Raw genomic sequence first — 72,089 nt, 5'->3', positions numbered from 1 at the left:
TTGAGCTTAAAATAGCTAAAAGATTAGCTAATTGTGCCTTTTGGCTTAAAATAGTTAACTAACTTTAGCAACTCCAAACAAAAGCTTGATTTTTCCGATTGAAACTAGATGGAAGTCTTTTTCATTTCTTTTTTCTTGCTTTTGCTTTTTTTTTTCTTCATGTTTTGGCTTATTTTGTGTGCGTGTGGGTTTTTTGCTTGTCAAAGAAAAGCACCTACACATGGGAACACCTAAGGCACTAGTACCAAAGACTATACATGCGAGTGAAGTACAAAATCCTAGCTTGGATTTCTCGTTAAGAAAAAGCTTTACACTTGTGGCACTTGTGTTTATGCTTCCATTTCCTTTGTATTCTTACTATTATTTTTTTTGTAGCTAGATCTCCATAGGCTTGAGCTAACTAGCATTAGTGCTACTCATAGACCACGAGTACAAAGACACCATCGACATATCTTGAGTCTAGAGATACCACCGCAACTAGGACACACATCCTCCTGAGAAAGTTCTTCATTTTATAGGCTAACATAGGAGAGGTTTGGCTTGCTATGCTGACTTGCATAATCATTATCATTTAAGGTTAGCACTACCGCATCTCTCTGTAATGGAAATGGCCTATGAACTTTAAGAATAGTGGAATTAAGAGAATTAGAGTAAGCGTTTTTGTGAGATTACTTTGAGAACATAGAGGGTGAACTTAATTAGCCATGGGAACATAACCATCGTACTTAATTACCTTGGCATGAACAATACTTTTGCGAGAGAGAGAGAGAGAGAGAGAGAGAGAGAGAGAGAGAGAGAGAGAGAGAGAGAGAGAGAGAGAGAGAGAGTTTAGAGAGCTTGACAACAGTTGAGGACCGGATTTATGTGGAGCCGGTCCCCCCTCCAATGGTCTTTTGTATTATAGATTCTCCCATCAAGAGAGACTTGGTACAATACAATCTTTGTGCTCCTTGTAACCTAGGTGATGCAATGAAGATGGAAAGCTTCATGCATCATGAGCATAACATAGACTTTGTAGAAAGAATCAACCATCCTCGGCCTCAGTCCCAAGGCCTCAAACACTTTCAAAGGTGGAGAGAGCTAGCCAGGAATGAGGGTAGGGAAGAGGAAGAAGAAACATTCATAGGGAAAGAAAAAGTTCCTCACTTATCATTACTCTTCTTTCTTAGCATACATAATAGTATAGTAATGAAGATGGAGAAGATCACAAGCTTAAGCATTGGAGCATGGCTACTGGTTAGATTGCATTCCATAGCCAAGAGTGTTGGTGTAGGCTCTCAACTTCTCTACAAGCTTGGAGAAGGAGATGGAGCTCTTGCATTTTGCAACTCACACAATGAGAGTGTGTGTGTGTGTGTGGGGGGGGGGGGGGGGGGGGGGGGAGAGTATACCCTGCAAGCAAGCCCCCTAGTTGCTTAGGTCTACCCCTCTTTCTAGCTCATGCTTTTTTCTCATTGGCTCTCTCAAGCCTAGCCAATCACAAGCTTGGGTCAAGTCAAGGAGTAGAGGTAGTCTTTGGACAAGTGTCCCTCTTTCCTCTTTGAGAGAGAGGGCTTGATGAATGCCCAAAACATTAATTTAATTTGATAAATCCTCATTGGACCTCTCTAAGGATTAACCAATAGGCTTTGGAAACTCCTTGAGGGCAACCTAGCTAGGGGCTTGACATGTGTCCTTCTTGCCTCTTGAGAAAGGGGTGCCCTTTGGGAGAGAGAGAAGTCATCCAACGACCCCCCCTACCTCCATGGCTCGCCCCCTCCTTTGTAGGCTTGCATGTTGACTTTCAAGCCCAAGCTACTTGGCCCCCTACTTGCTTAAGCACCTAGTCATCAAGCATAGGGTTAGTAAGAGTATGGCCTCTCTTTCTACCATCCCCCTAGCTTCAAGGGCTCATCCCCTCCTTGTAGGGATTGACTTGGACCTTCAAGAACATGCCTACCTTAAGTTGCACTTTAGCTATCAAGCATCTCATGTACTTTTAACTATCAAGCACCTCAAGCATAGGCCTAGCTTTAACCTAAGGTCTAAGGACTTTTACACAAACCTTTGGAAGTATTTAATGAAGCTAACCGTAAGGTCTGTAACCTCCATTAGCTAGCCTCGCTCTTTGATAGGCCATCTCTCATTTGGACCCCTTTACCATTGGCCCCGTGTTGAGATAGACCCGTAAGCACATGTCTATACTCTATACCTTGTTCCGGTTTATTCTCCCAGATTAAATGATCAATTTAATATGAGAAAATCATTTGGGTTGGTTAGATATTAGATTTTATGACATTACCTCTCCCTTGAATCATAGTCGTCCTTGACTATGAGGTAGAAGAGATAAAGCCTTACTTATTAGTCAATGTTTCTTAGTGGGTAGAGGATCCTTTTTTACCCTACGACATCATTCCAAGATGGATGATTAATCCATTTGGTGCTTGGGAGAAGTAGCTTCCATAAACATGTCTGCTCTTTAGTACATTTCGTTCTCCCAAGTAGAATGACAAATTCTACTTGGTGTTTGAGAGACGTCGTCATCACAAACATGATTCTATGCATGCACACTACTTAAATTTGTGCACGGTAAAAAGAGAATTAGTATTTTAAGACAAAAACATTGGTCATTTAAAAGAAATTTGTACATTTTCTTACTCTAGTTTAGCATTGTAAGTATTGACATGGTTCATACTATCCTTAAGCTGTATTCCTTACATCCATCTAGCATCTTCAAAAGGATAATTTTTGAACTTAATAAGATAACACTCTGATAATCTTACCATGTTGTAGTACCTTGTCTTCATGCTGAAGGATATATTTGGGTTGTAGCACCTCTTCTTGGGCTTCGACTTTTGGAGGGTCTCCAAAATAATTGGTTCACTTGGACGTTCTCCTTTGTAGGGCTTAATTAGGATCACATTAAAATTATTGTGTATAAGCCAATGGTTGGTGGGCAGCTTTAGTTGGTAAGCCATCTCATAAATTGGCTTCAAGATTTGAAAAGGACCATAGTATCTTTTTGCTAGTTTAGCATAATACTTTTGATGGCTCGTAGGATTTTTGCCCGTTGTTTGCCTTAATCAAACCTTGGGAAACTTAAGTAAGACCCAATCACTTTCTTTGAACGTTAAGGCCCTTCTGTGTTTGTCAGCAACAACTTTTTGCCTTTGTTGAGAGATGGATGAATCCTCCTTAATCTTTTGGAAAGATTCTTGTAGGTCACGGATATACTCATTGGCAGCGAAGATCTTCCCATGTACTTTATGTAGCAAGGGACTTTTAGGTCTTCCCTCAATGATTTCAAAAGGTGCTTTTCCCGTGGAAGTATGGACAGTATTATCGTACGCGTATTCTACAAGGGGTAGGTAGTTTTGCCATTGTTAGCATTGATCTACTTCTATAACATAAGTCTTTAGTAGATCGAGAATCGTAAGATTGGCTATCTCACTTGGGCCATCCGTTTGTGGGTAATAGGCCGAAGAGAAATTCAATCTTATACCTAGATTTTCAAAGAGACCTTTCAAGAAATTACTGGTAATTCTAGGATCTCTATTTGACACGATGGATGTTGGCAATCCATGGTGTTTGAAAATCTGAGATATGAAGAGAGTTGCCATTTAGTGCGCGTGAGTAGTCTTTTTGGCAAGAATAAAGTGTTCTTGCTTGCTAAACATGTCGACTATTGTCCATATTCCTGTAATCACATGGATAGACTTGGGTAATCCAAAGATAAAATCTATGGATATACTCTCCCATGGTGAATTTGAGATTGGCAATGGATGGAGTAATCCAGGTTGCTTCCCTTTATCATACTTAGTATTTTGGCATACCACACATTTTGAAACATACTCTTGTATGTCTACTTTCATGGTAGACCAATAGAAGTATGTCTTTACTCCTCGAAGAGTAGGTTGAATGCCTCTATGCGCCGCATAGGAGGAGCATGGGATTCATACATGAATTTCTCACAAAGGGAGTGGGTAACACATAGCCTATTGCCATGGAGAAGATAACCATCCCGTAAGGTGAATGGTTCTTCTTTCTTCCCCAATGCAAGGGCTGACATTATGTCTTTAAAGTCAGGGTCAGTAGCATACTCATCTATCACAGAGGATAGATCATTGTGAGTTGCTATAGACACCGCATTAACTTTTGGTCGTTGTGAAAGTGCATTGGCCACTTGATTGTGCTTACCAGCAATGTGACCAATATGAAAATAAAATTGCGAAAGAAAATTTTCCCACCTTATTTGTTTGTTGGAAAGCTTGGTTTGCATCATGAAGTACTTGATACTTTGGTGGTCGGTTTGCAAAATAAATGGAGTCCCCAATAGATATTTGGTTCCATGTGTTGAGGGCATGTAGAACAACTAAAAACTCTTTTTCTTATATGCTCAAAACTCGTTCATCGGCATTGAGCCTTCAACTCTCATATGCTATGGCATGCCCTTCTTGAAGGAAGACTGGTCCAAGGCAATCACCACAAGCATCACATTGGACTTCAAATGGCTTTGAGAGATCTGAAAGCATAAGGACTTCCTGGGAGGTAAGCTTTCTTTGAGCTTTTCAAAAGCATTTTTCTCCTTAGCAGTCCATGAGTACTTAACATTCTTCTTCGTTAAGTCATGTAATGGTCTTGCTATTTGAGAGAGTTAGCTATAAAGCGTCTATAGTATGCACACATACCAATAAGTCTTCTTAGCTCATGTAGATTCCTTGGGTTAGGCCATGCTTTATTATCTATAACTTTGATGGATCCATACGGATACCATCTTGAGAGATAATATGACCTAAGTATTGAATCTTTTGAAGGAAAAATTCTATTTTCTTTTGATTGTAAAAGCTTGTTCTCCCTCAAAACTTGAAAAATCGCTTGGAGATGTTGCTTGTGTTCCTCCAAGGACTTGGAGTAGATGATAATATCATCAAAGAACACTCCAACGAATTTGTGGTAGGGTCTAAATATTTTCTCCATTAAATGATTGAACATGGCTGGTGCATTAGTCAAGCCAAAAGGAATGACTAGATATTCATAAAGACCAAACGTTATACGAAATGTGGTCTTTAGGATATCTTCATTCACTATCCTTATTTGATGATAGCCACTTTTAAGGAAATCCTATTGAAGTAGGTAGAGCCTTGTAGATTATCAAATAGATCTTCTATCCAAGGTACGAGACATCTGTTTTTGATAGTGATATGGTTTAGTGCTCGTAGTCTCGACTATCCACCTCAGTACCTTTTTTATTTTGCATTAAGGACAAACAAAAATTCCAACCCCTTAATTCTCCCCCCCCTTTCTCTTTCTCACTTCTCCCCAACCCAGCTTGAGCTGGGAAATATGGAGGCTTGTTAGGCGGTGGGCTTCCTGGTAGGAGCTCAACGAGATGGTCATCATCCCCTTGTTTTGGAGGTAAGTCCATAGGGATATCATCAATGAACACATTTTGGAATCCTTTTAGAAAACTAGACAAGTCTAACTCTTCTTGATTCCTACCATTTACATTTGATGACACAATATGACCTTTTAGGAACTCTTTGACAAAAATTATGTATGCAAAAACTGAGCTTTTCATTGATTTATCAAAATCAAGAGGATTTACAAGTGGTATAGTATGACCAGACTCACTAGCATCTATATACAGGCTCTTTTCCCTATAGGTGAAGTAGATTCTCCTTTGAGGAAACTTCATGTTGGCAGTCATGCATTTGAACCATGGTGCCCCTAGGATAACATCCTCATGTTGGTGAGGAGATATGAAAAAGTATTCTTTGTCAACATAGCTTTGGACATGAAGCCTCAACTTCCCAATCAAGGGAGTAACGGAGGCTTGCTGTCCCTTGAGAGCTGTATCAGCAGTTATAGTATCTCTCATTTCGAGAGCTTGAATGCCCAACTTGGTGGCCAACTCCGTTGATATGAAGTTGTGAGTAGAGCTAGGGTAAAACAAGATGAACGCATCATGCTCCCTTACCTTTCCCCAAGTATAGGAGAGAGGTGATCCTTTGCAATGAGAATCCTCTTTTGGAGCTTCGATAGTGGAATCTCTAGGAGTCTCATTTTGTAGGCATTTCTCTTGGGGCAATAACAATAGCCATGTCCTTTCTCCCCACACTTAAAACATTTGTGATCCTTGCGAAAAGCTTCAAGATCCTCAGGAGAGAGTTTATTTTTACCTTTGTAAACTCCCTTCTCCTTGGACCGATTATTGTTGTTGTTGTTGGAATTTCCTTGGGAAGAATTTTGGGCATTGGTTTTCCCCTTTGCATCACTTTTGTCTTTGCTTTCCATGGGCTTGACATTCCTTCTAGCCCGTTGTTGAAAATTGATGCACGAAGTAACCATAGTGTGGTGGATTACTTCGGTGATAGAACCTGGCCGTTGGGAGTTGACGTACTCGGCCATCTCTTTAGGTAATCCCGCACAAAATTGTTGCTTTTGCTCGGGGAAGTCTATCTTTTGAAAGATAGTAGCCTTGAGATGTAAATCCCAAAAATTGTCCAAATATTTGTGGATAGAATCTTGCGAGAGAAGCTTCAAACTTTGTCATTCGGTAAGCACTTTGTCCTTTGCATCGCTTGCACGGAATTGCTTCATGATCAAAACTCGTACAATTCTCCATGTCTTTGGGGCTTTGATGTTGCCACAAAGGCTAGCCCACCATTGACGAGAAGATTTTTGAAAGTGCATAGCTACATGGCGTAGCTTGGAGAACTCCGTGAAGCCCTTGTCTCCAAAGGCCACATCAAATTGCTGGATGAAGGCCAATACTTTGTCGGTAGCACCAAAGGTGCCATCATAGGTGAGAAAAGAGATACTCTTTTCTCCCTCTTTGAACTTCTTGATCTTTTGGAACCTTTGCCATGCAGGGTAAGATTTGCGATGTCCTCCCCTCTTGTATTCTATAGGAGAATAGCTATAACTTTCATTGAAAGAGGAGGAAGATGAAGAAGAAGGAGAAGGAGAAGAGGGTGACCTCTTGCTTACCCTTTTCTTCCTTTGTTTCGTCTCCTCCCTTTTAGAGTGACGAGGAGAAGGACTGTGGGTTGACCGTTTCCTCCTGGGAGGAGTTGACGATCGTCTAGACCGCCATCTTCGTGGAGCCACATCTTCAGAGGAACTTAGGGATTCGCTTCTTTCTCGTTCTCTGGATTCCTCCTCTCATATGGGAGAGAGTCTTCTTTTGGGGGTCTCATCAAGAGGCCTCGAAATCTCTCTCTTCTCTTGGAGAGTAAGAGAAGTCCCATAAGCACGAAGTTTTGAGTAACTTCGGCTTGCAAAGCAGGGTTGCCCATAGCTTGCTGCAACCTAGTAACAACGTAATTGACAAACATGGGGGCATCATGATTAGCACCTTCATGTGCAAAATCAAATTTATCAATGTTCATTCGAATCTCTTGGTTATTGTTACCCATGCTAATTATACTTATGTATAGAATTACTTTGTGCTTTGGTACCCTCAAAAACCTTAGTCTCTACTCTTCTTTACCTTTGAAAATCAGCTCTCAAGTAGCCATACCCGTGGTTTAGACACTGTTGATTGCAAAGACTAATTGAGAGGGCCTAACATTTCTCGCTTGATTATGGTTCCTGTTGAGCTTGCTTGTAGCTCAATAATGGTTAAGCCTATGGCAAGCCCCGAGAGGCTCCATTCTTAAGACTATAGTTCCCAACGGTGTACCTCAAACTAAGTTCTTCTCAACCAAGATAATAGATCCCTGCCCCACTTATCCTATTGCAATAAAGAGGCCCAACCTTTCATGGACAACTTAAGGACCTCTCTTCTTAAGCAAGAAAAGAGAAACCAATAGCTCTGATACCATTGTAATGGAAATGGCCTATGAACTTTGATAATAAGGAAACTAAGAGAATTATAGTGAGCATTTTTGTGAGACTACTTTAAGAACATATAAGATGAACTTGATTAGCCATAGCAACATACCATAGTACTTAATTAACTTGGCATGAACAATACTTTTGCATGAGAGATAGATAGATAGCTAGATGTCATTATCGTCCTCAGAGGTCAAATATGACCCATGGGACCAAAACATGCGTACAAAGGGTATCTCCTCTCATCAAGGAGAGGGTAATGGTTGTTACATTATCATGTGCGACCAAAAAAAAGGGGTCGGTAGGGCTAGGGTAAGATCTAGTGGATAGGTGGGACAATCTTAGGATGCAATACAAAATAAAGTAGGGTAAATGGGAACTATGGGGCTAGGGGGTGGTATCCGGCGGTGTGATAGGAGGCTTGGGAGACCGAAACTCCTGTATGAGGGCCTTTCCTCTACGATATACCGCCCACTTGCCTTGGGCTCTTGCTGCGTGTACTTTTTTGAGTTCACTACCTTTGTGTTTTAGTTGTGTCGTGGTGAGCTCCTCGGCAATCCAAAAGCTGGTGCCTTTGAGGAGGCGCGATTGTTGGAGTAGCCGGACTTGTCCTTCTTTGTTCTCAAACTCGAGGATGGTATGTCCGCTTGGTGTATTTTTGTGGTTGAGCTTGTTGGTGATGCTTTCGATCATGTCGTAGTCCACATGGATTGGCTTGAGGGTCTCGTTGAGGAAGTTGATGCGTTCAGAGAAATCGTCTTCACACTTGTCCCATGCTTGGGGTAGGCATTAGAGAGAGAGAGAGAGAGAGAGAGAGAGAGAGAGAGAGAGAGAGAGAGAGAGAGAGAGTTTAGAGAACTTGACAATAGTTGAGGACCGGATTTATGTGGAGCCGGTCCCCCCTCCAGTAGGCTTTTGTATTATGGATTCTCCCATCAAGAGAGATTTGGTACAATACAATCTTTGTGCTCCTTGTAACCTAGGCGATGCAATGAAGATGGAAAGCTTCATGCATCACAAGCATAACATAGACTTTGTAGAAAGCATTAACCATCCCCGGCCTCAGTCCCAAGGCCTCAAACACCTTCAAAGGTGGAGAGAGCTAGCGGGGAATGAGGGTAGGGAAGAGGAAGATGAAACATTTATATGATAAAGAAATAGTTCCTTACTTATCATCACTCTTTTGCTTATCATACATTATAACATAGTAATGAAGATGGAGAAGATGACAAGCTTAAGCATTGGAGCATGGCTCTTGCATTCCATAGCCAAGAGTGTTGGTGTAGGCTCTCAACTTGGAACTCTTGCACTTTGCAACTCACACAATGAGTGTCTGTGTGTGTGTGTGTGTGGGGGGGGGGGGGGGGGGAGTTATACCGTGCAAGCAAGCCCCCTAGTTTCTTGGGTTGACCCCTCTTTTTAGCTCATGATTTTTGCTCATTGGCTCTCTCAAGCCTAGCCAATCACAAGCATGGGTCAAGTCAGGCAGTAGAGGTAGTGTTTGGACAAGTGTCCCCCTTTCCTCTTTGAGAGAAAGGTCTTGATAAATGCCCAAAACATTAATTTAATTTGATAAATCCTCATTGGACCTCTATAAGGATCAACCAATAGGCTTTGGGCACTCCTTGAGGGAAACCTAGCTAGGGGCTTGACATGTGTCCTTCTTAACTCTTGAGCAAGGGGTGCCCTTTGGGAGAGAGAGAAGTCATCCAACGACCCCCCCTACTTGCATGGCTCGCCCGCTCCTTTGTAGGCTTGCATGTTGACTTTCAAGCCCAAGCTACTTGGCCCCCTACTTGCTTAAGAATCTAGTCATCAAGCATAGGGTTAGTAAGAGTATGGACTCTCTCTCTACCATACCCTTAGCTTCAAGGGCTCGCCCCCTCCTTGTAGGAATTGACTTGGACCTTCAAGCAGATTCCTAGCTTAAGTTGCACCTTAGCTATCAAGCATCTCATGCACTTTTAGTTATTAGGAACCTCAAGCATAGGCCTAGCTTTAACCTAAGGTCTAAGGACTTTTACACAAGCCTTTTGAAGTCTTTAATGAAGCTAACCCTAAGGTCTTTAAGCTCCATTAGCTAGCCTAGCTCTTTGACAGACCATCTCTCATTTGGACCCTTTTACCATCGGCCTCATGTTGATATAGACCCATAAGCACATGTCTATATTCTAACCCGTGTTCCCGTTTATTCTCGCACATTAAATGACCAGTTTAATATGAGAAAATCATTTGGGTTGGTTAGATATTATAATTTATGACATCTCTGTATGACCATTATTCATCAAATAATGAGAGTACATTCATATCGAGCTAGTGCCATTCTTGTTGATGAGCTTGGGAAGCACTACAACTTTCATCCGAGTAGTATTTATTGTGAGAAGACATCTTGACTATTGTTTAGACACTCAGATTCATCCTAGGCTAGTGGAGTTACATAGACTAGCTGACAAATGGACTTCTATTGACGATTATGGACAAAACTACCGATGAGACAAGAAAACAAGATTTTTTAAGCCACCTATGAGCATTATGGTATACTGTGTAGGAGACCCTTGTGATAGGATTTATAGTGACATGATTAATATTACATATTCCTTAATGATTGGATTGCCCTATATTGCACAACATGGCTAGCATCATGTAGTGACGACAACACATAGTCCACAGACATAGTCTAGACCGACATCCCCTACAAGATCACCTCCTTGATCTCAACCATAGAGATATATGTTTCCACAGATCATTGTAGATTAATTGAGATCTAGAGTGAAGGAGATGAAGGAAACAAATTCCATTGATGATTATAGGATGATTACGCTTGAGAGGATGACAATCGAGTCACTTGCAAGTGTTGTTCTTGATACCATGTGCTCTACACATGATGTGCACCCTCGTGACGATACCTTATATGGATTCCTAGATTGTGAGAGTGTACATACTTACCTACAAACTCATGAGATTACAATCATAGTGCCACCAAAGATAGATTTAGTCGTTGGCCATGTTATAGCACACACTTTATTGATAGATGCCATGGACAGACCTGCACATGCAGATATTGTGGATGCACATGACCACGAGAGTGTTGTCTTGATGAGTGAGCCATTACCTTGAACTGTACTATGACACATGATAGTCACTCATCTATGATATCATCAGAAGATTACATAGGGACTACTATCACCATGCCTCCCTTAAAGGATACATGGACATACCAGGGTTCTAGAGACCTAGACTGTGATGAGATGGCAAGAATTGAGGTTACCCATGACCTTCTGAACGTTCCATCAATTAGTGCCACTTGTAGAGAGCATACCCCTCTACCATACATGAGAGTTGACACCAAATCCTATAGATGGATACCACAATCACAAATCCACAAGAGAAGGGATCATGTAGAGCCTTCCTTAGGACATGATAATAGGAGTGCTACTACCCATGAGAGACACATGACTTCCCAAGCCTATAGCTCATCTCATAGAGCTTACCCTATGCTGATAAATATGTTTATGTGTCCAACATGATGATATAGACTAGATCATTAGCTAGTGGTGATACACGAGTTTGGATTGAGAGACACAAGACACATGATGGTTTATCACATGGTTGGCTCGCATCTGGACAATCACTAGAGGCACAAGGATTCTATAGAGGACATAGAAAAATTTGGGTTCTTAGCCATAGACCCTACCACATCCTCATAGGTCTCCTATGGTTTTGTTTGCCATACCCATGCTATAGATATTTAAACCACATTCACGACCTATAGAGAGGCCTACACCACCATGGGCAATTTGGGCTAGACCTTCCCGACCACACATGTGAGGAGATCTCGAGAAACATTTGTTGAGAGACCAAGGACATGATAGATTTGGCTACCAAAGAACCTTCAATCCATTTCACTACGTAGACAACGTTTTGAAAAGGCTACTTGATTTTATGCTATGTATGCATATGTAGATACAACATGAGCTAGGTATAGCTTGCAAGTGGCAGATTTATAGGTTTGCATAATGTTTTTTTGGATAGGTATAGTTGTCCATAGAGCCGCTCGTTCAAGAGTGAGCTACATTGCGAAGCTTTTGGCAGTTTGTGTATACCATATGTGGTCTTGCTACTAAGACATTGAGTGTTTGTTCATGTTTATGATGCAATTTTGAGGATTTTCAGATTTTGTTCAAGATTTAGGGAAAATTGTGCCGGATTTCCCCCATTCTCGCCATGCTTTGAGTGTACCTGCAATTTACTCTCTAACGGTTTAGTGGTTGAGTGTGACTTCTAGTTTGACAATGATCGAGTTTTTACCCTCACTTTGACAGGTTTTGTTAGTTTGGACACGGATTTGGTGTTCTTGTACCCACTCTGGTAGGAATGAGATTTGCATATGCACGTAGTGGCTACGGTTAGAGGTAGTCATAGAATTTGAAGCTATAGGTTACAAGTACAAGTTCTTTGATGTTGTCAAATTGTGCGTTCAGTTTTGTGGGATGTGTATTGAGCATCACATTTTCTCTTTACTTATGCATATACTTATGCATTTTATGCTCTAGTGAGAGTTGCTTATCCTAGTCTTGAGTCTTTGCTATTTGTTGTGCCTCCAATATTACGTGACGCTTGTTTATACGCTAACTTTGCTTGGTTTTGAGTAGAAGTTAGACACTACTACTATACATTGCTTTGGTAGAGTTACATTTTTGCATATGTGAGCATCGAATTGATGCGTTGATCATGATTATAATTGTGTAGTGATCGAGTGATCTTTGCCATTTTGGCATGGTTTATGGTTGAGAGTTTGATCAATTTACAAGGGAGACTCTATTAGATTTCTCCCAAGATTTCTTGCCATAGTTTTTGTTTCTTGGCATCCATATAGCAGACATGTGTGACAGTTTAGAGTCGACAATGATGACTTGTAGGAGATGGAGGTCTTGTTCATGCCAGTACTTGAGTTGGTGGCATTGTGGTCGCACAAGGCACATTAGGCATCGTTGCTTTCAATGTATGTGGCAACGACATCGATGCATGCGAGATGTAGATGTGGTTTTGACACATGGATAGAGAGGTATAACAATACAGAGGCAAGATAATTGAGTTGAGTGTTTACATAATGAATCCTGGCAGGGCTTGCTAGCGTGCTTTTGTAGGAGGCAAATGGACTTCCTTGGAACCAGTTAGTTGCAAGGTTTGCTCGTTGGCGCTCTTTATCTTACCGACTGTAGTAGGTGGAAGGACGCCAAATAAGCGCTTCGTAATTTTAGAGGGTGTTTGAAGTGTGTGATAGAGAATACCTCCGAACAATTTCGATGGAGGGCCACTTTTTAAAGGGAAAATTACCAAAATATCCCTAAAATATGTGAGAATTTTAAAAATACCCCTCAAATTTCAAAAATTCCCAATATACCCTTGCACCATTTTGGGATGGATTTGCCCAAATTTTGTATAGTCTATAGTTTATGACAATGCAAATCTATCTTTTAGCATCTTAGACAAAATTATTCACCAATTAGCTCACAAATAGAGGTATATGTGTTCAAAAATAATGAACAAATTCATATGAAGAGGCCTCAATACCGTCTACAATCTTAGTTCTATCATCTTCTATTGAGGAGAACCAATCTTCCTATGAAGAGTTGCAAAAAAAGAAAAGTTTTAGAGATGTTCTCAAGGTTAATTAGAGGTATTTTGGGAAACTTTGCAAAATTGAAGGAAATTTTTGGCCAAATATGAGGGGTACGTCGGGATTTTCCCTTTTTTTAAAACGAGATTATGGGACCATTTAATTTTTAGAGGGCTCCTTTCAAGCGCCGCTATCGGGTTTACTCTTACCCAAAGGTTTGAGCTCAGTCCTGGCGACCCGAGACTCTCTCTCTCTTTCTCCCTCCCTCAGGTCATCGAACGTTCCATGAAAGTCAAGGAGGAACTAATCGGGGCGGGCCCGTCTCTCGCGAAACGCGTCGAGATGTGACTCGTGAGAGGTCTGCTAATCGGTTCTTGTACTCTGATCGATTACAATTCTTCAACAGCCTACACCATACATGCATAGTACCTCTTTGCTTCCATTACCAACCCAGACCAGCAGTCTCACATCTGCCTTGAGGCTGATGTGGGTCTTTTCATTGCCACTTGAAAGCAGGTAAATTGTGATACGTTGCAACTGCAGAGTACCTTCCTCAACCAGATTATTTGATTAGTGCTTGGGGCTAATATTGTTGAGGGCTTCCTTCGAGCAAGGCATTTGCACCCGTTCTTTCCACCTGCGCAATCTGCGACAGGAAATATTTGTTGCCTCTTCATTCAATTCATCTTGGCGATCACAACAATAATTTCATTTCTCCAAAGCCTTCTCCTGGGATTGGTAATTAACAAAGGCATTTAACAGCTCAATTACAGCAACATTTAATGTCATAAGTGCGTTTGTGCAACCTTAACCAGTCGTTTATTCATTTCGTATGTGCAATGTTATAGCAATTTGCTGGAATTGAAGAAAATTAGAGCGTTTGCAAACTTGCCAACAAGTGCATCAGGAAATCAAGGCCTCTTGGATTAAGTTGCACAGTCGAAGCTGTGTTAAAGTTGGATGGTGGGCAGCTTAAATAAAGGAAAACTTATTTGCACGTTAAGATCAAGCAAGCATCCTTACCAGCTATCAAGGACTCAAGCCCTCAAGACTGTAAAACTCTTTTAAAGATTTACAGCCTTTCAAGCTTAAAAGGAGCTTAAAAAAAGGTAAGGGGCTCTTGCCTTTTGATCTTTGCTTAAGACATAAAGTAGTTTAGAGCCATGTCTTGTTTATCTTGCAAGCTTATAGCAGCCTTGTAGTATATCTTGCAACTTTTCTGTTTGAATCAAGCAATACAAGGCCAGTGAAGGTTTTGCGGGTCTTTAATCCTCTTGGTAATGACCCCCAAAGAAAGGCTCTGGATGGGACAATACCAAGCTGATTCGAGCCTCATATGAAATGCTGAGGAGGGGGGGGGCAGGGGGACGTGGGCATGTTCACTTAGTACTGATCCACTCGAGAACGACCTTTTGGGGGTGCCCCCCCCCCCCCCTTCTCTCCCAACCCCCCAACAGTGGCCCTGAATTTTTTGTTAGTGGCCACCTCAAGAGCCACTCTTGGTAGGGTCAATAGCAAGCAAATTCAGGCCCATCTTCGCCCAGCGGGGTCATGCATATCTTGGTAGTGAGAGGAAGAAGCACCTTCTATTGTTCCCTCCTTATAGGAATGCCTTGTCACGGCTTTGGTGGAGCAGACCAAACTTTGAAGATATATGTGAAATCTTAAGCACTACAGAACATGGCACTGTAGAAGGCAAACAAAGGACGGGGTGGGCATATTTGTTCACGTCAATTTAAGCCCTTTTTGCAATGGTTTATACAAAAGGCCACATGTGATCCTTCATGAGGGTAAGGGGTTTTTGAGATCCCCTCAGCTACTCCTTGTAACCATCTGCTAACTCTGCATCTCCGCAGGTAAGACTGTTGTGGCACATTAAACCTGTATTTGTTAACATCTCCCCTAAGATAGGTTGATATGTGGAAGCAGGAGTACTTCCTCAATAAATTGAGCAATTTCTTGAAAAAGCATGGAATTCAAAGGCAATTTTCATGCAAGTGTAGGTTGCACATTCATTGTCGAGTAGTATCTCATTGCCTTTGCAAGATGAATGAGAAGGGGAAGGACACCATTGCTGCACTGAACTAGAGGTAGAAAGCCTATCCTATTTACTGATTCTGACTCTCTTACAGTCTCCATTGAAGTATTGGAGTGAGCTTCTTGCCTCCAATCCGTGCAAGTCCAGCATAGGGTGGATCACAAGACTCAAGTAGATAAAGATTGAACAATAAAAAGATTATGTTGTTGCAAAAAGTTACCGCATATCAAATTATATCCTGGTCTAGAAATGCCAGCCATAAGTTTGTTTGAACACGTCAGGGAATGCCATATCAGAAGCCTATGAAGTACTTAAGGAGTGCCCAAATCTGTATGTGTAGCAATAGTGACCAAAGCTACATGAGGTTTACTAGTAAATGCATCAACCACTTGTCTGCCTTTTCCTTTTCATGTAAAATCTGAATGGACTAGTAAAGAAAATTTACCCATCTCATTTGCTTCTAGGACATCTCCATTTCTGCAATCTGTGCCACCGCCCTTTGAGCTGCATCCCCATCCCTGCTCATCTCTGCCTACCAGATGTCCTCCATAGTCCCCGGGACAAGCTCTCATCCAAGAGCACACTCTCAAGGTCTTGAGTGCTTGGCTGACCTCCCCCTCTCCCTCTTCAATGAGACCAAAATTGTTACAAGTGTGATGATGTGGCATGGGCCCTTGGCTCTAGTGGAACTTAAAGGGCCCACTAAAGAGGCCGGACTTAAAAAAAGAAATTCAAGAAAACTCACTTTACATAGCCAAAAGCTAGCACCCAGATGTGTAAATTGCGCCATGAATTGCGGACTGCCACGTGGCAGTCCCTACGGCCAGCCCTAGACAAGTTCACTCCAGCTTTTGGAGCTATTTGCTTTTGAGCAACGAAAGGGCCACCTAGTTTAGGGGCCTCATATAATATATTTAAGTGTGCCTTTGGGTCTCCCTCTAGCAGATTAGCTTGGGAGAAATCGTAGAGAGGAGCATCCTTGGCCGTTGTACTTTGTGATCATCAAGAAGAAATAACTACCGAAAGGGGCGCCTGTCTTTGGGGCCAGTGCATCTTGAAGCCCACTTTGTGTCCACTCTCTCTCTCTCTCTCTCTCTCTCTCTCTCACTTTGGCCTTTTGAAGACGTTAATTCATTTCATTTCATTTCTCTCTCTCTCTCTCTCTCTCTCTCTCTCTCTCTCTTTCTGTTCAAGTTCAGGTGTTGCAGTTTTGTTCGTGTGTTGTTATTGATTTCTCGCTTGAGTGTCCAAGCCTATTACAATAGTATCAGAGCACAAATGATTCTTCTCCTATGAAGGATCCGACCCTTTTTCTGTAGCACTCATGGGTTCTACAAGTGAATCCGTTTGAGAGGACAACATCCCACTGACGGTGTGGGAGGATAAAGAGCACTCCATCTCTAGTGGAGAAATGGAAAGAACCAATGGAGATTCAAACGAAACCTCCTTCTGAGGAATCAGGAGAGAACAATGGCAAGTTTCCAGCGGGGGATTTTGACAAAGCGGAGTACAAACGTCAACTGCAGGTTGGTATGAGTGCAAAGCGAATGATCAAGTACTCCAAAGACTTGAACTATATGAAATATCTTAAGAATCATGTGCTTGATGAGATTCACTCCCGATGGTAGAAGACCATTCACTCACCTATCAAGTCGGCCATGAAGATCAAAGCAAAGCCGAGTGTAGCAAAATAGTTGTTTTTTTTGCAAGAAGAGTTTGACGAAGCTCTTGAGCAGAAGATCAGTCAAATGATGGAAGCCAACAAGCACGCTTGGAAAAAAAGCAAGTCGGAAGATTTTGCTAGCTACTTTGGCTGGAAAACGACTTTCGAGGCGGCTAGTGGATTCAAGAAGCATGTTCACTTCAAGGATGACTCGAGGTTTTCTTCATCTTCAGAGAGTTCCGACGGTTCCTCTTCCTCTAGTTCTAGCAAGGATGAGAAGAGGCGGAAGAAGTGGAGAAAGACCAAGAGAAGCAAATCTAAGTAGAAGTTTGGAAAGCATAGAAAGCAGTCTAGGAGTTCAGAAGAGGACACCTTATCCTCTTCTCACAACTCTGACATGATTCCCACACTTTTGGTACCATCTATGGTGAGAAGCAAAACCACCTCATAAGAGCCACTCAGTATGACAACCTTGAGAAGAAGAAAAAGAAGACCAAAGAGTTTAAGGATGGGGTCAAGCAGTAAGGTTTGACACTTTTTTGGGCTGCAAGGATTCCCATCCAGCCCTCTCTAACATTTAGTAGTTTGACACCTAATTGCACATGAGCACCGCTAGTATCTGCTACGTTTAGGCACTGGGGAATGTCCCCATTTTCTATTACTAGTAGCGGGCCTAGGTAGTTTAGCATGTGAAGCGCCTCTTATTAGTGGGTTCATTATCTTATTAATAAATCAACATTCTAGCATTAATTTATATAGTCGTGAGGCTTGCCGCTTGATGCATGCTGCTGCTTGGCCCAGCTTCTAGATGGTATATAAGAGCACGGTTACATTGGTCTAGTCCCCGTTGGTTTTCCATGCCTTAGTGGATGCGAAGGCTCACGAGTTAGGGAAAGAAGGGGAGGAGAAAGAAAACAATTCTACGAGGATGGGGGTGAAGAGGTCGAGGGGAGGTAGGGGAAGCAGATTGAGCGGTGGTGGAGGTTGTAGGTGTTGGTGGGGTTGGATGTGGTGCAGATGGGGTATCATGGGAGTGACGGGCAGGGACGAGGGGGTGGAGGTGATGTCACTGCTTGTTGGATTGGTCTCTGAGGACTCGGTTGTCTCCTCCTAAACAGGTTGCTTTGGACCCAAAGGATCAAACTCACTGTTGAGCTTGCTATTGACCATCTCGAGGCCTCGAACGAGGTCTCTTCTGGCCATAGTAACATGGAACGGCAGGTTGGGGTCGGGAACGGGGACGGGGACGGGGATGGGGTCAGAATGGCAAAAAAAAAGAAAAGTTTTTTGGCATTTTTTGACCTACACTCATGCCACACACATAGCATCACTTTGACCACAAATTTACACTAATAGACCAAAAAACATGAGTCATATAGACGCAAATGTGCTAATAAAAACATCGAGAAATGAGGACCTAAAGGGTGGCTTTTATAGCCATCGGGGTGCTTCAAGTTTAAATACCATATGGCTGTTGGAGAGGAACTAGCCATTAGAAATGATCAGTTTTTCAAATTTTTAAAAAAAGTTGATGCCGTCCCCAATAAAACATCGAGAAATGAGGACCTAAAGGGGGCTTTTATAGCCATCGGGGTGCTTCAAAGTTTAAACATATGGCTGTTGGAGAGGAACTAGCCATTAGAAATGATCAGTTTTTCAAATTTTAAAAAAAGTTGACTGCCGTCCCCTACCGTCCCCGGGACGTTTTGGCTGCGTTCCCACCTGGCAGGCCGTTTGCCGTCCGTTCCCACCCGTCCCTGTCCTGGAACCGGGCGTCCCTGGTCTCTAGGCTCCGTCCCCTGTTACTAGGCTTTTGGCCCCGACGGCGGCGGTGCCATACTTCTTACCAACCCCGATCATCTGTGTCATGGTGGACAATGGTTGGGGGTCTTGATAAATAACTCAAGAGATTAGAGAATAAAAGAGAGTGAATGAGAAAGGGAGATAACTAGGAGAGAAATGCTCTTGACAAGAGAGGTGATGTCTCAAAATGGGAGCATGTCACCAAATCGCGTGCCGCATGCCGATGATGTCACGGAAAAGAACAAACTGAACAACTTTAAGCACCTCATATAACAACTGAACTGAAAGAGATGCACGACACACGAGATGGGGAGTGACGGAGTTCCACCCAAGAGAGCATTGGCCCCAAACCTTGGTGCCCCTTTCGGTATTTCTTTATATTGCTTGAACTTAGTACATCGCCGGTACTCCATCCTCTGTACCTCACGCGGAGCATCCCAGAGAGTGAGCCCTTGGCTCATATTTAAAGGCCCTTGGCGTATGAAAAGCAGTTTACATGAAAAGCTATAAACTTAAAAGCATCTGGTCCAAAAGCGGGTGGCCAAAAGGTGTCAATGTACGGCTGCCACGTGGCAGTGTTAGCGTGAATTGTGGGACTGTCTGTATAGTTTGCCACGTCAGCATGCCAGCACGTTTTGCGGGGGTCCCGTACAACAGCCATGTCATCATCTTCTATGCTTTGTGTGTGTTGGCTCCGCCTAAAATTTAGTACCTTTAGGTCCCCTAGGCCCCATCAAACGGGTTCCCATAAGTTGGTAAGACTTCTTTTTCTTCTGATGCTGCTTTGTCTTAGGGTTTAGGCATGTCGGCTGAGATCTGCAGGTTGGCTCCGTTCTTCAGTGGCTTGGCACGTTAGCAATTTGTGACAGATGATGTGACAGTTGGTAGAACAAACGTGAGCTGATGCTCAACACAAATGCTTTTCACACTTACTTTAGGAACTTTGTTTCCACCGTGGACACTAAGAGGACAAACACTAGTATAACTTCAAAGAAAAAGATGAAAACGAAACAAGGCACATAATGAGCCGGAACGGCCTGCCCCTCTCCTCAAAATTTATCTTTATTCAGAGGAGAGTTGTACATAGATCACGGGCGATACAATGCCAAACTTTTGTTCCCATGCAATGAAAAATCAAAATTGCAAACAAGTGAATGTCAATGGCAATCCTCCAAGCACTTTGTTCCTTCTCTTCACTCCTTCAAGTGCCCGCATTCTCTTCCATTTACTCGCAGTTGTCTCCCAAGCAAGAAAGTCACAATCTATGCGAGCACATAGGACAAGAGAATGCTACACAAGTCGATTGAACAAAGTCTTCACGATGAGAACTCTTGAATGGCTAAAATCTTCAATTTTGATGTGATTCTTCGCGACGAAAATCTTCCACAGTGGATGAAGGTTGATGAGAGAGCTGCCTCATGATGTAGATCAAAGAGGGATGGCTGAAATTGAGAGAGAAGCGCTCAAAAATAGAGAATTGAGCAAGTTAAAAGATGGCTGTTTTGATGAAGGACACCCTCCAAGGCTGGATATGGCTATGGAAAGCTTCACAAATGTTGTAAAATCCGAGTTTTGAGCCCTCGAAAGTGCCTCAAACTTGCAAATTCTCTTGTAAGTAATATTTTTGGACTTGCCACTTGTCAAAATTCTCAATCTGGTCAAAGGGGTCTAGTTTAGGTGCTTTTAAGTCCACTTGAAAGTAAAAGGGTGTTTTATTTATGTCAACATTATTATGGAAGGTCTCTAGTATGGATAACCCCTGTTCATGAGCCGATGGCTAGCTGAATCGAATCCTGTCTGATGAGGTGGGTAATCTCGGTCCATGTGAGGGACATATTGCAGCTTGGGAAAGGCTCATGTGCAGTCTCAATGCTAAGCTACGACCACCCTTTTTAAGGGGTAGTGTACCAAATCTTGTCTCCTGGACCTACTAGGGAATTCGTAAGCCAAAACCCATCACAAGGGGGGTGGTAATTCATCCTCATTGCAGGGCCTTTATCCATGGGTTGCAGTGAGTCTCTATGCAAACTTACTCATGGCAAAGGTCAAAGTAGTTCGTGAAGGGTTTGAAATTGTCTATGGCCACGTACATTATACATTCTTGAGGAAAATTTGAGCTGTTTTTTTTCTTTGAAAAGAAAGTTGGATCATGGGCTTCAATCCAATTTGAAAGAAAGCAAAGTCATGGATGCAGTGTGCATGCATTCTAGTTGCGTAGGTTGGCTTAAGAGCTACTGATAACCTTTGGAATGCACAGGAGCCATTCCTCTGCTTGCTACTAAGAAAGAAACAATTTTTTGTATGACAATTGACTTTTGGGTCAGGAATTGTGACTAGCTGCTCTGGTGTCAATGTTATATGGTACATGATGATGGTTTTTCTTTGCAGTTAAAAGAGCTTCAAATGAGCCCTCTCTTGAAGAAGAGCTTTGATTCAGCCAAATGGTACAGGCTTGTTTTGAGCTTTGACAAGTTCAGATTTATTTAGTTTGACTTGTACGAAACTTCTTGTTCCTTTCTTTTAGGATCTAGTCTTGCTACTGACCTGTTATGCCTCAGCAAAACAGTGCTGCAGCTTACTGGACAAAAGCTTAAAATTTTGAGAAACAAGCATGCACTGGCTGTCAAAAGCTTACGGGCAGATGTTGCCAGGCTTCTTGAAAAAGGTCAAGACAGCAGCGCCAAAACACAGGTAATTGCTAATTTTATAATGCTATTTTGAAGCTTTCAGGTTTGAAAGATTTTCCCTAAGGCCTAGTCTTCGGGCAATAATATGCATCAGGCATTTTTTGTTAATGCAGGTGGAGAATGTGTTTAGAGAGGAGAAGATTGTGGCTCTCTATAATCTTCTGGAGCAGTTTTGCCAGCTTGTTATCAGCCGGTTAGAGAGCATAAAGTCTCAAAGGTTAAGATTCTTTTGCTCCAAGCAAGATGACATTTGTGGGATATTCTGGATATTGGGAACAAGTTTCATATCAACATTTTTTGTTCTCTCTGACTAATTTTCTTATGTGTAGGGAGTGTCCTTCAGACTTGATAGAGGCTGTTTCAAGCTTGATTTATGCAGCATCAAGATGTGGCGAAATTGAAGAGTTGAAGAAGGTGTCTAGTTATTTTACAAGAAAGTATGGAACAGAATTTTCTCTGGCCGCAAAAGAGCTGAGATCAGGGTGTGGTGTGAATACGCAAGTATGGTACCTCTCACAATGCTTACATTTGTCTCTATGGAGGTTTGGCTTGTACTAGTTGTGACCTTTTTTGGGTGTGCCATCAACTGTCACGTCTTTGGATGATCCATGCAGGTCATACAATGCCTATCATCACTTTCTCCAAGTTCCGATATAAGAATGAAGTTACTGAAAGATGTAGCTGTAGAGAACAAGATTAAGTGGGATTATGACCCTCCTGTTGCAGATACTTCAAAGCAGCCTGCAGATTCGCATGTAACTAACTAACTCTCTCTCTCTCTCTGTTTTGTACTGTTGTTAGGTTATTTTGTTACTCTGACTTTGTATCAGATCCACCACCTTGTAACTTTCTGGTCTCATAGGTCATTATGGCCTTTTGAAGACGTTAATATAACATTTCATTTCATTTCATTTCTCTCTCTCTCTCTCTCTCTCTCTCTCTCTCTCTCTCTCTCTCTCTCTCTCTCTCATTCAGCTAGATACCAGGAGCACATGGATATAGCGGACACAGGAGTTGGGCACGAAGATGGCTTTCTATAGAGAGCATCTTCTCCAACTAAGAGGATGGATATGTGATCAGACCTGCCTATATGGATACTCATTTATCCCATGAGATACGATGTGCTATTGGCCAGATGCGCACATCATCACATCAATTAGAGATTGAGGCTGAGAGATTTAGGAGAGTACGAGCAGAGGCCAGGGATTTGCTAGTTGTGTCATATAGAGCTAGAGACAAAGTTACATCACATATGTCATTGTCCGGTATACTATGAGATACGAGACCGCTTTCATTGTCTATTTAGAGAGGGCTTTGGACCGTTGGCTAGAGTCATGAGATATCAGGATCAGAGATGCCTCTGTTTTTGCTAGAACTGCGCACACACGTCTCTTGAGGAGATTAGGCAGTGGAAGACATGAGATCACTGACTTCTTTAGAGCAGGGACTCGACAGTCAGATGAGCAAGCTTCACATCAGACATCAGAGCCAACCTATACCAGAGGTATATTAGTTGACATAGCCATTGAGCTCAGGAGAGCTAGATGCCCACCTATACAAGGATGACCACGACATCGACGGAGGCTCCATCAGAGGATCATGACTATTCTAGCATGACATGGGAGACTTCCACTACGACTATTTACAGAGGTGGACATTGACGATGCTCTTCAACGACCGATGCAATACTTTCTCGGACAACGCGTGATGCCGGGCATCCTCGGACATTGATGATGATGATCTTAGTTTTTCACTTTGTTTCATTTTTATTTTGTACCCAAACATTGTATTAGATCCACCAAGATTGTATCAGTTTGGTCTCATAGGTCATTTTGGCTTTTTGAAGACATTTAATATAACATTTCATTTCATCTCTCTCTCTCTCTCTCTCTCTCTCTCTCTCTCTCTCTCTCTGGCCCCTCGCGCTCCATACTTGCCTCTGCCCCTTGCGCTCCCTGCTGCCCCCGCTCCCTCTCTGCTCTGGCCCCTCACGCTCCCTACCCGCCCCTGCCCCTTGCGCTCCCCTGCTGCCCCCGCTCCCTCTCTGCCCCGCCGTTTGAAGACCGCCCCGCTCCCTCTCTCTATCGCGATTGCCCCCCCCCCCCCCCCCCCCCCCCCCTCCCCTGCCTATCGCACCCCCACTCCCCAGTCTATCGCGCCCCGCCCCCCCCCATCTGTCTATCGCGCCCCCTGTAGCACAGATAATGTGTCGTGCTCTCTACAGTGTGGGTGCCCCTCAGTGCAATGTGCGTGACAATCTCACTCAAACAAATGGAAACTCTCTCAAACAGAATGAAACACAGAAACAATGGATAACAAGAGAGACACAACAGTGGACCAGAACATGTGGATTCGACTAGCTCAAAGAACCATGTACAGACTCTGGCGTGGCAGCACTCTCAGCTCCAGCCCAGGACTCACAGGTAAAAATGGGGGTGTCGAGGCTCAGATGTGCAGGGATGGTGAAGCAGTGCTCTGTGTAAGACTCTCTACCTCAATGATGACCTGACCATCTATAAAAGATAATGATAATGACCCAACGGCTACTACTCATAGATACAATCATAAAGAGCCACCAACGGCTCATAAATGTCAGCCAGCTAAGTGTGACCTGGCCACATGTCCACTAGGCCACCATCCGTATCCCTGCCATGTGTCACTGCCCAGAGTGTCCGTCCAGTGTGAACAGACCAGACCAACTGTACTAACTGTAACTGTGTCCTGTGAAAGTGACACTGTAGCCTACAGGTTGCCCGCCACAAGACTGGTCACCGTCTCGGTGAGCCAAAACTGAATGAAACTGCAAAAGTAACTATATGTACAATGAAAGGTGGGGCAAGAGCATCGTCCTGTCACCCAAGGGAAAGTGTCGTCGCCACTGTTGCTCCAGAAGTATCCGGATCGGGATCACTCTGTTGAGTAGCTGGTTTCTTCGCTTCGCCTGTGCAGCCTGTTGGTCTGGTCTAGTGTCACCCTTGACAGCTTAATCTAGCTGGTCTAGTCTCTCGTCTTGTTGGTCTGGTCCTCTCTCGCCCTGGTCCACCCCGTCCTCGTCTTGGTCTAGTCCTTCTCGTCCCTGGTCTAGTCCTTCCTCGTCCTGGTCTAGGCCAGGTGGTATAGTCACTCGCCCTGGTCTAGTAGAGTCTAGACCAATGTTCAGCCAAGTGAAGGTTGTCTTGCCCAAGTGAAGGTCTTCTTGCCCAAAGCTTGGTAGGGTTGGCGGTTACTGCATGACACATACAAGGAGGTCATTGGAGCGTCAAAGTGCACTACTGAGTCCTCTGAAGTACTACCACAGACGGCGTCAACCCTTGATGCCCAGTAGAAGCATATTGACCCCATCACCCATACCTACTCATACGGCTACCTCCATTCCTTCGACCAGTTCTACATCCTCCAGATCACCTTCTCCGGTAAGGCTCTCCTCCATTTTGTTACAGCAAGCTAGTGAGCAACAAACTCAGGAGCAAGAGGCCACGGAGGAGCTCACAAGTGTTTTGGCAAAGGTGAACATCAAGTTCCCTACCTTTAAAGGTCTCTCCACAGAAGATGCAGACGACCATGCTCGGAGGTTCGTCTCTCTTTGCAGAGGTCATGGCCTCAACAGAGAAGACGCATACCTGGTGCTCTTTCCGTCCACCTTGGATGGTCTTGCAGATAAATGGTACAGTCAGTTTGCTGAAAACCACTTTACTACTTGGACCATGTTAAGACAGCAGTTCTGTGAAGCTTTCCGACCAGGGGATTATCAAGAGAAGATTCTAGATGAGTTGGCCAACCTGTTGCTCCAGCCAAAGGAGACATTTACAGAGCTCATGACCAGAACAAAGTCCCTGGTCGCCAAGCTGCCTCAACAACCAGGGGAATTCATGGTGAAGAAGTGGGTAGAGAAGGCTCTGCCTAAGACTTCTCAACAAAAGCTCAAAGAAATTCTCCGTCCTGAAGCCAGTCTGGAGGACTTTGTTGCTACTGCTACTAGAATAGAGGGAGCAAGAAGGCAGTTCACTGACTCTCCTCAGTTAGATACTGCCCCTGTACTCGTGGAAAGTCCATCAGACCACTTGACTTCTTTACGAAGGGAACTGGAAGCCCTAAAGTTACAGCGGGCCCTTAAAGAAGAGAGATCCTTCTCTCTCAGACAGGAGAAGCCTCCACATCAAGAGGCTTATGATCAACTTAAAAGAGAGTTAGAAGAGCTCAGGTCTCAGCAGAAGACTAAGGCTATGGTATGGTGTAGTTCATGCCGCTCTCCAGGACACCCTCCACAGAACTGTCCCCTTCGCTCTTATTGTCACTTCTGCAAAAAATCGGGTCATGAAGATAAGGATTGCTACTATATAAAGGGATTGCACAAAATACAGCAAAGTCTTGGTCCTACTCTCCAACAAGGGTTAGCACCAGCATCCAACATGGTTTCCCACTACTGCCATCCCAACTACAAACCACCTTTTCTCAATACCCCTGCTGTCCAAGGTATGTCAAGTTCTTTCCCGACTCAAAGTTTTTATAATGCTAATGCCACCTCAACCCCTCAGAGCTTCTACACTTCGGCCTCCAACTCCATTCAGCAACCACCTCGTCCCCCGTTTCGTCCTTCCAATCGGCCCATACTCGGCTACAGATGCGGAGAATATGGGCATTATCAGAGTAAGTGTCCTTTACCTGAGGGGTCCCCTCCTTATCGTCATTGCCCTGATTCGAAGGATCACTACAGTAAGGATTGTCCCACGCAAAGGGCATCCACGTCTTCAGGCTCGACTCAGAACCAGCAAGATTTCACCTTCCCGAAGATAAATTTGATCACTGTGAACACCGTGCGTCAAGCATCACCTGCTACTCATGTGGTTAAGCCACTGCAAGTGGAGGAGCCTGCTGGTGTCCTTACTCGGGCACAAAGAGGAGCTCTTGGTCTCAGTCTGCCCACAGGTCCACCTCGCCAGTTCCCACTTCCTCAATCTGGTCTACCTGACCCAAAGGATGAGTCCTTCAAAATTGCTCAGAGCAAACCAACTTCCCTGTTATCTGACATTGATGGAGCCTTCTTGGAAGCAGTGGCTGACTTGGAACACATTAAGGTCCCAAAGGGAGCCCAGTTCAAAGGCGCCAAGCCCACAGCAGAATCCATCTTGAAAAATACTTTTCAGCAGGTGTCACTATACGACATGCTAAGGCTCGACGCAACACTTAGAAGTGACACCCTGTCAGTCATTCAGTCTCTGTACCCGGGGGCTGGGCCTAGTGGCGGGCACCTCCCTGTACAGCAATCAGAGTCTTATTTGATTTCCTATTCAACTGCTCCCCTCATCGATTATAAACCGTCAGAGCAAGGAACACTCTGGCTCTGCATGTGTGGCATTTGGACCTGAGACCCCTGCTGAGTAAAGTACTGGAACTGGGGCTGTGGGTAGTGTCCCATGAACTGCTGAGAGGGTTGAGAGGGACCTGCTGGGTAGTGTCCCATGAACTGCTGAGAGAGCTGAGAGGGACCTGCTGGTGCTGCAAAGCCTGCTGGATTCTGGACCTGTATCCCTGGCCCAGTCCATCCGTAGCCCACAGGAGCTTGGGTAGGCCTGTTACCATACATAAGCATTTCTTGAAATCCCTGCACCTGTGCTTTTAGGTCATCAATAATCCTTGACTTTATCTTCAATGCTTGCTGTCGTGCAAAAATCGTTGCATCTCGATCTGCGATGGCACTCTCGGCAACTCGCAGAGATCCCTCCATAGCTGCGTATGATGCTGGTGTGTTGCAGCTAGCTGCTCTGCGCCTAGCTCGATGGTGGCAATAGCAGCTCTGGAGTCCTGAAGCAACTTCTCTGAAAGCTGATCTGCGATGGCACTCTCGGCAACTTGCAGAGATCCCTCCATAGCTGCGTATGATGCTGGTGTGTTGCAGCTAGCTGCTCTGCGCCTAGCTCGATGGTGGCAATAGCAGCTCTGGAGTCCTGAAGCAACTTCTCTGAAAGCTGAAACAGAGAAGTGGAGTTGGTCCTACCTGAAGATCCCTCAGATGCATGTGATGTTGGAGGGCGCACGTGTGGCACAGCCGGCGAGCTAGAAGTAGGTACAGTTGGTGTAGTAGGTGCCTCTAAGATTGTTGTTGTAGGTGGAGAGAGAGATATGTTGACCGGTGTATGAGTGAAGATGGGAGAAGAAGGAAGAGAATCCTGTATGGGTGAAGTGACCATCCTGTCCTGAGGAGCGGCAGTAGACACTGGCGCCGGCACAGCAGAACCTGGGGTAGAAGTAGACGTGTGACGCTGAAGATGTACCCTAGTTTGCTGGCTCTCAGAAACTGGCAAGGAGAGTAGAGACCTCACTGTATCCTTCACCACTTTCGCCTTGATCTTCTTTTTCTTGGTGACTGTGGGGTCAACCTGCATGCTCACGGTTTTCCTTTTCCCTTTCGAGGTTCCCTGCTCCTCATCCACTTCATTTGGGTTAATAGGTATGTTTATGACCCATACCAAGAGAGGTGCCGCAAAACATTTAAAACTTAACTGCACAGACTGCACTTGGGCCCGAAATCTTTTAGCCCTAGTCTGCAAAGAGCTGAAGAGAATCTGGTGGAATCCACAAGGGATAGTGTGGATTAAACAGTATAGGGAAGAGGGTGAATCTGTTGGCAAAGGTTGAAGAGAGACTACATAGCATGGCATCGAAGAGGTAGCTTCTAACCACTGCAGTAAGTCTTCATCAGACCCATCAGGAGGGACCGGCTGCTCCAAGTCAGGGTTGGACTCTACTGACAAAGAGCTATGCTGAATGACCGGATCCATACCTCCTTCTAGACGAATTTGTGGCATTGGAGAGCCAGGAGTGTGTATCCACATGGCGTCGTTTCCCGAGTCGTGAAGTGCTTTCGTATGTCGCAACCATGGCCTACCAATCAGCAAGGGATAACCTCCCTCTACCTGGGGAAGATTAACTACCACAAAATCCAAGTTAAAAGTGAAATCTTGTACCTTCAGAGGCACCTTGTCGACTATGCCCACTGGGTAGACTGTTCTCTGATCGGCCAATGTAACAGTGAAAGGAGCAGGTCGGGTAGGCTTTAGACCTAAGGCCATCATAGTGAATTCGGGCATCAAATTGACTCCAGATCCACCATCAACGATGACGCCGGATAGCTGGTGCCCAAGAATAGATACAGTGAGACGAGGACTTTTATAATCGGTGAGGGGAGCAGTTGGATAGGAAATCAAATAAGACTCTGATTGCTGTACAGGGAGGTGCCTGCCACTAGGCCCAGCCCCCGGGTACACAGACTGAATGACTGACAGGGTGTCACTTCTAAGTGTTGCGTCGAGCCTTAGCATGTCGTATAGTGACACCTGCTGAAAAGTATTTTTCAAGATGGATTCTGCTGTGGGCTTGGCGCCTTTGAACTGGGCTCCCTTTGGGACCTTAATGTGTTCCAAGTCAGCCACTGCTTCCAAGAAGGCTCCATCAATGTCAGATAACAGGGAAGTTGGTTTGCTCTGAGCAATTTTGAAGGACTCGTCCTTTGGGTCAGGTAGACCAGATTGAGGAAGTGGGAACTGGCGAGGTTGACCTGTGGGCAGACTGAGACCAAGAGCTGCTCTTTGTGCCCGAGTAAGGACACCAGCAGGCTCCTCCACTTGCAGTGGCTTAACCACATGAGTAGCAGGTGATGCTTGAGGCACGGTGTTCACAGTAATCAAATTTATCTTCGGGAAGGTGAAATCTTGCTGGTTCTGAGTCGAGCCTGAAGACGTGGATGCCCTTTGCGTGGGACAATCCTTACTGTAGTGATCTTTCGAATCAGGGCAATGACGATAAGGAGGGGACCCCTCAGGTAAAGGACACTTACTCTGATAATGCCCATATTCTCCGCTTCCGTAGCAGAGTATGGGCCGATTGGAAGGACGAAACGGGGGACGAGGTGGTTGCTGAATGGAGTTGGAGGCCGAAGTGTAGAAGCTCTGAGGGGTTGAGGTGGCATTAGCATTATAAAAACTTTGAGTCGGGAAAGAACTTGACATACCTTGGACAACAGGGGTATTGAGAAAAGGTGGTTTGTAGTTGGGATGGCAGTAGTGGGAAACCATGTTGGATGCTGGTGCTAACCCTTGTTGGAGAGTAGGACCAAGACTTTGCTGTATTTTGTGCAATCCCTTTATATAGTACCAATCCTTATCTTCATGACCCGATTTTTTACAGAAGTGACAATAAGAGCGAAGGGGACAGTTCTGTGGAGGGTGTCCTGGAGAGCGGCATGAACTACACCATACCATAGCCTTAGTCTCCTGCTGAGACCTGAGCTCTTCTAACTCTCTTTTAAGTTGATCATAAGCCTCTTGATGTGGAGGCTTCTCCTGTCTGAGAGAGAAGGATCTCTCTTCTTGAAGGGCCCGCTGTAACTTTAGGGCTTCCAGTTCCCTTCGTAAAGAAGTCAAGTGGTCTGATGGACTTTCCACGAGTACAGGGGCAGTATCTAACTGAGGAGAGTCAGTGAACTGCCTTCTTGCTCCCTCTATTCTAGTAGCAGTAGCAACAAAGTCCTCCAGACTGGCTTCAGGACGGAGAATTTCTTTGAGCTTTTGTTGAGAAGTCTTAGGCAGAGCCTTCTCTACCCACTTCTTCACCATGAATTCCCCTGGTTGTTGAGGCAGCTTGGCGACCAGGGACTTTGTTCTGGTCATGAGCTCTGTAAATGTCTCCTTTGGCTGGAGCAACAGGTTGGCCAACTCATCTAGAATCTTCTCTTGATAATCCCCTGGTCGGAAAGCTTCACAGAACTGCTGTCTTAACATGGTCCAAGTAGTAAAGTGGTTTTCAGCAAACTGACTGTACCATTTATCTGCAAGACTATCCAAGGTGGACGGAAAGAGCACCAGGTATGCGTCTTCTCTGTTGAGGCCATGACCTCTGCAAAGAGAGACGAACCTCCGAGCATGGTCGTCTGCATCTTCTGTGGAGAGACCTTTAAAGGTAGGGAACTTGATGTTCACCTTTGCCAGAACACTTGTGAGCTCCTCCGTGGCCTCTTGCTCCTGAGTTTGTTGCTCACTAGCTTGCTGTAACAAAATGGAGGAGAGCCTTACCGGAGAAGGTGATCTGGAGGATGTAGAACCGGTGGAAGGAATGGAGGTAGCCGTATGAGTAGGTATGGGTGATGGGGTCAATATGCTTCTACTGGGCATCAAGGGTTGACGCCGTCTGTGGTAGTACTTCAGAGGACTCAGTAGTGCACTTTGACGCTCCAATGACCTCCTTGTATGTGTCATGCAGTAACCGCCAACCCTACCAAGCTTTGGGCAAGAAGACCTTCACTTGGGCAAGACAACCTTCACTTGGCTGAACATTGGTCTAGACTCTACTAGACCAGGGCGAGTGACTACCACTTGGCTTGGACCAGGACAAGGAAGGACTAGACCAGGGACGAGAAGGACTAGACCAGGACGAGGACGGGGTGGACCAGGGCGAGAGGACCAGACCAACAAGGCGAGAGACTAGACCAACTAGATTAAGTTGTCAAGGGTGAAACTGGACCAGACCAACAGGCTGCACAGGCGAAGCGAAGAAACCAGCTACTCAACAGAGTGAGACTTCAGTTGAGGTCCCACCGTGGTCGCCAAAATGAGAGCACCTGTAGCACGGATAATGTGTCGTGCTCTCTACAGTGTGGGTGCCCCTCAGTGCAATGTGCGTGACAATCTCACTCAAACAAATGGAAACTCTCTCAAACAGAATGAAACACAGAAATAATGGATAAGAACAGAGACACAACAGTGGACCAGAACATGTGGACTCGACTAGCTCAAAGAACCATGTACAGACTCTGGCGTGGCAGCACTCTCAGCTCCAGCCCAAGACTCACAGGTAAAAATGGGGGTGTCGAGGCTCAGATGTGCAGGGATGGTGAAGCAGTGCTCTGTGTAAGACTCTCTACCTCAACGATGACCTGACCATCTATAAAAGATAATGATAATGACCCAACGGCTACTACTCGTAGATAGAATCATAAAGAGCCACCAACGGCTCATAAATGTCAGCTAGCTAAGTGTGACCTGGCCACATGTCCACTAGGCCACCATCCGTATCCCTGCCACGTGTCACTGTCCAGAGTGTCCATCCAGTGTGAACAGACCATACCAACTGTACTAACTGTAACTGTGTCCTGTGAAAGTGACACTGTAGCCTGCTACACCCCCCCTCCTCAGTCTATCGCCCCCCCCCCCCCCCCCCCCTCCCCAACCCCCCCACTCTTCTCCTCAACCTATCTGTCTATCGCGCGCCCCGCTTCCTGAGTCTATCCCCCCCCCCCCCACCTCTCTCTCTCTCTCTCTTTCTGATTCTTTGGGCCTCACCGTAATGGATCAACGTCAAGGCCATGAATGCTCAATGGGTGTTGCACAAACTGTCACACTTGAAGAAGACTCTGCATAGGACACGGAAGCCGCCAATGTCTCACCTGTTTGCAAGCCGCGAGCAAAGGCAACCTTCATGCTCACGAATAAGCGAATGGCGTAGATGGAGAGGGAAATGAAGGAGTGGAAAACAGAGATGGAAGGATGGTGGAAGGAGAAGGCCAACCTCCTTCAGATGGTCTTCAATGAAGGCGCACATTGGAAGAAGGAGAAAGAGAGCCTTAACGCAGAAGTACAGACACTCAAAGAAGAGGTCTCAGCCCTCAAACAGGAGAACCCAAACGCCGAGATACGGGTACTCAAAAAAGAAGTCTAAGCCCTTAAATAGGATCTTGCTGATAGAGTAAGCAATGGACTAGAGGAAGGCGAATTTCAACCCTCAGTAATAGATGAAATCAAGGAAATTAAGGAACAGGTAAGGATGATCATAGAGGAAGAGAAACTGAGTGTGGCAAAGACATCTTCATGGGCGGAGATGATAACAAGGACACAGAAAAAGGCGGACGAGGCTGAAAAATGGATTGAGGTTGCCAAGAAAGGGAAAGGTCAAGAAACTCCTTGTACACCGACGCTTATCAACATGACTCTCGAAGAGGAACAAAGAAGGCGGATGCGAGCACTGCATGTGAGAGTGACTGGTCTCAAGGACATAAACAATGTGGAGAAAGAGGTCACAAGCCTTACATCCATGATGGGGATGGAGAAGCCTTTGCACACAAAGGCATGGAGGTAACAAAAGTGATGGCACAGGAGAGTCGTCAAAGGGGAGAGCTCTCATACTACGCTTCCCCTCGTTGGAAGAGAAGAAGGAATTCTTGAGGAAGAGGCCTACTCTCAAAAAGACAGGTATTTTCCTCGGTGATGACCTGACTCTCTCACAGCTCGCACATATGAGAGAGGTAATGCCAGAGACTACAGCGGCAAGGGAGAAGGGAAAGATAGCCTTCTACAGAGATGGACGGGTGGTGATTTTAGAGCGGTGTACTGCATGATGGTGCGAGACCTATGGGACCACACTGAAGATGGCTACTTGGAATTGTAATGGGTCTATGAGGTTGGACGTGGGTGCATTTGAGAAGAGTTTCAAAGACAAGGATATTGTGTTCTTCTCAGAGACTCATCAGGCCCCTGGACAGGTAATGCCACATGTGGTGGGATACAGATGGGAAACAGCTCACAGGACAAATGCGAGATCTGAGCATGGGAGTAGAGGTTCAAGAGGAGCAGCAGTGCTATTCAGAGAGGAACTACAAGCATTACTGTATATTGTACGAAGAGATGATCATGCTAGATGTATGTGGGTGAGACTGAGACCTGACACAGGTGGATTCCTATATATTGCCATATGTTACTTTCCTCCCAGTACATCAATGTATGCCGCATCCAGAGGGCAAGCGCCTTTCTCTATCCTAGATGATGACATTTGGGAGTTTTCTAGGGATGGTGATATCATTCTCTTAGGGGACTTCAATGCCCGAACGGGCAACTCACAGACAGTCTTCTACGACACTTCAGATGAGGTGCTTAGAGAGCTGGATGTGGGTGAATTGGGAATTGACAGATGCTCAGATGATAGAGAGCAAACGGAGTATGGGAGATACCTCATGGAAATGACGACTACACATGGATTAGCCATACTTAATGGCTTACAGCGATTTCCTGGAGCAGCCGGTTTCACATGCTTTCCACATAGACATGGGGCCAGTACAGTGGATTATGTAATGACACAACCGAGCTTTATCCCCTGCATTCAAGATTTCACAGTGGGAGCCAGGCCAGTGGGCATAGCAGTAGATCATGCTCTCCTGACACTATCCGTTAAATTTCAGTATAGTACAACCCAGACATCAGGAGGCAGGTCACACACCCGCTATACATTTACACCAGAGATTGATTTCGTTTATTCAGAGGAGATCTGGGACCGTCTATTGGAAGGCACAGCTGGCACAAATGGTACAAGCCTCTCAGTGGAGGAGTGCACCATGCTACTGACTGAGACATTGCATGGGGCTGCATCAGTGGCATACCCACACACTCAGCTAGGCAAGAGACGACATTCTGGGAGCATGCCCCAGAATAGTTGGTATGATGAGGAGTGCAGAGAGATGAGAGCCCAGCTTCAGAGGGATCTTCTTTTAGGAGTCATCACTTACAGACAGTCTCGGATTGCTTTCCGACGCCTTGTGCGACGGAAGAAGCGAGCTTACCTAGCTCAGATGGAGCGAGACTTATATCATATGTTTTTGAGTAGGGACTCAGAAGAGGCATGTCGACTCTTCCATGAGCACTCCCCTCCCCCAGTGATTACTTCGCCTGAGGTGTGGGGCCAATATGCGACATCATTATATACGGTTCCTGGACATGAACCCCTGCCAGACCCTACCAAGCCTTGCCCAGCTACGAGCACTTTCTTTACACCTGAAATGGTACAAACGGCCATCGACAGGATGAAGACCGGGAAGGCATATGATCATGACGGTCTAGTATCGGAGCACTTTATACATGCCAGGGATATGCTGATGGAGGTTCTCGCAGTGTTGTTCAATCGTGCCATGTGCGAGGGATTACCTGAGACCTGGAGGTTGTCTAACATTGTGCCCATCTTCAAGGCTGGTGACCCTACAGAGCGTGGGAACTACCGCACTATTATGGTTGGACACACATTGGCACGGTTGTATGCATCTATCCTAGAGCAACACTTGAGTAATTGGGCAGAGGGCGAGGGTGTACGAGCAAAGGGTCAAGCCGGCTTCAGGAGGGGTTTCTCCACTCTTGATCATATTTTGACACTCAGGGCCATCATTGAGGAGGGCAGAGCACATGGGAGACGAATATATTGTAGCTTTGTGGATGTTCGTAAAGCATTTGACATGGTACCAAGAGCTAGACTGATGCGCAGACTACAGGAGATGGGGGTGTCCATAGAGGTGATTTGGGGGACTATGGCTTTGTACAGATCAGTGATGGGACATGTACGCACCCCGGAAGGGGTATTTGATTTAGTTCACTCTACTATTGGAGTGAAACAGCGCTGCCCATTGTCTCCTACTCTATTTGGTATGTATGTTGATGAGATGTCTGATTACATCGATAGAGAGGGTGACAGAGGTGCACAGCTAGCAGGGACGTGGATCCCATTGTTGCTATATGCTGATGATATTGTGCTGATATCTGACTCACTAGAAGGTATGCAACGACAGTTGGATGTACTACGCAGTTTTGCAGAGGATTGTGGATTGTGTGTAAACCTAGGTAAAACCAAGGTTATGGTGTTTAACACCACACCGCAATGGGTCAGGAGATCAGTACCCACTTTCAAATATGGTTAGGAGATTGTGGAGTATACAGATGCATACAATTACCTGGGGGTAGTCTTTACTGGGCCGAGATTTTCCTTGAGAAGAGCAGCAGAGACTAGACTAACTAGAGCTGGCGCGGCTCTGGGAGGAATGGAGAGGATGTGTTCGCAGGTTCAGTTCCAGGAACCTAGGACAAAGTTATGGCTCTTTGATACTTTGGTTGCCTCTACTATGTTATATGGGGTGCAGGTTTGGGGACCTTCTGTAGGCCAGGAGGGTTGGAGGCGTATGGAGAAGCCCCTGGTATCTATGATCTCTCGGCTGATTAGAGCCAAGGCTTCCGTACCGCATGATATCATTCGAGCGGAATTAGCTGCCCCCCCTATGGAGATTGAGGCGCTGACTAGATCAGTCTCCTTTGTACACAGTCTGTGGGATACTACCAGAGACAGATATGCGAGGGTGGCTCTAGAGTCCTCCAAACAATTAGCTCTTAATGGGGATACATCATGCTAGTATGCACAAATGGCATCATGGTTTCAGACACATGGTTTCACCATGGACAGGTTGCCTCCTTTTCAATACTCTCTACAGGCACCCTTGAGGTCTTTGACACGGGTAGAGATTAATAGACTCATTCGTCACGATCTGATCCAGCTTGACACGAGGAGGACATGGATAGAGCCGATACAGTAATTGGGCACAAAGATGGCTTTCTATAGAGAGCATTTTCTCCACCTCACGGGGGATGGGTTTGTGATTCGACCTAGCTATATGGACAGGCATCTTTCTCATGGTGTACGATGTGCCATTGGCCAAATACGAACGTCCACGCATCAGCTCGAGATTGAGACTGGCAGATTCAGAGGGACACCAGCAGATAGCAAGATATGCCGCTTATGTCATCTAGAGCCAGAGACAGAGGTACATTACATATGTCATTGCACAATGTACTATGAGATAAGAGGCCGTTTTCATTGTCTATTCAGAGAAGGTTTTGGGCCTCTATCTAGGGTCATGAGTTATGAGGATCAGAGATGTCTTGGGCTATATCTACTTGAGCTACACAGGCATAGAGAAACTTTACTAAGGAGAGCTGAAGAGAGACAACCCAGAGACAAATCACAGATTTCTTTACACTAGATATTGTACACCCAGAAGAACAGACAGAGGAGCAAACAACAGTGGAGAGGTCTACCCGCACTACTTGCATTCTCATAGACCGAGCATTGGAGCTAGGGAGATCTAGACGACCCAGATGGAGAAGAGGAGCTACACAGTTTCGAAGGAGGCTACAGCAAAGGATTCGAGCCATACTTTTTCGTCGTCCAAAGTGCAGATGAAGATAGATCTCTACTTCCCTCCCAAATTGTCTACACATTGTATAGCTCAGTTCACACATCTCATGCCTTTCGCCTTTCACACCTATCCGCTTAGTTTAGGATTCCATAGTGTTTATATCTTGTTATCCCTAGTTTAATTTATTTTGTTAATCTGACTTGGTATCGAATACACCGCATTGTAACTTCCTGGTCTCATTGACCACTTTGGCCTTTTGAAGACGTTAATATAACATTTCATTTCATTTCATTTCTCTCTCTCTCTCTCTCTCTCTCTCTCTCTCTCTCTCTCCCGTTGCTGCCCCCTGCGCTCCCACCTCCTCTCGCCCCCCGCTGCTGCCCTTGCGCTCCCGCTTCCACTCGCCCCGCACCCGCAAGTGAATCTCTCCCTCTCCCGCCTCGCACTCGCTGCCCCTTCGCTCCCGCTCCCCCTCTCTCTCTCTCTCTCTCTCTCTCTCTCTCTCTCTCTCTCTCTCTCTCTCTATCGCGCCGCTCCCTCTCTCTATCGCTATCGCTCCTTTCCCTCTCTCTATCGCTATCGCTCCTTTCCCTCTCTCTATCGCGCTGCCTCTCTCTATCGCTATCGCTCCTTTTAATTTTTTAACCTACTAACTTAACTCTATATTTTCTTAACTCCATTTTTAACGTTTTTAACTTTTAACTTTTAACTCTATCGTGCTTCTCTCTCTCTCTCTCTCTCTCTCTCTCTCTCTCGGAGCTACAGAGATACAGACGACCGCGACTGAGGAGAGGAGCTACACAGCATCGACGGAGACTACAACAGAAGATTCGAGCCATACTCTCTCGACATCCAGAGTGCAGATGAGGATGGATCCTCACCATTTCTTCCATCTTTGTTTCACACACTGTTACATCCAGTTTACCGGGTACCTATTGTATCAGCTGCTACACCCACGTAGTTTTAGATTGTAGTAGTAGTAGTAGTATTTTGTTCCACTTCTAGTTCTTTTGTACCCAGACATGGTATTAGATTCACTATTTTGTAACTGATTGGTCTCATAGGTCATTTTGGCCTTTTGAAGACGTTAATATAACATTTCATTTCATTTCTCTCTCTCTCTCTCTCTCTCTCTCCCGTACTCTATCGCATTTTTTCATTTTTCATTTTTCATTTCTCTCTCTCTCTCTCTCTCTCTCTCTCTCTCTCTCTCTCTCGTCCGTACTCTATTGCTGCCCCTCCCTTGCCATACCTCCTCGCGTTCCCCCACTCACCGAGCTACCACGCCCGCTGCTAATGTGGATGCACACGTGCGCTTAGTGGCTCTTTTTCGGACGGCGATCAAGCATGAGGAAGCTGAACGATAAAGCCGACCCCCTAGAGGATGCCATTCAAAAGTGCAAAGAGGAAATGACGGAGACCATTACCAAGATGAACCGCAATCTCTTGGGCACAATAAACATGCTCGAAGGACGCGTGCTGATCCAAGAGAGCAAGATAAATATGCTGGAAGACCGAGTGACGACTCAGGATGAAGAGATTGCGTCACTCAAGAAAGATCTCGCCGAAGCACGATCAAGAAACACATTGGAAGGGGGTGAACTGCAACCCTCAGTAATCGAAGAAATCAACACGATCAAGGAGCAAGTACGGGCCATCAAAGAGGGAGAAGAGCAACACAAAGAAATGACGACTTCTTGGGTGGATGTTCTTACCAAAACTCAGCAGAAGGTGAATGAAGCCGAGAAATAGATCAAGGTGGCCAAGAAAGGAAAAGGCAAGGAGATAACGCCCACGTCCACACCCACTATCATTAATCAGACACTAGAGGAGGAGCAAAGAAGACGGGTGCGCGCTTTACATGTGAGAATTTGCGGTCTTAAAGAAAAAGGCAATGTGGACGAAGAGGTAAAAGAACTCATAGCCGTGATGGGGGTTCATGAGCGGACGCACACAAGAGCATGGAGAGTGGGCAACATAAAGAAAAATGGAAGTAGTGGGGAAACCTCAAAAGAAAGAGCACTCATCCTCCGTTTTCTCTCCATGGAAGCGAAGAAGTCCTTCTTGAAGAAAAGACCAACTCTTAAAGAGACGGGCATCTTTCTCCGGGATGATCTCACCCTCTTGCAGATCGCTCATATGTAGGAAGTAATGCCGGAGATTAGAGCGGCAAGGGGAAAAGGCAAGATTGCCTTTTACCGAGATGGAAGAGTGGTAATACTAGAGCGACGCTCCACATGACGGTGCGAGACTTATGGTACCACACTCAAAGTGGTTGCCTGGAACTGTAATGGATCTATGCGTCTTGATGTGGGTGCTTTTGAGGATAGCTTTACTGGAAGAGACATCATCTTTTACTCTGAGACACACTAGGCCCCTGGGCAATCCATGCCTCACATCAGTGGATACAGGTGGGAGACAGCTTACAGACAGGAGACGCTCAGAGCACAGAGGACGGGGCTCGGGAGGAGTGGCAGTGTTATTTAGAGAGGATCTGCAACCATTGATACATATAGCCCGCAGGGATGAGCAAGCTAGGTACATGTGGGTGAGATTGAAAGCAGAGACAGGCAGATATCTCTACCTTTCTATTTGCTACTTTCCCCCGAGTACATCAGTTTATGCATCACCCAGCGGACAATCCCCTTTCTCTATTTTGGATGATGACATATGGGAGTTCTCTAGAGATGGTGACATTATCATTCTAGGGGACTTCAATGCTAGGACTGCCCATCACCAGACAGTGTTTTATGATACTTCAGAGGAGATGCTAAGAGAGCTAGATGTTGTAGAGATGGGCCTGTCCAGACTATCACACTATGTGGAATATACTGAGTACGGGCGACACCTGATAGACATGGGCACCGCACATGGATTGGCCATCTTGAATGGCCTACAGAGATTTCCTGCTGTGGGAGGTTTCACATGCTTCCCACACAGACATGGAGCCAGCACAGTGGACTATGTCATGGCACAGCCGAATCTCATCTCTAGTATCTAGGATCTCACAGTTGGGCCCAGACCGGTCGGGGTGGCAGTGGATCATGCTCTGGTATCGATGACCATCTCCTTCCAGTTCAGTGTAGCACACAGGCCACGGGTAGCAGCCCCTACTCGCTACACCTTCACACGGGAGACGGATTTTGTATACATAGACGAGATCTACAGACGCCTATGCACTAAGGACCCGGGGCGACCTCTGGAGGAGCTAACTACTATACTGACACAGACATTACATGATGCAGCAGCAGAGGCATACCCACACACCCAGCCTGAGCAGAGACGCTGATCAGGGAGCATGCCTCAGAACAACTGGTACGATGAGGAGTGCCGCCAGACTAGAGCCAGACTTCTGAGGGAGGTGCTTTTGGGGGACTTCACTCACAAACAGTCACAGATTGACAGGCGTCGGAAGAAGAGGGCTTTTCTGGCCCGACTCGAGCAGGATCTATACCAGCTATTCTTGATTCAGGACTCGCGTGAGGCGTGGCGGCTCTTTCATGAGCAATCCCCCCCCTTGCTATTTCCTCCACAGAGACTTGGGGTCAGTACGCATCATCTTTGTACACAGTACCTGGACAGCCGCCCCTTCCCAACCCCCCCGATCCATGCCCACACACATGTGCGTTTTTCACCGCTGAGATGGTGAAGAAAGCTATTGACAGGATGAGGACTGGGAGAGCATATGATCATGATGGCTTAGTCGCTGAGCATTTCATGCATGCCAAAGACCTACTAGCAGAGCTTCTAGCAGTTATGTTTAACTGTGCCATGTGTGAGGGCCTACCGGACACTTGGAGCCTATCTATGATTGTACCTATCTTCAAGTGAGGAGACCCCATGGAGCCTGGGAATTATCGCACTATCATGATTGGACACACACTGGCACGGTTGTATGCATCCATTCTTGAGCAACAGCCGAGTAGATGGGCGGAGAGGGAAGGAATGCGTGCAGCTGGGCAGGCAGGGTTCAGGAGAGGCTTCTCTATTCTTGACCATATCTTGACACTCAGGGCCATCATCGAGGAGGGCCCAGATCTCATGGGAGACGGATCTATTGTAGCTTTGTGGACTTCCGCAAAGCTTTTGACACAGTACCTAGAGCTAGATTGATACGCAGATTACAGGAAATGGGAGTACCCACAGAGCTCATTTGGGGGATCATGGCATTGTACAGATCAGTAGTAGGGCATGTACCTACCCCTGAGGGACTTTCTACACTGGTTCACTCCACTATTGGGGTGAAGCAGGGCTGCCCGCTCTCTCCTACTCTTTTCGGTATGTATGTGGATGAGGTTTCTGACTACATTGAGAGCGATGGTGATAGAGGTGCACAGTTGGCAGGGACATGGATTCCACTTTTGTTATAATACCACCCCACAGTGGATCAGGAGGTCAGCACCTACATTCACATACGGCCAGGAGACTGTGGAGTACACAGATGTTTACACTTACCTTGGAGCGGTTTTTAGCGGACTTGCATTCTCACTCAGAAGAGCAGCAGAGACCAGACTGACTAGAGCCCACGTAGCATTGGGTAGATTGGAGAAGATGTGCTCGCAGGTTCAGTTTCAGGAGCCCTGGACGAAGCTCTGGCTCTTTGACACTTTGGTGGCTTCAGCATTGCTCTATGGAGCTGAGATATGGGGACCTTCATTGGATCACCACGGGAGGCCGGGTCGCACAGATGGATGGGGGAACATGGAGAAACCTCTCGTCTCTATGATCTCGCGGTTCATTAGAGCCAAGGCATCAGTACCACGGGCCATTATCCGAGCAGAGCTAGCGGGCCCCCCACTAGTGGTGGAGACGCTCACCAGATCAGTCTCCTTCATAAACCGCACATGGGAACTTCCTAGAGACAGATATGCTCGCATTGCACTTGAGTCCTCTCGACAGTTAGCCATGCAAGGAGATACAACATGCTGGTATGGGGAGATGGCATCATGGTTTCAGGCGCATGGGGTCAGCATAGACAGGCTGCCACCATTCCAGTACTCATTGGATGCACCATCTCTCACTCTTACACAGTGAGAGATCACCAAGCTCTTCCACCAAGACCTGACCGAGCTAGACACCGGGAGGACATGGATACAGCCAGTACAGGAATTGGGCACGAAGATGGCTTTCTACAGAGACCACCTTCTCCAGCTTACGGAGGATGGTTTTTTGACGAGACCGAGATACATGGACACCCACTTGTCTCATGGGATACGATGTGCTATTGGCCAGTTACGCACATCTTCTCACCAGCTGTGGATTGAGACTGGGAGATACAACGGATTACCAGCAGAGGCCAGGACATGCCCCTTGTGTGACATGGAGCGTGAGACAGAGTTGCATTATACATGCCGCTGCCCCGCCTACTACGAGATACGAGGCCGCTTCCATTGCTTGTTCAGAGAGGGTTTTGGAGTCTGGACCACTCTCAAGAGTCATGGGATACGAGGATCAGAGATGCCTGGGTTTGTTCTTGCTCGAGCTGCGCAGACACAGAGATAGCCTGATGAGTGGCGAGGCTAGCCAGTCTCAAAGACGGATCACAGACTTCTTCAGAGGAGACATGGGACAGCCGCAAGAGCCACTCCCACAACAGAGCTCCCCCTCGTCTCACACCAGAGGCACATTGATCGACTGAGCGACTGAACTGGGGAAATCCAGGCGCCCACGACTGCGGAGGACTACACAACATCGACAGAGGCTACGTCAGAAGATTCGGAGCACTCTGGCCAGGCATACACGACGCCCGGTGAGGCTACTAACCATGGAGGAGATTTATGAGATCCGCCAACGACTGATGCTAGATCTCCTGTGATTCAGCTATCCCAGCAAGCCGCCCATTTTTGCTTAGTTCACATCGACCAGTCTAGGATCCCGTAGTATATATCTTTGTTTTGTACTGTTGTTATTTTGTTACTCTGACTTTGTATCAGATCCACCACCTTTTAACTTTCTGGTCTCATAGGTCACTATGGCCTTTTGAAGACGTTAATATAACATTCATTTCATTTCATTTCTCTCTCTCATATGACTAGAGTCATGAGATATCAGGATCAGAGATGCCTCGGGTTGTTTTTTCTAGAGCTGTGCAGGCACAGGAAGAGTCTCTTCAAGCAGACATTCATAGAGGGAGATCACTGGCTTCGTTAGAGCAAGGACTCAGCAGCCATATGAGCATGCTTCACAGTAGACTTCAGAGCCCACTATTACCAGAGGTATATTAGTTGACAGAGCCATTGAGCTCGGGAGAGCTAGGCGCCCACGTCTACGAGGGCGACCACGACATGAACGGAGGCTCTATCAAAGGATCAGAACCATTTTAGCACGACATGGGAGATGCCCAGTACGACTCTTCAGGTTGATTTGGGGGATCATGTGTCTGTAGTAGGGCATGTACGCACTCTATAGGGGATTTCTGATTTGGTTCACTCCACTGTTGGGGTGAAACAGGGCTGGCCGCTATCCCCTACACTATTTGGCGTGTATGTGGATGAGGTTGCTGACTACATTGAGAGGGACGGTGATAAGAGGAGCACAATTGGCATGGACATGGATCCCATTATTGTTATATGCTGATGATATTGTGCTGATTTCTTGCAGCGTCATTTAGATGCTTTGTACACATTTGCCCAGGATAGTGGATTGTTTGTTAACCTCGGGAAAACCAAGGTTATGGACCTGGTACACCTCACCACAGTGGGTCAGGAGGTCAGCACCCACTTTTACATATTGCTAGGAGACGATGGAGTATACAGATGCATACACCGATCTTGTGGTAGTCTTCAGTGGACTGGTGTTTTCCTTGAGGAGAGCAACAGAGGCTAGATTGGCGAGAGCTTATGCAACCTTGGGAGGATCGGAGAAGATGTGTTCGCAGGTTCAGTTTCAAGAACCTCGAACAAAGCTTATGGCTTTTTTGAAACTCTAGTGGCTTCAGCTATTCTTTATGGGGTTCAGATTTGGGACCCTTAGTGGACCACCATGGAAGATCTGGTAGCACTGATGGATGGAGATGTATGAAGAGGCCTCTAGTCTCTTATGGTCTCTCGGCTGATTTGGGCTAAGGCCTCAGTGCCACATGAGATTATTCGAGCGGAGCTAGCTGCCCCCCTCTCGTAGTTGAGGCCCTTACTAGATCAATTTCCTTCATGCATAATCTATGGGACCTCCCCAGAGACAAATATGCTCAGTTAGCCCTTGAGTCATCCTGACAGCTAGCGCTACAGGGGGACATAGCATGCTGGTATGGGCAGATGACATCATGGCTTCCGTCACATGGCTTGAGCATGGATAGCCTGCCCCCATTCCAGTACTCTTTGGATGCACCCTCCCTTTCTCTCACACGGACAAAGATCACTAGACTTATACGTCAGGATTTGATTCAATTAGATACCAGAAGCACATGGATACAGCCAATACAAGAGTTGGCACGAAGATGGCTTTCTATAGAGAGCATCTTCTTCAACCAACAGAGGATGGATATGTGATCAGACCGGCCTATATGGACACTCATTTATCCTATGGGATACGATGTGCTATTGTTCAGATGTGCACATTATCGCGTCAGCCAGAGATTAAGACTGGCAGATTTAGGAGAGTACCAGCAGAAGCCAGTTGTGTCATATAGAGCCAGAGACAGAGTTACATCACATTTGCCATTGTCCAGTATACTATGAGATATGAGGCCGCTTTCACTGTCTCTTCAGAGAGGGCTTTGGACCGTTGGTTTTAGTCGTGAGATATCAGGATCATAGATGCCTCGGGCTGCTTTTGCTTGCTAGAGCTGCGTAGACACAGGGAGAGTCTCTTGAGGAGACCAGGCAGTAGGAGACATTCACAAAGGTAGATCACTGACTTCTTTAGAGAAGGGACTCAACAGCTAGATGAGCATGCTTCACAGCAGACTTGAGAGCCCACTTATACCAAAGGTATATTAGTGGACAAAGCCACTGAGCTTGGGAGAGCTAGACGCCCACATCTACAAGGGCGACCACAACATCGACGGAGGCTCCATCAGAGAATTAGGACTATTCTAGCACGATATGGGAGATGCCTAGTGCGACTATTTATAGAGGCAGACATTGACGAAGCTCTTCAACGACCGATGCAATACTTTCTCGGACAACACCCGATGCCGGGCATCCTCGGGCATTGATGATGCCCGTGGCCTCCCGTTTGCCACCCTCCCCAGCATGCTCTCCCCGGGCTCACTATGTACCCCTCTTGCCCCCCGCACCTTCCCGCTTATCATCAGCAGCTCTCGCTCTTGTCGTTGCCTATAGCAGTAGACACAGATGGAGGATTCCTCTTTGCCTTCATAGAGGGACTTTGATGAAGCCCTCTAGAGCAACCCCTCGGAGCTTCCCTTTCAACTTTCTCTTTCGTTGCAGGAGAAAGTGAGCCTAGCCGCTGAGGTTGACCACCTTCATGTGATTTGAGTCATCTGCAAGATTGGGCGTAGAGAATCGTAGACGCCTATTGATGAGGAGATGGTAGATGCAGAGTTTGCTGATGGCACTGCATTGTATTTGCATGGCTAGGAGGCCAATTTACAAAGGAGCCAGCAGGCTCTTGAGTTATTTTGTGTGGCTTCAGGTGCGTTGATCGATTGGCACAAGACACTTCCATTTTGGATTCATCGGTTGTTCACCCCTGATTGGTCTCTCAAAGAGGGTTTTCATTGAATCCCTCTTAGGACGCCTGTGTGATACTTGGATTGCCAAGTAGGCATTGTCCTAACACTAGAGCAGTGGACAGGTCCTCTTCATTGGGATTCAGCATTAGGGGGAAACTTCTTCATTTGAGCTCGGCATGTCTTTCTTTGGCGAAGAGGATTGTGGTGGCCAACCAGGTGCTCTTGGCAACGATGCGGTACATTGTGCCTTGCCAGATCTTCTTGATTGCGTGTAGAGGCCAGATGCAAGGGCTTATTGAGAACTTTTTATAGGCTGGTAGGGATGGACATTGTGCACGGGCCAAGGCTGCCTAAGAGGTCATCACCTTACCCACCTTGCGGGGCGGATTGGAGCTCATTGACCTTGCGTTTTAGAGCCTGCTGCACAGGAAACTCATTGTTCGTGGATTCCTACCAGGTAGTGAGCTCTAGAAGGAGCTTCTTCTGGCTAGGATTCAGGTTAGAGCTCCCCTAGCAAGGGGACCATGGTGATGAAAGATACGATGGATTTTTGCAAAAAAGCCAATTGAACCAGACAGATTTGCTGCGAGCATTTTGCGGGCTTGGGGAGAAACTTCGCCCTTGCTTAACTCAAAAGAAGCTCTCTTGAGTCTTGTATGGAGGAGAGACTTTGGCAGTCATTGATATGGAACCCCCAATATGCATGGAGCATAGACGGCAGCCACTTGCCTGTAGCTTGGAATCCCATGGCTGCTGGCATTGCCCCAAGTTATGGGGAGTGGACACAGTTTGTAGCCTACCAGAAGATGTAGTAACAAATTGGGCTTCATGAGGGGACATTTGACTATGCGGCAGGATATTCAGGTAGTGATTCCAGCAGATTGGCACATCCTTTTGAGCTCCAGACCCCTGCATGGATGGGGGCTTTCACATGGTTGGAGGTGTTGATTGCAATTAGAGCATTTACAGATGAGGGAGGGTGCTCTTCTTGAAGGCTGAAAAGGAGGGGCAGCTCTCTAGCGTGCAATGCTAGTCTATCTTAGTGTCAGAGCGAACATTTTAGAGGAAGGATACTTTTAGAAGTGGTAGAATTTCAGTGAATTTTAAAACCGGCTTCTGAGGAGGCATTTCAGAGGAAGGCTGGTGGTTGTGGGCTGACTTCTGAGTGGTTGTGGAGGGACACCTCTGCCCCCTCAGCCATCCTCGGGTTCCTTTCTTTCAAGATTGTTGTATTTGATGCCCAAGAGGGAGGCAATCGCGGAGCACTAGAGACGGCAGAGCATTGGTGAAGATTTTCTAGGTGATCTTTGGTCACGACTCTGGGCTGGTTGCTAGGCGCTCAAGATTACGGTTTGCCAGAGTGGCTGGTGCACAACTTTGATGATAAAGCACTTGAAGTGCCTAACCCTTGAAAACCATGTGAGGCTCAAAGAAAATACCCTCAAAGCTTATGCCTTCAATAGGAAATTCAATCATGCTTGACAAAAGTGAAACCTTCATTCTTGTATTTAGGTCGCACACAGAGTGGCAGTGGTGGGAGTCTGGCCAGCCTACAACACCCCTTGGTTTGCCTTGGTTATGACTTGGCATGCTCCCAGACATTGTCTTCTCTTAGGGGAAGCAGCGTGGTTGGCGTGCTCAGAGCCTGCAGTAGATTATGAGACAAACCAGGACAGCCTAGCATATGGAAGAATAATGCAGGGAGCAAACATTATGCCAAGTTCTTTGCACTGTAGTTGCCTGATCTTACCGATCATTTACAATGAATCTTGCATGATGTTTGGTGTAGGAGTCTCATTTCATTTTCTATGGAGGGATATTCTAAGTGATTATAGTTTCGCATCAACCATTGTGATCTCTTGTTTTCAATTTTTTTCAGAGTGCACCTACTCATCCCACAAGTGGAACTCAAGCTTCCAGTGCTGAGAGAGAAACGCCAGCATCGCAGACAAGTGGGGTGTTGAAAACTGTCTTGAGCTCACATATGATGTCTCCACCACTTCATAACATGCATCAACCAGCAAAGATCAATACCAACTTAGAAACAAAGGAAGTTCATTCGTCTTTTGGGGCTACAAAGATTCCAACTTCTATGTTCGATCCTTATGCACTGGCAAAATCACAAGGAAAAATGGACTATAAAGTTGTGTCTGACTACAAGGGGAGAGAACACGTATTTGGAGAGCAATTGAACTCTACAAAGTCAGTCAAGGTGACACATTCCAGCAGACAATCAAGGTCTCCTGGAAGCTCAAAGATGCCCCATAGAAAACAAATGAGCACTTTAGGAAAAGAGGAAGTGGAAATGCAGCTGTTGGAGCTGGAAGCTGCTGCAAAAATTGCACTTGAATCAGCATCTGAGGCTGCCAAAGCTGCGAGGGCTGCTGTGGCCATGGTTCGTAAGGACTCATTGAATAGTAAAGAAAACTGCAGATTGGAAGATACCCAAAAACCAGAGGGAAAGCACTCTGAATCAAGTTCTGTTCCAGTTTTTGATGAGTCAAGCTTTTGCCCAACTAGGGATGATTCAATGTTTTCTCCATCATCGGACAATACAGGCTCAGATTTGGATGTAAACTATGCATCAGTGGATGTCCAACAAAGCTCAGGTTCACAGCAGAGGTCCTCACAAGAAAACGATTCAGCCAAGCTAAATACCATGCTATCAGGTTGGGAAGAACCAAGATCAACTGACATGGCAACGAGTCCTACATTTAAAAGTTTTCACAACACACATCCGAAGAAAGAGGAGGCTCATGGACAGGAGGAAGAAGTCCTCTTCATCAAAAAAGAAATTCAGGAGGATAAAACTGTGAAGAATTTTTCTTCAGTGCCTCAATTCGATGGTTATAGTAGTGATGAGGCTCTTGAGGTAGAGACACCTTTCTACCCTTCCCAAAATGTGAGTACCGAGCAGCAACATGGGAGCCTCTTTGGTGTTGTGGAAGTCCAGTCAGACAGAGAAGTACAGCGAGGAGGATTGGTGCCTCAATTCGATGATAACAGTAATGAGGAGGCTAGCGAGGAAGAGACGCCTTTCTACCTGAAGGGTAGGGCAGCTATGGTTGAGGAAGACTATGCTGATGTAACGGCTAGGGCACCTTCCAGAAAGTTGATGGCAGCCTGTCCTTATATGGATGACATGATAGGAGGGAGCTCAAGTAAAAACTTAGAAAACACCGAATACAATGTGAATTTGCATGGGGATTATGAGAGAGAGCCATCAGATTCCTCCGCTAATATCAGGGACCCGGCTTTCATGGAAGAACATATGGCACATTCGCTACAGTCGACACCGAGTAAGAGCTTCAAGAGTTATTCTAGAAGTCAGATTGATTCTACAAATGGTGGATCTGGTATGGGAAGTTCTTATTTGGATCGAAGGACTAATAATCCACTTTCTCCTTTGAGCTCAGTGACTCCTTTTTCACGGACTAGAGGCTTATCTGATTGTGAAGACAAAAACCCGTCCATTCAAGTCAGAAGAAATTTAAAATTGTGCTCTACTATTTCTGAGGATGCAGAAGTTGCATCTGTGAGCTCCATTGAATCGTATAAGCCTACTTTTTTGGAGGATTCAAGCTTACAATCGCCAAATACATCTTTTGGATTGGAAAATGGACCCAGAGCTCTTAAACCTGGCCTTGAAATCCCTTCGCCAACAAAATACAAGGGCATGAGCCGGCGGTCTGTAAGGTCCTCTCGACCAAGGCAGACAGAAAATAATCCCTCCCCATTGCTTAAGTGATAAGAACTATTTAGTCTATAGAATGTTGTCAAAAGTTAATGTGTAGAAATTAACCTTATTATTTATTCTTGTAACTGCTCAAAATCCTGTTGTAAAGTTTTACCGAAAGCTGAATGGTATCAGCAGAGTTCCAGAGCCCAATTTGGAGAGGATTGGGGAGCCTTGGATGTATATGGATCCAGAACATGAAGGAATTTATTTTCCTCTGGTTTTTGTTCCAGAGGATGGGTGGGAGCCTCGTACATGCTTTCAATACGGCTTGTGAGCAAGACATTCTACCTTGGTGTGGGGCATCAAGTTCCATGTTGCTTGTAAGTGTGGGACCATGGAGCACAGATGGCATGCGCGGATAGGGTGCGTAGAACACTCTATGGGTGCCATGGTTCAAGGGTGGAATCCACAGTGGATTTGAGGAGGCCTATAGCTTGGCACACCCTCGATTTGGGCTCACTCGGCGAGTGTCCGACCAAGTGTGGACGGCCAGGTCTATTTCTACAGTTGGGTAGACAGTTCTATTGCAGCTTGAGAGTCCTTCAATGGAGAGCTCTTGATGCGAGGGTACCACGCCTTCGTTTCAATAAGAATGCTTCTGTTTTGGATTCAGAAGAGGATAGAGTATCACTCCCTTGGTTTTATAATTGTATGGAAGTATATGATGGCTATTGTATGTTGGGTGGCAGCTTTGTGAGGTTTGGTGCAGATACAAGGGTGGGTGCTTGTAATTTTGGTATTCAGAAACTTGATGGGGTTTTGGCCTTTTGAGATGGTTAACCACTTATTTTGTTGCATTGCCACCAAAGCTCTTTGGGCACATTTGTGCAGCGGATTCAGTCTCAGATTTTCCCTTTCCTTTACCCTGCAATCCCATCCTTTTTGTACACAAGTACCTGTAAGTTCAGCCCCTTGTGGCCATAATGTTCATTTTTCTATTATTTTCATCTATTTGGGCCTTTACGCATCGTTCAGCGATTTAGGGTTTTTTAATTTCAGATATTTAGACCTAATCAAAGGTTAAGCTGTGATATGAAATTATTAGGGGGATGGGTTTGAGATTTTTTGGGACTTTGTTTAATGCTTTTTGATGTTGATAGCTATGCATTGAAAAGGTTAAAATGGTGTTGGGGACTACCTATTTGTAGCCATATACAGCATGATGCCAACGTCAATGCGAATGCCAATGCCAATGCCAATGCACACCAAAGCATATGTAAGTACTCAAATTGTGTGAAACTCACAAAGCAAGCATGGTCAACATTGTTTGCAAGCTTTGGATTTTATAATAGCAAATAGCCATAAGAGACATGGCCATAACCATCAGCAAAACTACAACATAACCATAATGCGCAATGGAGCATAACCATAACCATAATGCACAATGGGGCACAACCATAACCATAAATTGGAGCATGATTGCAAACACAAGCATGAACATCAACGCAAGAGCTTGAAAAAAAACCATAAACCATAGCTGTGATTTGAAACAATCTACAAGGTATCTTTGTACAAATAATGAACATGTCAAGATAAAACATGAGAAACCATAACCGCACCAACATGTGGCCTAAATGCAACACTACAAAATAACCAAGTTAACCATATTGGCAACATATATCATTGCAAATTAATTGTCAATGCACATCATAGCAGATTTGAAAAAGCAAAGAGATCCCTAATAGTTATCAACATAATTCATCTATATATGTATTGCCTCGTGTTGCCATGCATTTTGAGAAAAACGTAGGGCCTACAAAAATCTTCCTATCTTTCTTAGAGAATCTCTCTCTATATTTTTAACAATGGCTGGTATGAACATTTGGATTCTCATCTATTTCTTGCATTAGCATTCTCCTATCTTCTCCACTGAATCCCCAATGTCGAAATGGTGGGGGTAAGAAATGCACTAATAAATCGAAGTGCTTTGCCACATGAACCATCCACACGTATAGTTTTGTTTATTGCTATAGATGCATATGCAATGTTTTCATCTCATTTAGGTTTACTTAGATGTCTCTCATATGCACTAATAAACCGAAGTGCTTTGCCGCAAAACCATCCACATGTATGGTTTGGTTTATTGGTATAGAGGCATATGCAATGTTTTGGTCTCATTTAGGTTTACTTATATGTCTCTCATCATCTTTCTCTCTGTCATGATCTCCCTCTCTCTCTCTCTCTCTCTCTCTCTCTCTCTCTCTCTCTCTCTCTCGTGCGTGCGTGCGCGCGCGCGCATGCACACACACACACACACACACACACACACACACACACACACACACACACACAAACATTCCCTACAATTTCTTGGAGTGGAAATTGGAAGTAAGTAAAAAGTAAAATGTTGGTAACAAATGAAGCATGATGAAAGGTAGTTGAACCTTTAGGACTCAAAAGGAGTATGCAAGTGTGCAAATTGGCAAAACAAAGTGATGAACTAGAAGAAAAGACAGGTGGACCTCAATGAGAAACAAAATTTGACATGCCTAAGGAAAAGAAATGATTCACCATGTGAGGCCATCGGCTAGGTCACATATATGTAGCCTCCGGACAACCTCCTCAAGACGATCCAAGCGGCAAGTCTATTGAATAACCACCCATAGGCCCTAATCAAGTCCCATCTAGGATATTGTCTCCCACAAGGTACTGGCAAGAAGTGGGCATATTCCACATGGGAAACACTCCTTAATTAGTGGGATATGCTAGATTCTATAAAATATGCCATCCTCCCAACCAGACGCCAAAGGTCCCATATTCCAATGCCATCATCCAAGAACCTTCTAGAGTTCCAAAATATGTCATCCACACAACATATTCTAGGTGCCAAATGAATGCCCAATTCTCATAATATATTCCAATGGAATCTTATACAAACATTCTAGACACCTCTACCAAGCTCTAGCTCTGAGTATTAGCTATAGATATTGATACATGACGAAAAGATAGCATACATAACTTCCACATAGGATGCCCACATGGATGAATAGCATTATAGATGACATCCATTGTTTCAACATATGTTTGCCTATAAAAAGGCCCTCACACAACCATTGTATGAGTTTTTTGATTGAGAGATATATTATTGCCATTAGCCAAACCTATTGCAATCATTGATATTCTCTCTCACATCCTCCGTTTTTAAAATACCCTCACTAACACATTAGTGGTACTAGCCCTCATAGTAAAGCTATGCATTAAGAAGCATGACCACCTAAAGTTGTGTGATATGTATCTTGAGGATAGCTAGCTAATTCAGCCATTTGGTCTTAGATCCGTTTTCGATAATATTACCCTGAGTAAGCCTCACCTAAGCTTTAATCAAGCCCCTCTAGTCATCGTCAATTGAGCTATTCTTATTGATCTTGTCTTGACCAGGCTCTCATTTTATCACTCTTACAAGATATCGTTTAGACCAATATTCTATTAAGCTCCACTTGCATTGTCAAGCCATTCTTGAGATAATATTATCTTATTATGAACTATTTATAAGCCTATCTTTTTTGTTGAGCATTCTTGAACCAATTTTTCATCATTGGCACAAATTTTATGTTTTGGGATGATTCTACCTCCTATCCACTGTAAATGGAAGTAATATCACCCTTCAAAATGTATTGTATGTACTTGGCATCAAGAAAAACCTACCTTTTATATCTTCCATAGCTCTTACAGGCTTTGAAGTTGGCTTCAAACACTATAAATGTGTTGTAAAGAGCCCTCAAAAGGAGCAAATATCTAAGGACATGGTAACCTTGATAGTCATCAACCTACTCGTGGCAATTGCTCTCCATTAGAAAATGCATGTATACCACGGCTTGGTAAAAAGCAAACAATTTTTTCCTCCTCCACATGTGAGGCTGCATAGCATGTCATCACACCACCACAGTGGAAGCTATACAGTTTAGCTGATTGAGGACGGATCTACACATTGCATCCAAAGATCCAATTACTATTCATAGTGATATTCACAGTGCCATTGCTATTGGAAAGAAGCAAGTCTTTCATGCACACAACAAGCATATAGAGATCCATTATCACTGTGTTTGTGAATGGTTACCAAGCAAACAAGATTCAAGTCTCATATTGTTCTACAACAAATAATATGGCATATATATTCCCCCGAGCCTCTCCCATGAGAAGATTTCTTTGCATGCTGTAAATCCATTGATTAATTACATTGCACAACAAAAATCAACTTTCATTGTCATGGGATTATAGTCTTTCTTGATTGAGGTAAGACCTTCCCACTAGCTTATGCATGTCACACCTCTAAGGGAGGACATGAAATGTAGATGTGTCACATGCTACACTTCAAGGGGGGAATGTTGGAAATAAGTGTGCATGTTACACATGGTCACATGATTATAGTATTTTTTGATTGAGGTAAGAATTTCCCACTAGATTATGCATGTCACACCTCTAAGGGAGGACATGAAATGTAGATGTGTCACATGCTATACTTCAAGGGGGGAATGTTGGCAATAAGTGTGCATGTTACACATGGGAAGCACCCCTTAGTCAGTGAAATATGCTAGATTCAATAGAATAGTCCATCCTCACATCATATTCCGAATGCCAACGGAATATCCAGTGCTCCACACATATTACAATAACATTTTCTAGGAACCTTCTAGGTACTTCTACCAAGATTTAGCTCTAAATAGCAGCTAAAAATATTTACACATGGAAAAAGGTAGCATATCTATCCACCCAATATTCCTATATGACCCAATACAGTACATATCATAGATGTTCTCTCAACATTAGTTTCCTATAAAATGGCCCTCACACAATCTTGTATCAATTTCTTGATTAAGAGTAATACTATTTGCCATTAGCCAAAGTTATTGCAATTATTATTTCTCTTACTCTGCATCTTCTAGTTACCCTAATTAGCATAGTAGTGGTAGTATCCCTACAAGTTCATGCTACGCATTAGGAAGCCTAATCACCTAAAGATTAGCGTCCTCAGTTAGCCAGTTAATTCCATCACAAGTCCCATAAACTGACACTTCTTCCCCCATTTGAAAGAGTTTTTGTCCTCAAAAATATAAGTGGGAATCTCTTTGTGAGGACACCAATGAGTAAACACTACTACTTTACGTAGCATTATATATAACATATATCATCCCAAAACTTATTTGCCTATAAAATGGCCCACACACAATCTTGTATGAATGTATTGATTGAGAGATACACTATTTTTATTAGAAAAATCTATTGCAATCATAGATATTATCTCTCTCACTCTCCATCCTCTAGTTTCCTTAATTAGCGTGTTAGTGGTACTAGCCCTAGGAGTTAATGCTAAGTTAATGCTACACATAAGAAAGCCTGATCACCTAAGGTTGTGTGATTAGCATCCTTAGTTGGCTAGCTAATTCCATCACAATGGCCAAACAATCACTACATCCCTTGTTTGAAAGAATTTTTTTCCTAAAAAAATAAATGTAAAACCATTAATACTTTACTTTTTAGCACGATGTTGTGCATGCTATTCACAAAAGTCCAAATCTTTTTGTCTTATGAGGTTGAATGGGAGACTCAATGAAGTTTATTAACATATATGTGTTGACCACATTTCCTTACGCCACTTACATGAAGAACTAGATTGACATGCAAGTTAGCATGTAACTATAACTTGTAAGCAGCTCCATCTACCTTCTTGAGTACAATGAAAGGTCCACAATACCTAGGAGACAACTTGGGCACTTCTCAAAGCTCACACTTTATGAATACTCTGAATCTTCTAAGAAAACCTATTCATCTTCCTTAATGATATCAAGTCTTTGATTTTCATTTGCATATTATTTACAAGTCTTTTGCTTGCTATACATTACGATGAATAATGAGTAACATATCCCTACAACCATGGAGAAGACATTTGAATTTTTCTTTGTGGATAACCCCACCATGATAGGTGGCCTACATTTAAATCTAAATGTCACCATGAACACATTTGAAGCCTATTGTAAGCAAGTGCTATTATGTTTTTCAATTAGTGCTCTAATACTAGTGTGTGGCCATCGACTATGCCACCTCCATAGCCATAGCCTCCAAGCAGCCTCCCAAACCCTCAATCTCTTGCCTAGGTGGTAAGAGTCTATGGGTGGTGTTCACCACCCTATCCAACCTCTTTATAACATACACAAACCTACAAGGCACAGACCCCAATGGGACCAAAAAATATTAACTACTATCCTCTACACAATTCGCATGCACATACCCATGTTATGAAAAACGAGAGAGAGAGAGAGAGAGAGAGAGAGAGAGAGAGAGAGAGAGAGAGAGAGAGAGAGAGAGAGAGTCTCTAAATGTTGAGGTTAAGTAAAAAGTTGTATCTTAAAATTTTGACTTTTCCTTTGCTAATTCTAATATTTTTTTGTCTCTATCCCCTTGTTTTGATAGGCATACAAAGCTTGTTTTGTGTTATTTTTTGGCCTATGTAGAAGCCCTAAAGGACTTTAAAACCTACGGGAGAAATTGTGGACCATTGGATTAAGCTTATCAATTAGCACCACATCGCAATATTAGCAATGGCAAATAATTTTTTCCATATCTTAAATGTAGGCTTTAGTGCGAGCATCAACGATGGTCTACATGAGCACACCCACATGACTAATAGACATCTCCATGGTTAGGAGAGAGAAACGGTCCTCAATCCTTAGAAAAGATTGATAAATGACTACTTTTAGGATGGTAAACAAAATGTGAAATCAGTCATATACGACTCTTGCTATACATGACTCTTGCTATGCAAAATCCAAACCAATCCTTGTGCTCATCAAGAACAATTCTTCATTGGTACAAATATGATGTTATTTGTAACATAGATTATCAAAGTTCATCATTCTCCAATATTGATAAAGAAAACTATAAAGCAAAATGCACTTTTACCATACATATGTGGTAGTGATGTGTGTGAACACATTTAGAAATGCTGGGTCGTTTTTTCCCTCACTAGGAGGTTTTCTTCCCCGTGCATTGTATATACGCCCATCACTCTAGGGCTGACTTATCTTTCCATTGTGCAGTAAGCAATACTACTCTATGTTGTGTGACTTGAGCTTCTTCATCTTCTCCAAGCTATGTGTGTTTCCTTGCAACAATATTTCCAACAACTGGTATTAGAGAAGATTGAATCCTCTTGGGCATAGTCACCAGTATTTCCATCACACGCCTGCTCACTTTCTTAGATTTAGGTGAGCTTTGGTGAATGTCATAATTTTGATTCGGGCTCATTTTGGCCTTTGTTTCCACTACAGGTGCAGCATTGCACAAGCAATTTTTCCTTTTGTGATTTTTTTTTGTCAATGCTATTTTTTGCATACTAGGTCTCTCACAATCTTCTTTGGGTTGTGCTATATAGCATGTGTTAGACCCGCTTTGTTTCTCCTCTTTTTGGGCACTTTTCACATACGGTGTAGGCACTTAGGATGGCTGACAACAACACAAATGTGTTCATGATTGTTTTTGTTGAGGATAAATTGGACGAGGACAATTACTCAATGTGGGCTTACATGATGCAACATGTTCTTGTGTCAAAGGGCATTTGTAACTGTTGTGCAGGGGAGTACATGGCAGTCTTCACAACTACGATTGAGTGTGCATGGTGCAAACACATTATGACTGATTTGGGTGTTGGATAGGACAATGCCAACATCATCTACACTGATAGTGAGAATGCATTGAAAGTTGCGAGAAACCCAATTTTTCATGCTCGCACAAAGCACATTGAGGTGCATTATCACTATGCCAGGGAGAGACTCTTAGCAGGAGAGATCAACTTGGCTTATGTGCCAACACAGAATAACCGTGCGAATCTATCCACAAAGGCATTGTCTCGTGAGCAGTTTGAAGCTTTTTGAAAAGCTTTGGGATTACTCCCCTTTGTGGATTGATCATGCACTCAGGGCATGGCACTTCCCTATACAGTATGTGCCAACTCTCATTCACCGCATCACTCCTAGGGGGATTTGTTACCATACATATGGTAGTGATGTGTGTGAACACACTTAGGATTGCCGAGGCATTTTTCTCTCACTAGGAGGTTTTTCCCCCCATGCATTGTATATATGCCCATCACTCTAGGGCTAACTTATCTTTTCATTGTGCACTAAGAATTACTAATCTTTGTTGTATGCTTTGAGCTTCTTCATCTTCTCCAAGCTGTGTGTGTTTCCTTGCAACCCTATTTCCAATATGCACTATTGCTTCTAGTGGGCAAGGAAATTTATAAACATGAAAATTCTACAAGGAAAGCCCTCATTGGCACCCTCTCTATTGGAACTTTCCTCCTCTTGCTCTCAGTGCAGAAGCACCCAAAGAGCTCCCTCCTTGGAGCTCATGTTGTCCAAAAAGTCTCTTCTCAAACTGCCAAAAATGGTAACCTTATGGAAGGTGTGTGTAACTCCTCATTTTTTGTCAATTTCTATTTTTGACTCGACTTTGCATGTGGCCAACCGCTTACTGCTATTCTTGAAAATTTGCACTTCAAGGTTCATGGGAACATCCCCTTGCTCCTCATGGTTGTCACGAAGGCGTTACAACCAAAGAGATGAACCTTCTTTTCCCTACCAAAAGGGGAGGCCCATGAGGCCTCTGTGTGAACGCCCTCTAGCGGACAGACAACAGCGATGGCCAATGCCGTGTGCAACTGCACCTTCAAAACTAACCACACATGCTGCCCATAGCAGCTAGCTACCGCCCAAAAGCAGTGCCCACAAGCGAAGCCTGCAGGCCCTCTATAGCCATGAGCTGAAGCTCTCCCTCTTCACCTTGATACCCCAAACGGAGGTTCTCTTTAGGCTCTATGTTGTGCTCACCTATCCAATGACCCCCCATGTGGGATATTGTACCACCACGTGGAATGTTGTGAGCCCTTTCCCCTCAACACCCCCAAAAACTTCAAGTACAACTTTCATTTAAAACTTTTCCTAGCCACCACTTTCAAGCTACTACCATTTGATGTCTAGATCTTGTGACCATCTTGAAAGCCTAGCTCAACGCCCGCATCCCAGGCTTCAACTTCACCCTTCCACTCTGCATTTTGATTGTTCAATGACCTCGAACAATGCATCCAAAAATGGGAAAAAATTGGCATACTGCCCACTTCCAACCAAGCACCATCAAGCACACCACCACCTTCACGAACACAAACACACACCACCATTCTCTTTGGACATACCTGAACCTCCCTCCCAACCATGTACGGCAAGGTTCTCCTCAAGCGAGCCCTGTACGTGCTTGATCACCCACCGCACAACCGTACTCACCAACGCACCCTTCAACCAAGACTCATAAACCTCCTTTGGAAGCAAAGTCGCTATCTGGGGTTCTTCATGCACCATAGAGCATGCCTGTTGCACTAGAAGCTCCTCTACCTTTGTCTCCATGCTTACCTCCACATGTATAATGAGCTCAATGCCAGCAGGGGATCACCACAATAAAAACAATCCCTATCACGTGGGTTCAATAATAGGAATTATTTTATTGCATATTTTCTCACATTTTCACATACAAAAGGGTGTTGAAAGAAAAATCTTGTTGAAAGAATTTACAGATTGAATACGAAAAGGGTCCTTTTAATTGGTGAAAAATTCACAATTAAGGAGTTTTATAAATAGTCATTGAATGCACACAATATATAGGTTTTAAATATAGTGACCCCCTTGAGAAGCCCTTCCTCATCAGTTGGCCCTTCAAGGTCTACCAACACCATTTGCTTGTCGCCTTTGATTACCTATCCTTCAACCATCTCTTTTATCGCTGCATCATGCTCCACTAAGGAAGAGAGAAACTCTCCCCATACCACATCATCCTAGTTTTCTTCCATAGGCAAGGCCACCTCATCCATTTTGGCAAAACTCTATACTTGTTTGACCACCATAGCACATTCTAGTGACACTCTAACAATCATGGCCATCATCATGCCCCATGTACCATTTTCACCTGCATATCATCACCTGTAGGCTTGGACTCCTCCACTTGGTCTCCAACAACAAGCATACCAGCTTGCACTGCTCCCTGTTCTTTGCAGATATTACTGCATCTCCATGCACATGCAAAAGATAAAACTCTTCATACCTTGACTAAGACAAATGAGTATCCCAACTTGTATTTGCATCCATAGAGATGCTATCACTTGTCTCAATCTCCTCCTCCGTCTCAAGCTTGGGAATCTCATTCAACTTTATCACCTTCATCTGCAAATCGTACTCTCTGATCTCTAGCACACTTCAAAGGAGACTCAACAACCATACCTTGACTTGGCAGTGCATCTCTTGCCTGATCCAAAACCACTGACACTTCCTCTACAATTTGAGTCTCTTTAACTGGCATTCTTGGCATTGAAACCCCCTATCTCTTTGTAACCATAAGATCCTTGGTTCCTCTTGCACAGACACATCCCTCTGCATCGACCTTCGCTTGACTTCCACCGCATCAACCTGCTTAGGCATCACCTGACTCGACCAACCCCACCTAGCTTGGGTATCACCTGACTCGACCAACTCCGCCTAGCTTGGCACTTCTTCAGTATCTTCTTTCTCTGTCCTCTCGCTAAAGCTATTGTTTCTTCATATGATGCAGGCTTATCTATTTCCACTTTGTCTCACACCTCTTCATGCAGGCAATCCATAAATTTTCTCAATTTAAGAAACCAACATATTTTGCACTAGTTACCTTGATTACTTTTCCCCAAAGGGCTTCGGAATCCCACTCAAATGCTTGAAAATCCCCCTCCAAGCTTTTCTTCAACCCGTCTAGCTTTCTCTTTACTTTTTCTAGATGCACATTTGCTACAAATCTTCTTCAAAAAGCTGCTTCCAAAGCTTCGCAATCTTTTTTCCTTCTTCTGGTAGACCATTATACCATCTCCTCGCTTTTCCATAAACCAGAAGTGGGAAACCCTGCACCGCACCTTCTTCCCTTGACACATTGCTTTCCAGCAGAAATAAACCATATTCTTGGAGCCAGGTTTTTGCATCTTTGACCCCAGTGAATATGGGAAAATTGGACCACATCCTCTCTAGCAACACCTACTCTTCAAAACTCCCATATTTGGCATCACTGAAATCACCGCTTCAACTTCAAACACTAGCAATTAGACTGCTTCTCAATGGGGGCACTAGAAGATGGAAATAGGGAAAGGGGAACACACCCAAAATGCACAAAAAATGCCTCTCTATAGCCCAAGGTCTCCCCAACACCCCTATCCACTAGACAACCCAATGCACACACTCGCTGCAACACCACAAACAAACCCACTCACTCCGCACTGCTCAACTCACAGCCTTCAACACAAATCACCTCTCTCTCTCTCTCTCTCTCTCTCTCTCTCTCTCTCTCTCTCTCTCTCTCTCTCTCTCTCTCTCTCTCTCTATTTATGTGTGCACAACACACCCTTCGAGGAGCACACCTACCAACACACACCCAAAAACACATGTACAACAACAGAGAAGAGAAGGGGCAAGGGGGAATCAACACCAAAATACGCAAATGATGGCTTCATTGTATTACAACATTATGTACAACAAGCTCCATCAACGCAACCTTGATTAGCATGAAAAAACACGACTCGATAGACCTCATTGGTGCCCTCTCTAGAGCTTTCCTCCTCTTGCTCTCATTGCAGAAGCACCCAAAGAGCACCCTCCTTGGAGCTCACATTGTCCAAAAAATCTCTCTTCAAACTGCCAAAAATGGTCCCCTTATGGGGGGGGTATGTGTAACTCCTCGTTTTTTGCCAATTTTTATTTTTAACTCGACTTTGCATGTGGCCAACTACTTGCTGCTATTCTTGGATAACTTGCACTTCAAGGCTCATGGGAGCATTCCCTTGCTCCTCATGGTTGTCACAGTGGCATTACAACGCAAGGAGTAAACCCCCTTTTCCCTATCGAAAGGGGAGGCCCAAGAGGTCCCCGTGTGAACGCCCTTTGGTGGACCCACCACGTTAGCATCTGCTCCTATCAGACAACAACAATGGCCAATGCCATGCACCACCGCACCTTCAACACCAACCACACATGCCGTCCTTATCCATCGACTACCACCTGAAAGCAATGCCCGTAAGAGGAGCCCGTAGGCCCTCCATAGCCATGAGCTCAAGCTCTCCCTCTTTACCTTAGTACCCCAAATGGAGGTGCTGTTTAGGCTCTATATTGTGCCCCCTATCCAATGACCCCCCATGTGGAATATTGTACTACCACGTGGTATGTTGTGAGCCCTTGCCCCTCAATACCCCCAAAAACTTCAAGTACTACTTTCATGTAAAACCCTTCCTAGCCACCACTTTCAAGCTACTACCATTTAATGCCCAGAGATCTAGTGACCAGCCTGTAAAGCCTAGCTCAAAGTCTGCATTCTAGACTTCAACTTCACCCTTGCACTCTGCATTTTTATTTTCCAATGACCTCGAATAATGCCTCCAAAAATGGAAAAAAATCACAAGATCCACTGTCTCCTCTGCAAACTCTGTCGAGCTCCAAAAAATATCTAATGGCACGCTCTTCAAGGCGACCAAAAAGTCTCAAGATCGGCCTCAGCTAAAACTTCAAATACGTGTATCTTGACAGCTAGGACTCCAATTGTTGATCCATCAAGATTGACATGCTCCACAATTCAAGCACTTCAGTTATACACTTTAGGATCGCCCTTGCCAAAATTGCTCTTCACACCTGTTTCATTGCCCATGCCTGCACTTGCTAGCCCACAAATTCTTTCTTGTGCTCTCAATATGGTTGACACACTTTGGTTGCACAAATTCCATAACTGATAAAATCTCTCTCTTAAAAAAAAGGAAAATCTTTCTACCATATGCAATGTGACAACCTCAAACCCTAGGGGTGTGAGTGTATATATGGATGCATAAAAAACATTTGAAGCTCAAAACATAGAGAGAGAGAGAGAGAGAGAGAGAGAGAGAGAGAGAGAGAGAGAGAGAGAGAGAGAGAGAGAGAGAGGGAGCTTTCACTTTCAAGGTTAGATATCGGGAAATTTTTTGGTTACAAATCCCTTTAAATGCCTTATATTTGAGCATGAATTTCATTTCCTTAATATGTTAAGAACGTTAAATGGTTTTTTTAAAGGAGAAAAGAATGTATGAGAGAAACCAAGAGAAGGAGCATCTATCTATAGCCAGGAGAGAGAGAGAGAGAGAGAGAGAGAGAGAGAGAGAGAGAGAGAGAGAGAGAGAGAGAGATGAACTCAAGCTCCTTTCAATGAGTCGTGAACTCAAATCTTCTATTCAAAAGGGAAAGAATAAGGGCAATTCAAACCAAACCGCCGGTAGAGATTGCTATGTTTAACTGCCTCTGATCCCCTTGTTTACAAGAGACGGAGGTGATATAGTAACCTTATTTTTAGGATATGTAGCAGCCAGTGCAAGGCAGTGTAGTGGCAAGGTGTCAGTGCATTTAGCCAGTTGTTTGCGTTCAATCTTCACACAGTGCATTTTCTCGTGAAAAGTGGGCGGCAAAGGCAGATTACCGAGGGGGAAGGCTCACACTTTTGCTATAGGTGTAGAATTGGGTCTCACTCTTTTGGCTCAATGGAAAGCCTCCATGCAAGAATCACGTTCCTATGAAATTGAACACATGTGTGTCGCACTCAATTGCTTGGGATGGGCAAAGCACCTATCTGGTTCCCACAAGAGTAAAGCTGAATGCAATTATCCCAATATGATTTTTGCACGTAAATAAAAGCTTTCATTACTGTTGTTGTTGAGGGGTGTTGGTGATCAATTGAAACTTTCATCTCCAACGGTTGATGATTCAGATGCAAAAAGCAATGGCGTGTCAAACTGTGAAACAACTTGCTTGCTAGAGAGAGCTACAACTGCCTCTATTGGCCTGGTTTGTTTTGAAAATATATGGTTATAGTGGCACTATGAGCACAGATTCTCCATTGTTGGGAAGACCCACAATTTCTTACACACAATATTGAGATTTGGCCTGTTAGCTGGCGGGGCTGTTGCCATCTATGTCCATCTTTTAATTCCTGCTCCATAATTCCATGAACTCTCCACCAAACCCAGTGTATGGCTATGGCGGTGCCCTCCATGCAGAGGTAGCTCAAGAATATCTATACCGTGAAAATCTCTCTCTCTCTCTCTCTCTCTAGCCATTCGTGCCAGCACAGATGTCTAGAGAGAGATCAAAGAGTCTAATGGTTTTACACTCTCTAGCCATATGTGCCAGTGAGGACGTCTAGAGAGAGATGCGAGAGTCTAATGGTTTTACATATTGAAGTTCTCTATTCTATTCTAATGATTTAAAAAGTGGAATTGGAAGCATATCAAAAGCCAATCTCTTTGGTTTTATGGATTAAAGTTTTATATTCTAATGATTTACAAAGCTGAACCAAAACAATATCAAGAGCAAATCTCTCTCTCTCTCTCTCTCTCTAATGGTTTTGCATATTGAAGTTTTACATTTTGATGATTTATAGAGTGAAAACATATGGAGAGCCAACCTCTCTCGTCGGATAGATCTTTGTTGAGGTCTCTTGGGATAGTTTCCCATGACATTAAAAATTTTCTTCTTTTTCTTCTACCCATGTGATGAGGCCATGCTTACCACAAGGAAATTATATTCCCCATGTAATTGAGGTGATACGCCGTGGTAAGCATTGTTCCATAGAATGACTAATGCATAGACCCTCGTTGTGTGGCTAGCTACCATGCTAATTTTGTGCACTATGAAATAGGTAGAATGACTAATGCACACACCCTCGTTGTGTGTGGCTAGCTACCATGCTATTTTTGTGCACTATGAAATAGGTAGCACATATGATCTTGTGTGCTTTTTCTAATTAATAAAAAGGGAATCTTTCTTGATTCCCACTATTGAACTATTTTCTAGCTTGTGTATTACATACTCCTGTATCTTTAAAACAATTAAATAAAGCCAAAATGGTAGGTATAATGTTGCTGCATCATGAAACATGAGAAGTATATTCACTTCAATTTCCATTTGTCTCCTCATCTTCTCTACCGGCCCCCAAACATTAAAACTCGAGGCTTTGTGCTCATCTTCTTACTTGAGATGCTACCATCACACGCCCTAATGATCATGAGAGATTTGGTAGGACATCATACCTACAGATTTTCTTGTGTTTAGATCTTCAAAAGGAAGATATGGGTATCTAGTCTCATGCACTCTTGTAGCCCTTTAGAATATGCATGCTAAACCTCTCTCTCTCTCTCTCTCTCTCTCTCTCTCTCTCTCTCTCTCTCTCTCTCTCTCTCTCTCTTCCTTCTCTCGCTTTTACAACAACAAAAATTGATGCCCTTGCAAAAAAACATTTAATTATCGGCACTTACATAGAGAGTGGAATGAATTGGTCACTGTTGATAGCTATTCCAGGTCAGAGACTTGGAGGTAATGAATCAGATCAGATTTAAAAGTAGGTTCAGACTTCAGATATCACCCAAACCAGATAAATACTGAAATGGAAATAAGAGAACAAGAGATTGAAACTATTATGTATTCAAATACTGGAGATTTTACAATTGGAACTAGATAAAGATACTAGAAACGTTAATGATGCTTAGAGAAAATTATGCTCAATGGTAAGCTCTAGATTACAAAATAAATAACTCACAAAATGAAGTAATGGGTCCTATTTTTAGTAGTTACCCAAGCTAAGATTTGATTGATTGTACGCTGTTTAATTATATTGATAAATCTATCTGGATCTTGTAATTGTACTAGCACCTAACAAAGGTCTATTCCCACCATCTACATTATACCTCTCTTTTCTTTGAATTTTGGCGTATACCAAAATTCTAGATATGCTTCTAACAATGACTGGGATGGGTATTCTGAACTCACCCACTTTCTTTTGAGCTCACTCTTCTACAATTGATCTAAGACTCATCTCAAACTTTCAATTGTGTAACAACCTAGTTCTTTGGCTTTCCGTACACAATCTCTAATTTGCTAGGATGTCACTGCTTCCTCTTAATTTTGTGTTGGATTTTGAATGGTATGAGGTGGAACCTGAAGTGCCTAAGGCTGACTCATTCCTTGAGAAGGATCTAGAATTGTCCTTCTCAATGAGCGGATAAATGGGATCCTGCTCTAGCTTCTTCCTGTGATCAATCATCATCGCGACTTTGTATGGTGTCAGAGCATTGTAGGTCTTTATTTTAGCATCATAAAGAGTTTGCCTTCCCCTAGTGAGTCTGGCTCTAGCTAACTTATGACAAACTGATGCTATGTGAATTAGCCCTTTGGAAGTGGTTGGTTGGACTTGATCCCTACTTTGTTGTCCAACTCCTTCACTGGAATCTTAGAGGCTTCTAGTGATACTTGGACGAGCTCTATAGTGCACCGAATCAATGTTAAAATATGATCCCTCTACTGGTTCATCATACTTCTGAAGTTATGAAAATCATCCTTCATCTCTGACATTGTTATCTTTTGTTTTGTATCATTTAAAACATTCTTTAAAGTAACCCACCCAGATTTACTTTGCTCCTTGCGTTCCCTTAATTGATCCACAATTCTTAGATACCTTTGCTGATCTGCTGGTTCACTATACTTTGAATACAAAGCAGGGTAGAATCTAGGTATCTCATCATACTTTATGGGTAAAGCATACATGAGGATTGGGGATTCAGGAACTAACTCTATAAGTTCAACACAATTTGATTCTCCTACATCAACATCTTTCAAAAAAATTGACCAGATGAAATAAAGTTTTTAAAGTTGTCTCCTTCTCGCTCAGACTCATCCTTGTTTTGGGTTCTATGATTCCGGATGCATTCTTCTAAAAAAATTTTCCACTTTTTGATATAAGATTCTCTTAGAAATCTACATTTTAGTGAGTAGTGCTTGCCTCTCCAAATTGATATCCTTCATGCATTGGTATGAAGGCCTATTTCCCAGAAGCATCTCCAACTCTAGCCCCAAGTTTTGAACATTCATGGTAAGTAAGTTGATGTGCTTGAGGGTTGACCATCGCCTCATTAGGAGTGAGTACATATTGAGGTGCTTGAGGGTTGACCATCACCTCATTAGGAGTGAGTACATATTGAGGTACTCATGCTAGTAGTTGAATGGCGTTGGGGTAAGGGAAAAGCTTGCAGGTGGCCTAACCATCGTAGCTAACCATCTTCCATTGATCAATCATCCTTCTAGCCCCCCACATACAACATCTAAGATCTTTCTAGATTTGAGTATGCATCATCATCATGAAGATAGTCTTGAATCTAGAGTGCCTTCTCCTTCCTTAAATTCTTATTCAAACTTAAGCATTCAATGGACTAGTCAGGATCTGTGTCTAGATACAAGTCCACCGATATTGCCTTGCCCTTGTTTACCTTGATAACAACGTCATTTTGAGTGCTTCTCTTTTCGTTATTGAGTACCCCTATTCATCTGTGATGAATCTAAGACTTGCAAAGTAGACTAAGTACTCTCTCTTACCATAAGACTAGGCCAATTGAGAACATCTTTCAGCTCTATCCAAATATCATCTTCTCGATTGAATTGAGTGCTAAGAACCCCCAACTTCCTCAGTCCCCCGCTGATCAAGGCTAGCATCCATGCCATTCCGGAGGTGAGGTTCACCATTAGAGCCTTGCTTTGACTCTTCAGCCATGTGCTGACATGGTCCTGCTTCTCCATGAACACTACAGTTGGTCTCCTTCCTCTTCCTGATCTTCTAGGTGACATTTTTGGCTTTAGCTAACTTCAAACAAGGAAATATGTTTCTTGTCAAGAAATTTAGCTCACCATTGTGATTGCCAAAATGGAATGATTTGGTGACTTATGATAGCTATTCTAGGTTAGAGACTTGGAGGTTATCAAATCAGATCACATGTAAACAAGGTTCATACTTTAGATGGCACACAAACCAGATAAAGACTAAAATGGAAATGAGAGAATAAGAGACCAAAACTAATATGTATTCAGATACTGGAGATTGTACATTTGGCACCAGATAAAGCTATTGGAAATCTTAATGGTGCTAAGAAAATGCTCAGTGATTACAAAGGGGAAAGCTCTAGACTATGGAATGACTAACTCACAAAATGAAGTAATGTGTCCTATTTATAGGCACCCGGGTTGGGCTCTGGCTAAATTTACACTATAATTGCAATGTAAATCTATCTTTTCATAATTTCTAGATCCAATAACTATAGTAGCACTCAACTAAGGCCTATTTCCATTGTCTCTATGCGCACACACACACACACACACACACACACACACACACACACACACACACACACACACACACACACACACACACACACACACACACACACACACACACACACACACACACACACACACACACACACACACAGAGAGAGAGAGAGAGAGAGAGAGAGAGAGAGAGAGAGAGAGAGAGAGAGAGAGAGAGAGAGAGTTGTGGCTTCCCCCTCTATGTGACAACAATGAACATGCTATTTTTCTATGCCACAACTATGGGGGGACTGCTCTTTTGTCACATAAGTGGGTGGCATGTTGCTCCTCTCAATCTGCAATAGGTGGCATCCTCTCCCCCCCCGCCCCGCCTCTCTCTCTCTCTCTCTCTCTCTCTCACACACACACACTCACACACACTCACACACACACACACACACACACACACACACACACACACACACACACACACAAATAATAACTCACTTAAGAGTACTTAATTCCTCGCTCTTGGCTCTATACTATTCACACATCTTTCCCGACTATTCAAGCCACCGCTCCTTTGGCTTCCATTGAGGTAGAGATGTCGTGTGTCTTCACCTCTTGCGTCTAATCAGGTCAAGTGCATTGAATTCCCAATTCCCTGGCTCACCACCCCTACTCCAACATTTGTGTAGCTACAACCACTTGGCTTGAAATAGGCTCTCCATAATAGAGTAGTATAGATTCTTCTCCTCTATGTGTGCACACGCGCACGCACATGTGTGTGTGTGTGTGTGTGTGTGTGTGTGAGAGAGAGAGAGAGAGAGAGAGAGAGAGAGAGAGAGAGAGAGAGAGAGGGAGAGAGAGAGAGAGAGAGAGTTCAATGACTTGGAGCATGACACTCAAAAGAACTTTGTTCTAGCAAAAGCACACCATTCTCTCTCCTTGACATGAGTCTTACTGGCAAGTTTTTATGAGGGCTCAATTTTCCACACCCACCATCATAAAACCATGAAAAGGGTTGTCTATCCCATATTTTTTCATATTAAGTAATACTAGTGTAAAAACCCGTCTTCATTAATCTCATGGGTATGTTCATGATTACCTTTAATTATCAATTATAGGCATTACACTTGCCATCACGCTTATTATGCCATGGAAAATTTGTAATGTCTCTTTAAATTTTAATGTAATTGTTTTAACAGAAATAGTTCTTTTGAGCTTTCAAAAGTTGCAAAAGTTGGTATACATAGAGCACTACAATGCAAATTTTGTTTTGAACATCCCTTGAGTATAAGTCTCAATATGAATTTCTTGTTTATATGAAAGTTCTACATAAAGGCACTCCTTCTAGTTGAGAGTATAGGTGATTGTTTCATGAGGAAAATGATTGCTTTATGGTACTTATCTCTGCAATTAGGGCATGCCAATATCTCATATTTAACTATCTATCAACATTGATTGAAATTAGCAAAAATTCATAAGTGTTTTTAATACTAATAATATACACTTATTTACTTTGTTATTGTGTTTTTAAATACGTTGCCTATTAAATGAATTTTTTTATTTTCTTTAGTTTCTTTTATTTGTCAAGTCCAATATTTCTTCATGGACAACATTGTTGTGTGGTTTTTGGTAAATTCTTTGTCAGCTTCTAAGCAACTTGTTATGGATTTTGAAATATTTTCCCTTGATAATGAAACATACAATTGCCCATGGCTAAATACTAATGTTGATAAATATATTTTTAGCTTAGATATACTTTTTTCTTGAGATTTATTTATCGTCATTGTGCAAGCCAATTGTATAGGAAATTTTGTTCATCTCATTTCAAATGAAAGAGTATTGAAAGGGGATGAATGTTATTTTTGGCACAAGAATTTTTTTTCCAATATGAGTTCTAGTAATGCTTTCAACTTCAAGAACTCTTCTGCACAAGTGTTTACAGATCATTGCATTCCATTGCATAGACCTCTTTGTGGATTTATGTTTCTTAATAATTTTATGGTGCATTATTTTTCAGCTCCAACATTATGAGGTGGATATCCTCCTCCAAGATTTAAGCTATTTAGATACTTAATTGTAGCTTGGTTTGCATTTTCATCAAGGTTTGATATTATATCTGCTCTAAGATATTCCACTATCTTTCCTTCCATTAAATCCATAATTATCAAATTAACTTTATGGACTTCATCATTTCTTGTGCAAGAATAGCTCTCTCTTTGAAGAAATGTGAAAATTTGCTATATTATTTATACCTTTTTGAAAGAAAAAATAAAATTTTATGTAGTTGATTTGTATGAGAACTATTTCTTGGTGATATATTTTTTAAAAATTCTAATATTATGTGTATCTTCATATAGCCAAGAAATCAATTTTCTCACTTTCTTTTTTTCAAGCAATATTTTTTCTTCAATTTTGATTGTTCCTTGATTGGTGTCATTTATTTTCCATTACCGATAGCAAGAATCCATTCCCCATGTCTTTTGTTCTAGAAACAATAATCTTGCCTTAACCTCATATTTTCACTTAGATTTAAAATCTCTACGTTATTTTATAGTAAAGATTTGCATAGTGATGCATTGACAATATCTATTCTAATTTATTTTGGTACAACTAGAAATATTTGTCAAAAATCTCCACCTAAAAGTTTTTTTTCCCCTCCGAAGGGTTTGTTATTTGACATCAAATCTTTAGAAGTCCTATCAAGTGCTTCACATGCAAATCTATGAGTCATTATCCCAGATAATTAAACTTCTCTTTTGAATCAAGATTTCTAGTGCATTATTAATTTGTATATTGCGAGTACTGATTGTAGTCAAATTTAATGGAATTTTGAAATTCCAATGAGATGTTCTTCCTTTTGACAATAGTAATGCTTCAATTCTAGAGGAAGTGCAAGACAATGCAATCGTTCCATTGCAAACATTTTAAAATACATTTATATAGATATGTTTTCCTAGTTCCTCCTAGACCATCAAAGAAGACGATCTTTGATTCTTCTTGTGAAATGGATTCCATTATGTTTTTGTATGCTTTTTGTTGACAATAATTTAGATGTTTTTCCAACTCATTTGCCATTTCTTGCTTCTTTGAATTCTCACAACTTATTTCTTCTTGTATAAGCTATTTGAATCTAAGGATGCTTCATTTTTTATAGGTATGGGCATGGCTGTTTATACAAAGTAGTGTTTATATATGACTAAACATAAGAAGTCTCTAATAATTTAGAAGTCATGATTTTTATCTTGATGTGGACACCAACATATCAAATAAACCCTTATTGGTTCCATACATAACGGATATTAAATGTACTTGCAAGATCTTTAAACTTTTTCCATGTAGTCCAAGTATAGTCTTAATTTCTATAAGAGCTTTGTTCTATGCTAATGACGAGAAAATTTATCCACTTAAGATATTGTTTCAAATAGGAAATTCAATAAAAGTGGTGAAATTGGATCACAAAAAATAAGTATTGTTACAAATAATCACGTAGTTGTAAGCCTATATGATGTAAGAAGATTCTTCATGATAGAAATTGTCTATTCTTTATCGCTTTTCAAAAGACCTCTTGCAATACACACTTTCTTATAGGTTGCATATAATTGATTGTCAAAGGATCTTAATTCACTAAAATACTTGTAACCTTTGAACTTTGTTAATAGCATTCTTAAAAAACATGATTCATCAACTGATGGGTTGCAATATAATACATTCTACCAATTGATATTCTTTTTTTCCTGTAGTCCACTTACGCAATGTTTTATTCCAAACCCACTTTGTTGAAAAGTTGGGGTATAATGACTTTGTACTTCTTTGTATTTTTTGTTACATTTGAATCATTCTATGAGATTTTCTTTTAAATGTTTTACAATAATTCATCTCAAATCATCATTGTCTTGGAAATACACATGGTTGATCCTCTAAGTGGAGCTATTAAAAAATCTTAATATCAAAAGGTATAAATTTTTTTAGTTACATAATCTTTAAAAAAGTAAGATACCTAAAATTGTTGTATATTTGGATTTTCTTCATGAAGTTTATATTAAAGAATTTTGAGGCAAACACATATCGTGCATCCAAGTATTTTTTGATTTCATGAACTTCATAAATTTTTGTTTGTTGATAGTTATTGGTTGTTTGTAAATACAATGTTGCTCTGTCATGACCTTTGTACACATATTTGTAGAGATATTTTGCAATTGAAATGGTTGAAAAAACCTCTACATTGATATGTGCATTAAAATTCCAAGTAAAAAATGGATTGTAAGGAACAATACACTATTTTCTAACATTCCTTCTTTAGCTTTCATTGATTTCCCGTTGTCAAATCTCATGTATATTGGTTATCCATCACCATCTAATGTAGTGGTTTTTGTAAAATTTCTTGGATAATGGAGAATGCATTTTCTATTCTTCATACAAGTTTCATTTTTATTAATATCTCCACATGGGCCATGTATATTGCAACGACAAACTATACCATAAATTCCAACAAAATTTCTTTGTCTAGAATCTCAACACAAACCGATTTATCAATGTTCAATATTATTTGGTTTGCTTCTATTTGTCAAGATCAAAAGACTATGAGAATGAGGTAAACCTTTTTTTTGAAACTTGATAACAGAGAAGTGGCCCTTGAATTTTCCAAAAATCTGTTTCTTTGTCAAAGCAGTCATCCGTTCATTGTGTTTTTTGTGAATAGTTAAGTCAAGCTGATCATTAGGTTTTTGGTTTTAAAGTTAAAAATTTCAAATTTCCTTCCATTTTGGATTATATGTGAATGCTATAAATAAATGTTGTTTACCATTCAATTTGATAATTGCCACTACACCTTGGTGAATTTGATACATAAAATGTATCCACTTTGGAAACTTGATAGTAGGATTATTCTTCTTCCAATACCATTTCCATTCATTTTGATTGAAGCATCCATTGTAAAAATTCCTTGATA

General features: G+C 43.5%; 1 protein-coding gene across 2 annotated transcripts; it reads left to right on the top strand.

The window, feature by feature from the left end:
* Positions 1-14,311: 14,311 nt before the first annotated feature.
* On the top strand, positions 14,312-49,961 carry LOC147418240 (uncharacterized). Of its 2 annotated transcripts, none has more exons than XM_086507546.1 (7): positions 14,312-14,544; positions 21,328-21,383; positions 21,498-21,630; positions 21,740-21,843; positions 21,956-22,127; positions 22,241-22,381; positions 47,133-49,184. In XM_086507546.1, exons 2-7 carry the CDS (start codon positions 21,343-21,345, stop codon positions 48,999-49,001), a joined length of 2,460 nt encoding a protein of 819 aa, XP_086363672.1. In that variant the 5' UTR covers positions 14,312-14,544; positions 21,328-21,342; the 3' UTR covers positions 49,002-49,184. The 2 variants fall into 2 exon arrangements, with proteins under 2 accessions (XP_086363672.1, XP_086363673.1); XM_086507547.1 differs by lacking the exon at positions 14,312-14,544 and having other exon boundaries at positions 21,283-21,383; positions 47,133-48,944; positions 49,048-49,961.
* Positions 49,962-72,089: the final 22,128 nt, after the last annotated feature.

Source organism: Adiantum capillus-veneris, chromosome 30 (genome assembly GCF_014529385.1).
Source record: "Adiantum capillus-veneris isolate H3 chromosome 30, ASM1452938v2, whole genome shotgun sequence".
NCBI classification, from domain to species: domain Eukaryota; kingdom Viridiplantae; phylum Streptophyta; class Polypodiopsida; order Polypodiales; family Pteridaceae; genus Adiantum; species Adiantum capillus-veneris.
Note: the sequence above shows the minus strand (reverse complement) of the source record. Positions and strands in the feature narration are given on the sequence as shown.

Bases quoted from the DNA above. Each gene is read 5' to 3' on its own strand.
- LOC147418240 (XM_086507547.1), top strand. From the start codon at position 21,298: ATGGTACATGATGATGGTTTTTCTTTGCAGTTAAAAGAGCTTCAAATG. The intron at 21,384-21,497 runs GTACAGGCTTGT...GTTATGCCTCAG, and splicing joins AGCTTTGATTCAGCCAAATG to CAAAACAGTGCTGCAGCTTA. The intron at 22,382-47,132 runs GTAACTAACTAA...AATTTTTTTCAG, and splicing joins AGCAGCCTGCAGATTCGCAT to AGTGCACCTACTCATCCCAC.